General features: G+C 41.5%; 1 protein-coding gene and 1 non-coding gene across 2 annotated transcripts; both read left to right on the top strand.

Annotated features, from left to right (window-relative positions):
* Positions 1 to 21,880: 21,880 nt before the first annotated feature.
* Positions 21,881 to 21,953, top strand: TRNAG-UCC (transfer RNA glycine (anticodon UCC)). Its single transcript has one exon. It is a non-coding gene; the product is annotated as a tRNA-Gly (tRNA).
* An 829-nt stretch (positions 21,954 to 22,782) lies between these two features.
* On the top strand, positions 22,783 to 49,713 carry MUC13 (mucin 13, cell surface associated). The gene is made up of 12 exons (XM_061410798.1): positions 22,783 to 22,996; positions 24,765 to 25,478; positions 29,437 to 29,559; positions 30,816 to 30,922; positions 34,713 to 34,768; positions 38,275 to 38,438; positions 41,015 to 41,140; positions 41,454 to 41,574; positions 42,221 to 42,258; positions 43,888 to 43,972; positions 46,558 to 46,753; positions 48,792 to 49,713. Exons 1-11 carry the CDS (start codon positions 22,945 to 22,947, stop codon positions 46,751 to 46,753), a joined length of 1,782 nt encoding a protein of 593 aa, XP_061266782.1. The 5' UTR covers positions 22,783 to 22,944; the 3' UTR covers positions 48,792 to 49,713.
* Positions 49,714 to 51,582: the final 1,869 nt, after the last annotated feature.

Here is a 51,582-nt window from a genome sequence, read left to right as displayed (position 1 = left end):
CCCCTCACTCTGTTTGTCTTTCTTTTGTTTTTCTTTCTTTTTTTTTTTTTGCGTCTCTTTATTTTTTTAAATTTTATTTTATTTTTAAACTTTACATAATTGTATTAGTTTTGCCAAATATCAAAATGAATCCATCACAGGTATATTTAGATCGAAGTAAATCTCTTGCAGACAACAAATAAATGGTTCTTCTTTCCTATCCTTTCAACTACTCTATGTTGTTTGGTGCATTTAGTCTATTTACATTTAAAGTAATCATTGATGGGTATGTACTTTTTACCGTTTTGTTCATTTGTTTTTTTTTATTTTTGTAGTTTTTTTGTTCCTATCTTCTTTTGCTCTTTTCCCTTGTGACTTGATGACTATCTTTAGTGTTATGTTTGGATTCCTTTCTCTTGTGTGCGTGTGTATCTATTATATATTTTTGATTAGCAGTTGCCATAAGGTTATATATAACAACATTTTTTTTAAGTTGATGATCTCTTAGGTTCAAATACATTCTAACAACCCTGCATTTTCACTCCTTCCCCACAACATTGAACAGTTTGGTGTCATATTTAACATTTTTTTATTTTGTACATCCCTTTACTATGTATTGGTATATAAATGATCTTACTACTTTTGTCTTTTAATCTTCCTACTAGCTTTATGAGTGGTTGGTCTACTACCTTTACTCTATGTTTGTCTTTACCAGTGAGATTTTTTCCCTTTGTACTTTTCAAATTTCTGGTTGTGGTCTTTTCTACTTAGAGAAGTCCCTTTAACTTTTCCTGCAAAGCCAGCTTAATGGCAATGAACTCTTGTAGGTTTTGCTTATCTGTAAAACTCTTTGTCTATCCTTCAAATTTGAATAATAACCCTGCCAGCTAGAATATTCTTGGTTATAGGTGTTTTCCTTTCATCACTTTAAATATACTGTGCCACTTCCTTCTGGCCTGCAAAGTTTCTGCTGAAAAGTCAAGCTTATTGTCGTAGGAGAGTTTCCTTATGCATAAGTAGTTGCTTTCCTTTTGCTGCTTTTGATATTCTATCTACATCTTTAATTTTTGCCATTTTAATTATAGTATGTGTTTCTGTAGACCAATTTGGATTCATCTTGTTGAGGACTCTCTGTGCTTGTTAGATCTGAATTATCTTTTTCCTTTCCCAGGTTAGGGAAGTTTTCAGTTATTATTTCTTCAGATAAGTTCTCTGTCCCCTTCTGTCTCTTTTCTCCTTCTGGGACATCTACAATACAAATTTTAGTATGCTTTATGTTGTCCCAGAGATTTCTTAAACATCCCTCATTTAAAAAAAATGTTTGTTTTTCTTTTTGGCTGTGCTATGCATGGGCTTTCCTCTAGTTGCAGCAAGTGGGGGCTGCTCTCTAGTTGTGGTGCACAAGCTTCTCATTGATGTGGCTTCTCTTGTTGCAGAGCACAGGCTCTAGGGGCTTTCAGTAGTTCAGGCTCCTGGGCTCTGGAGGGTCAGTTCAGTAGTTGTGGCACTTGGGCTTAGTTGCCCCTTGGTATGTGGGATCTTCCCAGATCAGAGGTCAAACCCATGTTTCCTGCTTTGACAGGCAGATTCTTTACCACAGAGCCACCAGAGAAGTCCACACTCCTCATTTTTTAAGAATTCTTTTTTGATTTCCACTACTGTCTTCCACTAATCTGTTCCTCTGTAGCATCTAATCTACTGTTGATTCCTTCTAGTATGTTTTTTATTTTGGTTATTGTATTCTTCAGCTCTGTTTGTTTCTACTTTGTATCTTCTAACTGTTGAAATCTCACTGTGTTATCAATACCAGTTATTCTCAGTTACAAGATGGAAATGACTGAATAATTAGCCTCTCTGAGTAGCTTCTATGGCAAAACCTGTAAGAAATAATATTTTCAAAATGAAATTATGAATCTCATTAAAATTTTCAAGGTAATTGTGAAAAACAGTATGAACAGAATAAGGATCTCCTCGGGTATGTTATTGCTCTTTACAGCATTGGACTGTCTTTCTGGAGTTATTTCTCCACTGATCTCTAGTAGCATATAGGGCACTTACCGACCTGGGGAGTTCATCTTTCAGTGTCCTATCTTTTTGCCTTTTCATACTGTTCATGGGGTTCTCAAGACAAGAATACTGAAGTGGTTTGCCATTCCCTTCTCCAGTGGACCATGTTTTGTCAGAACTCTCCACCATGACCCATCCATCTTGGGTGGCCCTACACAGTATGGCTCATAGTTTCATTGAGTTAGACAAGGCTGTGGTCCATGTTATCAGATTGGTTAGTTTTCTGTGATTGTGGTTTTCATTTTATCTGCTCTCTGATGGAGAAGGATAAGAGGCTTATGGAAACTTCCTGATGGGAGAGACTGACTGAGGGGGAAACAGGGTCTTGTTCTGATGGGCAGGGCCATGCTCAGTGAATCTTTAAACCAATTTTATGTTGATGGGTGGAGCAATAATGGATGCTGTAAAAAGCAATATTGTATAGGAACCTGGAATGTTAGGTCCATGAATCAAGGCAAATTGGAAATGGTCAGACAGGAGATGGCAAGAGTGAACAATGACATTCTAGGAATCAGCAAACTAAAATGGACTGGAATGGGTGAATTTAACTCAGATGACCATTACTTCTATGACTGTGGGCAAGAATCCCTTAGAAGCAATGGAGTAGCCATCATAGTCAACAAAAGAGTCTGAAGTGCAGTACTTGGATGTGATCTCAAAAACGACAGAATCATCTCTGTTCATTTCCAAGGCAAACCATTTAATATCAAATTAATCCAAGTCTATGCCCCAACTACTAATGCTGAAGAAGCTGAACAGTTCTATGAAGACCTACAAGACCTTCTAGAACTAACACCCAAAAAAGATGTCCTTTTCATTATAGGGGACTGGAATGCAAAAGTAGGAAGTCAAGAAACACCTGGAGTAAGAGACAAATTTGGCCTTGGAGTACAGAATGAAGCAGGGCAAAGGCTAATAGAGTTTTGCCAAAAGAATGCACTGGTCATAGCAAACACCATCTTCCAACAATACAAGAGAAGACTCTACACATGGATATCACCAGATGGTCAACACCGAAATCAGATTGATTATATTCTTTGCAGCCAAAGATGGAGAAGCTCTATATAGTGAGCAAAAACAAGACCAGAAGCTGACTGTGGCTCAGATCATGAACTCCTTATTGCCAAATTCAGACTTAAATTGAAGAAAGTAGGGAAAACCACTAGACCATTCAGGTATGACCTAAATCAAATCCCTTATGATTATACAGTGGAAGTGAGAAATAGATTTAAGGGACTAGATATGATAGAGTACCTGATGAACTATGAACGGAGGTTCGTGACATTGTACAGGAGACAGGGATCAAGACCATCCCCAAGAAGAAGAAATACAAAAAGGCAAAATGGTTGTCTGAGGAGGCCTTACAAATAGCTGTGAAAATAAGAGAAGCAAAAAGCAAAGGAGAAAAGGAAGGGTATACTCATTTGAATGCAGAGTTCCAAAAAATAGCCAGGAGAGATAAGAAAGCCTTCCTCAGTGTTCAGTGCAAAGAAATAGAGGAAAACAATAGAATGCGAAAAACTAGAGATCTCTTCAAGAAAATTAGAGACACCAAGGGAACATTTCATGCAAAGATGGGCACAATAAAGGACAGAAATTGTATGGATCTAACAGAAGCAGAAGATATTAAGAAGAGGTGGCAAGAATACACAGAAGAACTATACAAAAAAGATCTTCACAACCCAGATAATCATGATGATATAATCACTCACCTAGGGCTAGACATCCTGGAATGTGAAGTCAAATAGGCCTTAGGAAGCATCACTATGAACAAAGCTAGTGGAGGTGATGGAACTCCAGTTGACCTATTTCAAATCCTAAAAGATGATGCTGTGAAAGTGCTGCACTCAATATGCCAATAAATTTGGAAAACTCAGCAGTGGCCACAGGACTGGAAAAGGTCAGTTTTCATTCCAATCCCAAAGAAAAGCAATGCCAAAGAATCCTCAAACTCCTGCACAATTGCACTCATCTCACATGTTAGTAAAGTAATGCTCAAAATACTTCAAGCCAGGCTTCAACAGTACATGAACTGTGAACTTCCAGATGTTCAAGCTGGATTTAGAAAAGGCAGAGGAACCAGAGATCAAATTGCCAACATCTCTTGGATCATCAGAAAAGCAAGAGATTTCCAGAAAAATATCTACTTCTGGTTTATTGACTATGCCAAAACTTTTGACTGTGTGGATCACTACAAACTTTGGAAAATTCTTAAAGAGATAGGAATACCAGATGACCTTACCTGCCTTTTGAGAAATCTGTATGCAGGTCAGGAAGCAACCGTTAGAATTGGGTATGGAACAACAGACTGGTTCCAAATAGGAAAAGGAGTACATCAAGGCTGTATATTGTCACCCTGCTTATTTAACTTCTATGCAGAGTACATCATGAGAAATGCCAGGCTGGATGAAGCACAGGCTGGAATCAAGATTGCCAGCAGAAATATCAATAACCTCAGATATGCAGATGACACCACCCTTATGGCAGAAATCGAAGAAGAACTAAAGAGCCTCGTGATGAAAGTGGAAGAGGAAAGTGAAACAGTTGGCTTACTCAACATTCAGAAAACTAAGATCATAGCATCTGGTCCCATCATTTCATGGCAAATAGGTGGGGAAACAGTGGAAACAGTGACAGACTTTATTTTCTTGGGCTCCAAAATCACTGCAGATGTTGACTGCAGCCATGAAATTAAAAGACGCTTGCTCCTTGGAAGAAATGTTATGACCAACCTAGACAGCATATTAAAAAGCAGAGACATCACTTTTCCAACAAAGGTCCATCTAGTCAAAGCTATGGTTTTTCCAGTAGTCATTTATGGGTGTGAGAGTTGGACTGTGAAGAAAGCTGAGCGCCAAAGAATTGATGCTTTTGAACTGTGGTTCTGGAGAAGACTCTTGAGAGTCCCTTGGACTCCAAGGAGATCCAACCAGTCCATCCTAAAGGAAATCAGTCCTGAATATTCATTGGAAGGACTGATGCTGAAGCTGAAGCTCCAATACTTTGGCCACCTGATCCAAAGAACTGACTCATTGGAAAAGACCCTGATGCTGGGAAAGATTGAAGGCAGGAGGAGAAGGGGATGACAGAGGATGAGATGGTTGAATAGCATCACTGACTTGATGGATGCGAGTTTGAGTAATCTCCAGGAGTTGGTGACAGGGAAGCCTGGTGTGCTGCAGTCCATGGGGTTGCGAAGAGTCAAACACAACTGAATGACTGAACTGAACCGAACTGAACAGGTATGTTATAAATGAAGGTGGTAGAAATATGTGTGGAGCAGAAAAAGCTATAGTTGGATTAATTTGCAAAGCTTATGAAAATGTTGCACATTTAAAGCCTATGTCAAAGATAAGGTGTCCATAGGTGCGTGGATTTATCTCTGGGCTTTCTATTTTGTTCCATTGATCTATATTTCTGTCTTTGTGCCAGTACCATACTGTCTTGATGACTATAGCTTTGTAGTATAGTCTGAAGTCAGGCAGGTTGATTCCTCCAGTACCATTCTTCTTTCTTAAGTTTACTTTGGCTATTCGAGGTTTTTTGTATTTCCATACAAATTGTGAAATTATTTGCTTGATAGGTACTGCATTGAATCTATAGATTGCTTTGGGTAGTATACTCATTTTCACTATATTGATTCTTCCAATCCAGGAACATGGTATATTTCTCCATCTATTTGTGTTATCTTTGATTTCTTTTATCAGTGTTTTATAGTTTTCTATATATAGGTCTTTTGTTTCTTTAGGTTGATTTATTCCTAAGTATCTTATTATTTTTGTTGCAATGATGAATGGAATTGTTTCCTTAATTTCTCTTTCTGTTTTCTCATTGTTAGTGTATAGGAATGCAAGGGATTTCTGTGTGATAACTTTGTATCCTGCAACTTTACTATATTCATTGATTAGCTCTAGTAATTTTCTGGTGGAATCTTTAGGGTTTTCTATGTAGAGGATCAAGTCATCTGCAAACAGTGAGAGTTTTACTTCTTCTTTTCCAATCTGGATTCCTTTTATTTCTTTTTCTTCTCTGATTGCTGTGGCTAAAACTTCCAAATTCAAGTACTAAGTTGAGTAGTAGTGGTCAACCACTTGTAAAAGAATGAAACTAGAACACTTTCTAACACCATACACAAAAATAAACTCAAAATAGATTAAAGATCTAAATGTAAGACCAGAAACTATAAAATTCCTAGAGGAAAACATAGGCAAAACACTCTCTGACATAAATCACAGAAGGATCCTCTATGACCCACCTTCTAGAGTAATGGAAATAAAAGCAGAAATAAACAAATGGGACCTAATTAAACTTAAAAGCTTTTGCACAACAAAGGAAGCTATAAGCTATAAGGTGAAAAGACAGCCTTCAGAATGGGATAAAATAATAGCAAATGAAGCAACTGACAAAAAATTAATCTCAAAATTATACAAGCAGCTCCTGCAGCTCAATTCCAGAAAAATAAATGACCCAATCAAAAAATCAGCCAAAGAACTAAACAGACATTTCTTCAAAGAAGACATACAGATGGTTAACAGACAAATGCTCAACATCACTCAAAGACTTGGTAATGCTTCTTAATGAATTCAACTTAACAATAACAAGGTAAAACAGCAAATTTTATACTACGGTTAAGTCATCTTAACAGCAATTTAATAGTGTTGTATAATTTACAAGTGTTGTCAAACTAGTTTCTATATGACCCATGTAGCCAAAATTTAAAATGAGAAGCAAGACCTTCCTATCTGGCCCATTACTGAAAAACTTTGCTGACCCAGATCCAAGTCACAGTCCTAACTGTGCTTCAGAGTCCTAGCTATAATATATGTATTATAATGGTAAATCTTCTTCATGATTTTGAGTAAATTAGTGTGAAGTAAATTGTGTAGAATAGTGACACATGGTAAGTGCTTTTACAGTTTAAGTTGTTGTTAATAACTATATTTCTATAGCTCTTCTGAACTATACAGAGTTGTGGTCATTATAAAAGATTATCTGTAGGCAGAGGTAGGTCTTTGGTGAATAGAAATTTCCTTTAAAAGACAGTCCTCTTTAAAATTACTGGAGGAATTTCTACCTTGTCCATCCCTTGCTTTTTTATGTTTTGGTAGCAGCTTTATTGAGATATAATTCACATACCAGATAATTCACTGATTTAAATTAAATGCATCATCACAACCAATTTTAGAACATTTACATCATCCCAGAAAGAAATCCATACTTCTTAACCATCATTCCCTAATCCTATTTGCCTATTTTGGACATTTAATATAAATGGAATTATACTGGGCTTCTCTGGTGGCTCAGATGGTAAAGAATCTGCCTGCAATCCAGGAGACCTGGGTTCGATCTCAGGGTTGGAAAGATTCCCTGGAGAAAGGAATGGCTACCCACTCCAGTATTCTTGCCTGGAAAATCCCATGGACAGAACAGTTTGGCAGGCAACAGTCCACGGGCTTGCAAAGAGTCAGACATGACTGAATGATAACACTTTCGCTTTCATATGAGATGAGGCCTTTTGTGACTGGTTTGTTTCATTTAGCATATTATTTTCAAGTTTTAAACATATTGTACTTTATTCCTTTTTATGGAGGAATAATGTTCCATTTATGAATATACCACATTCTGTTAAACCATTCATCAGATGATGGAGTTAGGTTGTTTCTATCTTTTGGCTATTGTGAATAATGAATGAACTGTCATGTACAAATTTTTATGTGGACATTTTTTTCACTTCTCCTAGGAATGTATCTAGAAGTAAAATTGCTGCATGAAATGGGAACTTTGCATGAAATGGGACCATACTTTTGTCCAAAGTGGCTATACCATTTTACATCCCTGCCAGCAGTATATGAAGATTCCAGTTCCCCCATGTCCTCACCAACACTTGAAATTACCTGTCTTCTTTATTATAACCATTTTAGTGATGATAAAGTGATATCTGGCTCACTTTTAATTCTCCGGGATGATGTATTGGGGAAAACTACTCTTCTTACCACTCCACGCTGGGTTCATGAGGGGACAACACCCTGAGGGCCCAGCCCTGCAAGAGCATCAGGATATTTCCACTAAAACTTAAGTTTTTCTCAGAGGAGAAAAGATTCCCAGAGATTGTGCTCAACTGGTAATTAGTTTCCAATTCACAGACTCACACATTCATACTGCCCTCAGAGGGGGCATTATTGAAAAATGAGGAAATATTTTTCAAGGTATGGCAAAAGAGTTACAGGGCATGTATGCTCAGTCACTTCAGTCATGTCCAACTCTTTGTGACCCTATGGACTGTAGCCCGCCAGGCTCCTCTGTCCATGGGATTCTCCAGGTGAGAATACTGGAGTGGTTGCCATGCCCTCCTCCTCCAGGGGATCTTCCTGACCCAGGGATCGAACCCAAGTCTCTTATGTCTCCTACACTGGCAGGCAGGTTCTTTACCACTAGTGCCACCTGAGAAGCCCAAGTTACAGGGCAGATGATCACAAAGCATCTTGACTCAGCAGAAGCCAGAACAAGCTCGCTTCCAGAGAGAAGTTCTATGGACATTGCTGCCCAGCCCCACCTCCTACCATCTGCTCCCCATCTCTGCAATTTCCAGAGACACCAAGGAGCCTTCTGGGGAGAAGGATCAGGGCTACTGGGAGATAGTTACCATAAAGGAAAGAGGAGTCTCCCTGAAGAGGCAGACCCTGCATCACAGCAGGACATCAGAGGGTGCCGGGCTCCAGCCCCAGCAGGATCCAGGGGTACCCTCAGGATGATGGCCTAGGCGAAAGGATAGCAAAGCGGAGAGAGAGGCTTGATCTTCCTTGATTAACACAGAAAGCCAATAAAGCTCCTGTGTTCCAAGGAGTCATCCTGAAAGAAGAACAGAGAGAGGAAAGGAGAGAAAAGGAAAAACGAATGACACGGGGAGACCAAGCTTCATTGAGCGAGGCCCATAACTTTATTTTCAAAAGGAACTTTCATACCTTGACTTGTACATAGAGGGAAATGAAAGATGCAAAGTAATACAGAGTCAGCCCAAACATTACATCTGTTTTGTCTTTATCAAACCCAGGATTTTTTCTGCACACCTTTCCCATAAACAATGTTGTGTACAATATCTTCTGGCCTTGGAGGCCTGTGGACATTTTATGACCCTTTATTTGATAAAGGCTGCTCAACCAGAAAACTTGTTTTCCCTTAAAGTGTTTCTTCTTTATTTCTCCCAGCCTCAGAAAGTACTAAACAGAGTTACATTCTCACGGAGCAAAGGTGCAGTGAGTTACAACAAAGAAAGAACCAATTAGCTCAAAGGTCTGATGTGGCTAATTCCAAGGCTGCTACTTGTTTTTCTTACATTCCAGCTATGTTAACCAATGCACTCCCAGGTGCCCAATGGATAAGGGATATGGGCACTTGGCAGCAAGCATTGGCCCAATAATGAAGCCCTTTACCAGTACTATCTATTCTAATAATTTTCCATCCCTTAAAGGACTCTATGCTCATTAGGACTTTTAGAATGTTTTGGCTTCCCGTGCCTTTCAAGGTTGGGGAGTTGTGAACAATCATGTGTGTTAATTGCAAGAGTATGGATAAACATGTCAGGCAGGCTAGAATGCCAACAGAGGGGTTTGAATTGAAACACTCCTATCATGCCCATTAACGAAAGCCCTAAGTTGATTTTTTCCAGAGAAAGGTGGTCAGGGATAGCCCCCTGTTAATGTCAGAAGAGTTGGTGAAAGGCACAAAATAGTAAGACAGACAGATTTTGGTTTTGGGGTGGATGCTCGAGCAGATTCAGGGGGTCCCTTGAGGCCTGATCCACCTTTGCCTGTTAGGTCTCTTCCACATGACCTTTGTCATGGGTGGAATCTCCTGTGGTGGCTCCCAGCAAGAGGGGAGGGTGGTTTCTGGTCCTGCCCTGTATGGCAACTGCTGCCCAGGGTGGAGAGATTTGCCCCCAGAGGAAGTCTGCCGATTGGTGGCTGTTTACTGCATGCCTGCATGCACTGGCCTCTGCTGGGTGTTGTGCTTACTGGGTGCACTTTGCAGAAAGTGTTTCAGGGTAAGGTTTCCTCTTTATGTGCTCCTGCCACCCCCCAAGTGTGTCCTGTGTAGCACTTTCACAGTTACCGCAGAAATGTAAATTTCAGTACATTGCTCTGTTCTCTAGGGTCAGAAATAACACCTGACATTTGTAGATTCTCTAAAGTATTTGCTGAATGAGGATAAAAACTGAAGTCGACACTGGCTCCTTGAACCCAAGCATAGTACCTCACTGTATATATTGTTTTGTAGTTTATTTATGCCTAGTAATCATGAGAAACGCTGGACTGGAAGAAACACAAACTGGAATCAAGATTGCCAGGAGAAATATCAATAACCTCAGATATGCAGAAGATACCACCCTTATGGCAAAAAGTGAAGAGGAACTCAAAAGCCTCTTGATGAAAGTGAAAGAGGAGAGTGAAAAAGTTGGCTTAAAGCTCAACATTCAGAAAACGAAGAACATGGCATCTGGTCCCACCACTTCATGGGAAATAGATGGGGAAACAGTGGAAACAGTGTCAGACTTTATTTTTCTGGGCTCCAAAATCACTGCAGATGGTGACTGCAGCCATGAAATTAAAAGACGCTTACTCCTTGGAAGGAAAGTTATGACCAACCTAGATAGCATATTCGAAAGCAGAGACATTACTTTGCCAACAAAGGTCCATCTAGTCAAGGCTATGGTTTTCCCTGTGGTCATGTATGGATGTGAGAGTTGGACTGTGAAGAAGGCTGAGCGCCAAAGAATTGATGCTTTTGAACTGTGGTGTTGGAGAAGACTCTTGAGAGTCCCTTGGACTGCAAGGAGATCCAACCAGTCCATTCTGAAGGAGATCAGCCCTGGGATTTCTTTGGAAGGAATGATGCTAAAGCTGAAACTCCAGTACTTTGGCCACCTCATGCGAAGAGTTGACTCATTGGAAAAGACTCTGATGCTGGGAGGGATTGGGGGCAGGAGAAGGGGACAACAGAGGATGAGATGGCTGGATGGCATCACTGACTCGATGGACATGAGTCTCAGTGAACTCTGGGAGTTGGTGATGGACAGGGAGGCCTGGCGTGCTGTGATTCATGGGATCGAAAAGAGTCGGGCACGACTGAGCGACTGATCTGATCTGATCTGAAATATAGTATTGTTGAAAATTTCCTTTGTCCTAGTGACTATGTAGTATTCTTCTCACAAACTCCCCAAATTTGTCTTGAGCAGGCTCTAGGTTTTGGACATTTACATAGTTGAAAATTTGTAAGCACAGGCTGTAGGTGAGCAGGCTGCGGTAGTTGCAGCACATGGGCTCGGTAGTTGCTACTTGTGGGGTCTAGAACATTCAGGCTTCAGTAGTTGTGGTCTGTGGGATTGGTTGCTCTTCGGCACATGGAATCTTCCTGTACCAAGGATTGAACCCATGTCTCCCTCATTGGAAGGTGGATCCTTAACCAGGGAAGTCCCACTATTATTTTTGAGCACAAATCTCACTGTTTCTTAGGATAAATTCTTAGAATGGAATGGAACATTGCTGGGTGGAACGATAGGTCTGTTGTTAAAGTCTGCAATGCATATTGCCAAGTTTCCCTTCCCCCAAAGACTGTGTGTGAAACCTATTTCTCACACACATTGTCCTTGGCAAGCGCTGTCATTCTCTTCATCTTTTCAGTGAACTAGGCCCACAGAGTATCTCATTGATTCCTGAAGCTATGCAGCCTCTCAGGAGATTGCTTATGAATGCCTTCCCAAGTTTTATTTAAAATTTGTCATAAAGAAAACTGTTCCCGAGAAAACCAGATCAAAGATTCCTTCTTAAAAGAGACATTTTATAGGTGACGAAGAAAAACAGCAACCAAAATGAATGTCCGGTGAAAGATCACCGGGAAAGTTGAAGGTCGAGTTTGAGCCTTGAATGTCAGGTTAAATGTCATTACATTCTCCCTAGACTGACAGTCAGTTGGGGGGCAACTTCCCTGGAACAGGTGCTTATCTGAAAATAACTCAGTTATCAGAAAGTAACTCAGAGTTCAGCTCCAATGCAGGCTTGGTGCAGTCTTCTCTTTTACTACTTTCATGTGACATTTGTCATGTTATTGATATTTGATATTTCTTTTTCAGTTCATTTACCTGTTTGCTTCCCCCACTACCCTACTTTTAAAAACCATTTTCCTCAACATGCAGTGATGTGTCCTAGAGTTGTGTGGGTTCTTGACAAACCATATATCATCTCTACTTTTGTCTTCCGTAATCTGTCTTCTTGAAACTGACTTATTTTTTTCAAGACCTAAATAAATTTAGTTCTAAAATAAACTTTACATCACCTGAAATAAAAAAAACTAGTTTCGTTTTCCATGAATAGAAAGTCTCCATAAAATAAATACAATTAAAATAAAGTGTGATTGGATTCTGGGTGGGTATCTATGATTGTCAAAGGCTCTTTGAGCAATTCTCTTCCTTGTAATGGGAAACAATGCAAGAAAGAGATATGCTAGCAATGGATGAGATTTCACAATCAGAATGACTGAAATAAATTTGAGAATGCAGTTACCTCTCCCCTCTAAGTAAACCAATGTTCTCCAGTACTGTGTCCACAGATGACTTAAAATCATCTGTTTACCATGGGCACAGTGGCTGTCACACCCGAGCATGCATCAGCGTTTCCTGGAGTCTTGTTAAAACACAGATCACTGATTCATTAAGTCTGGGCTAGCACTTGAAATGTGCATTTTTAAAAAGGTCCAAGCCATGCTGGTGCTTCAGGTCCAGATCACAGACTCCAAGAAGCACAGGCCTCACTGCATTACCTCTCACTTTAGGAAAAACTGGCTGGAGAAGGCCAGCAGGTGCAAGCCTACTCCATTCATTGTGACTATTTTCCTCTTAAAGTACAACAAGCCCAGGTCCAGCTATAGCATCCAGAGAGCAGTGCTATCGTCTCTCTAGAACCACTCACTTCCTCTAGAAGGAAAACTGAATTACAATGTGTGACCAGAAGAGAGATTTATGGCCTTCATAAAACCTCCCCACAATCAAGGAGCAGAGGAGGAAGTAGGTGAGAAGCCTTCCTTGGGAAAGCCCCTCTCTATGACTTCTCCCAGAGCTGAATTTCCTGAAGACTGATAATCAAATGGAATTAAGGAGTTCACAAAATTTGACTCTCCATGATGCAAAAAAAATTTTTTTTGAGAACTGACTAAACTCAGTGAGATGAGTAGGTAAGTGATTGTGGAATTTTACAAGCCAACCTTCTAAAGTTAATGCCTCCCTCTTTTGAAGGCCAAGGTGTTTGAAACTTAGCTCCAGTGATAGAATGCCCATGTGTCAGCATTGGAACCTTCCTCTGAGCCCTTGACATCAACTGTGTGTGAGAATAGAAAATCTCGAGAGAGCTCAACCATAATACTGCCTCCCAACAATTCAAAGCACATTAATTGGTCCATGTTTCCCTCTAGGGTTGGTCCTGCTGCTGCTGCTGCTGCTAAGTCGCTTCAGTCGTGTCCGACTCTGTGCGACCCCATAGACAGCAGCCCACCAGGCTCCCTCATCCCTGCGATTCTCCAGGCAAGAACACTGGAGTTGGTTGCCATTGCCTTCTCCAGGGTTGGCTCTAGAGGGGACCATTACATGTGAAACGTCATGTATGAAACGAGATGCCAGTCCAGGTTCAATGCACGATGCTGGATGCTTGGGGCTGGTGCACTGGGATGACCCAGAGGGATGGTGTGGGGAGGGAGGAGGGAGGAGGGTTCAGGATAGGGAACACATGTATACTAATTAAATAATTTTCTATTAAAGAAAAATAAAAAATAAAAAATGAAGTACATGAAGCATAGTTAATTTACAATGTTGTGTTAATTTCTGGTGTATCACAAAGTTATTCAGTTTTATGTGTATTTATATATTTTCCATATTCTTTTATATTACGGTTTATTATAGGATATTGAATATATTTCCCTGTGCTCTACAGCAAAACCTTGTTGTTAATCTAATTGATATACAGTAGTTTATTAATCCCAAACTTCTACTATATCCCTCTCCACCCCTTTCTCCTTTGGTAACCATAAGTTTGTTCTCTATGTCTGTGAGTCTGTTTCTATTTTGTAAATAAGTTCATTTGTGTCTCATTTTAGATTCCACATGTATGTGATATCATATTAGTCTTTCTCTGTCTGACTTATTTCACTTAGTACAATAATATCTAGGTTCATCCATGTCGCTGCAAGTTACATTATTTCACTTTATGGCTGAGTAATATTCCATTGTCTATGTATACTGCATCTTCTTTATCCATTCATCTGTTGATGGACATCTAGGCTGCTTCCATGTCTTAATTATTATAAATAGTGCTGCTAATGAACTTTGGAGGTGCATGAATCTTTTGGAATCAGTGTTTTCTCCAGACATATGCCCACGAGTGGGATTAGTTGGGTCATATAGAAATTCTATTTCTATTTTCTAAGGAACCTCCATACTCTCCGTAATGGCTTGACCAATTTATATTCCCACCAACAGTGTAGGAAGGAGAACCCTGCTTTTTTTCACACACTGTCACAGTAGAAGAAATGCTCTCCTTTACTGCTATATCTAGGCTTCTCTCATGCCATGTATCATTCGCTTCATCAAGGATAGTCACCACAGTTATTGCTCTGTTCTTTGATTTATTTGACTGGAATGGGTCTTAGTTGCAGCACTCAGGATCTTTGTTGCATCCTGTGGGATCTTTCACTGGGGGCACATGGCCTGTCTAGTTACAGCTCACAGACTCTGGAGCAGGCAAACTCAGTAGTTGTGGGGTGTGGGCTTTAGTTGCTCCAAGACGTATGGGATTCCCTGACCAGGGATTGAACCGGCATCCCTGCATTGCAAAGCAGATTCTTAACCACTGGACCACTGGGAAAGTCCGTATTCCTCTGGTCTTGACTATAAAATGTTCCTTTTAATTTTTTATAATAAACATAATAGTGCAACAAATGTATTTGCACATATAATTTTCCCTTCAGTTGAAAATAGTTCCTTAGGATACATGCCTAGAAGTGGATTTCTCAGTCAAAAGCTAAGGATATTTTGAGGGCTCTTAATATTTGCTGCTAAATTGCTTTTGGGTATGGACCTAACAGAAGATATGAAGAAGAGGTGGCAAGATTACACAGAAGAACTGTACAAAAAAGATCTTCACAACCCAGATAATCATGATCATATGATTACTCACCTAGAGCCAGACATCCTGGAATGTGAAGTCAAGTAGGCCTTAGGAAGCATCACTATGAACAAAGCTAGTGGAGGTGATGGAACTCCAGTTGACCTATTTCAAATCCTGAAAGATGATGCTGTGAAAGTGCTGCACTCAATATGCCAACAAATTTGGAAAACTCAGCAGTGGCCACAGGACTGGAAAAGGTCAGTTTTCATTCCAATCCCAAAGAAAAGCAATGCCAAAGAATCCTCAAATTATTGCACTCATCTCACATGTTAGTAAAGTAATGCTCAGAATTCTCCAAGCCAGGCTTCAACAGTACATGAACTGTGAACTTCCAGATGTTCAAGCTGGATTTAGAAAAGGCAGAGGAACCAGAGATCAAATTGCCAACATCTCTTGGATCATCAGAAAAGCAAGAGATTTCCAGAAAAATATCTACTTCTGGTTTATTGACTATGCCAAAACTTTTGACTGTGTGGATCACAACAAACTTTGGAAAATTCTTAAAGAGTTAGGAATACCAGATGACCTTACCTGCCTTTTGAGAAATCTGTATGCAGGTCAGGAAGCAACAGTTAGAATTGGGTATGGAACAACAGACTGGTTCCAAATAGGAAAAGGAGTACATCAAGGCTGTATATTGTCACCCTGCTTATTTAACTTCTATGCAGAGTACATCATGAGAAATGCCAGGCTGGATGAAGCACAGGCTGGAATCAAGATTGCCAGCAGAAATATCAATAACCTCAGATATGCAGATGACACCACCCTTACGGCAGAAATCGAAGAAGAACTAAAGAGCCTCGTGATGAAAGTGAAACAGTTGGCTTAAAACTCAACATTCAGAAAACTAAGATCATGCCATCCAGTCCCATCACTTCATGGGAAATAGATGGAGAAACAGTGGAAACAGTGACAGACTTTATTTTCTTGGGCTCCAAAATCACTGCAGATAGTGACTGCAGCCATGAAATTAAAAGACACTTGCTCCTTGGAAGAAAAGCTATGACAAACCATATTAGACAGCATATTAAAAAGCAGAGACATCACTTTGCCAACAAAGGTCTGTCCAGTCAAAGCTATGGTTTTTCCAGTAGTCATGTGTGGATGCGAGAGTTGGACCATAAAGAAAGCTGAGTGCTGAAGAATTGATGGTTTTGAACTGTGGTGCTGGAGAAGGCTCTTGAGAGTCTCTTGGACTGCAAGGAGATCCAACCAGTCCATCCTAAAGGAGATCAGTCGTGAATATTCATTGGAAGGACTGATACTGAAGCTGAAACTCCAATACTTTGGCCACCTGATGCGAAGAACTGACTCACTGAAAAATACCCTGATGCTGGGAAAGATTGAAGGTGGGAAGAGAAGGGGACGGCAGAGGATGAGATGGTTGAATGGCATTACTGACTCGATGGACATGAGTTTGAGTAAACTCTGGGAGTTGGTGATGGACAGGGAAGCCTGGCGTGCTGCAGTCCATGGGGTCGCAAAGAGTTGGGCACGACTGAGTGACTGAACTGAACTGAATATTGGCTGCTGAATTGCCTTCGGGGGAGGGGGGATGTAGAACTGACCAGCATGTTAAATTATGTATACCCTCACCAGAAATGACTATTATCAATGTGAATATTTTAAACAGACGCATGTCATTTCATTTCTGTTCTGGTTAGCAGCATGTCTTTAACATGAGTGTAAAGTTGAGTACTTTTCCCACATTTCTTAACTAATTTTATTTTCCCTTTCTGAATAATTTGATTATGTCAGCCAACTTTTGGAAAATAAATTATGGTGAGTCTGAAGACCCAGAACAGTATCTTATTTACTTGCTTTCTGTGCTCCCTGAACCTTCAACAAACTGGATGACATTTGTCCATTCTTTCCTTTAATCCATAAATATTTGCTGAGCACTGGCTGTATGCCAGTGTTCTGGCTGCTGGAGATGGAGGAGTGAACAAGGCAGGGAAGCTCTTGTGGGCAACTAACACTCAAACCAACAGAGACAAAGTCATTTCATACATGGTGAGGACATGGAGGAAATGAACTGCAGATGGATAGTTAGGTGGCTCTCTCAGAGGAGACCACAGAGAAGCCCCCTGTCATTCACCTGTTAAAAAAAAAAAAAAAAAGCCATCTCTACGGCTTCCTGTTTTGCACTTAGAATAAGATCTGCACTCCTGCAGAATCAGGCCCCAGTCTGCCTCTCTGACATCACCTCCTTCCAATCTCCTCCTAAATGACAGTGCTCCTCAAACACCAGACTTGTTCTCATTGCTCCTTCTGGCTTCAAAGTTCTTCTCCTATGTTTGAATGGCAAGCTCTTTCTTAATATCGAGTCTGAGTTCAGATATCAACTCCCATGAGAAGATTCTGCTTACTGTCCTATATAAAGAAGTACCTTCTAACCCACCAGTCACTATCCTGTTGTGTTTTATTTTCTTCATAGCATTTATCTCTCTCTGAAATTAATTGTTTGCTGCCCAGCCCTTTGCCTCTATAAACTCCAGGCATGTAGGAACCATTGCCATCTTGTCCACTGCTTCAGTGATGTGCCTGATAGATACACAGAACTGCCCCAGACATCTGATATCAATCACCTGACTTTATTCCTGTAAAGTATCCATTAGGTGAAAAGTTAATTTCAGTAGATAAGAATGCCAAGATTGGCAATGGTTTTTTTCAAAACGTCAGCAGTTAAACACTTGAGTTGGGAATATTGCTTTTCCACAAGGCATTTCTCTGGGGATGGTTTACTAAAATAGGAAAATAACTGATAACTTTATTATCCAAATAGGATATTAATAGTATTAGTGAATCTGAGAAGACTATATATCAAGGGACTAGAATTAGTGAGCAGTAGTTAAGGGCAGTTAAAATTTCTTGCAACATTTGATCCTGTAGGCAAAAAATTCAGTGGGCCAGTTATTTAATCCTGATAGAGATTTTTGGTTTCTAATGATTCCCCAAAGCCTTGGAGTATTGATGCTGTGGAATCAAAGTAGCTGAAGAGGGGCTCTTGACGAATCAGATTCAAGTCCTAAATGTCTTTGACTCAGCACTCTTCTGTTTGCCCTATGTCTGAATATTCAGATATAATTTTAAATTAATGAACACCTCCCGTCCATCTCTATAGACAATAGATCATTGATAAGGCCTCTGCTGAAGTATAGTTCTGTGGTAACCAAGTAAATACAGGTAAACTTAACTCTTTTTAGCTGATTCTGTGACATCACCTACATATCACATTGTTTTTATGGGAAAGTGGAATCTGTGTTTTTTACTTATAGGTAAATACAAAAAATATAGCTGGTGTGGTGCTAATATCACCCCTTTTCCTTACCCAGGAAACACGTGAGAAATGAGACAGAATATGGCAAATGGAGACAAATATCACTTGCAATAGGAGCTTATTTTGGAGATTTTGATTTGGGGGCCTCCTTATTTAAAATATTTTTTTATTTATGACCGTGTTGAGTCTTGGTTGCATCGGGTGGCCTCTTCGTTGCAGTGCTTGGGCTTCTCTCTAGTTGTGGCCTGCAGGCTCCAGGGCACATGAACTCTGTAGTTTGCAGCACGTGGGCTCTCTAGTTGAGGCATGTGAACTCAGTAGTTCTGGCCCATGGGCTTAGTTACTCCATAGCATGTGGGATCTCTGTTCCCTGATCAGAGATCAAACTCTGTCCCCTGCATTGCAAGGCAGATTCTTAACCACTGGACCACCAGATAAGTCCCTGATTTAGGGCTAATACTGAATCCTGACCCTCCCTGTTACAACAGTCCTAAGTGGGACTCTGGGAGAGTCCAGGTGCTCTCCCAGAAGGGAAAGGCAGGATCAGAGGTTAGTATTCCTGGTTTATTCTTCTGAGATAAGCCAGTACACCTCACTTGGGACAGAGTGAATAAGGGCTCTGAGAGGCCAGGAGCATGGCACTTATTGAGCTGCTCCACATGGAAGGAAATATCAGCAATGAGCAAGAAGCATTTCCCCTCCTGAGAAGGTCTATGGATTTGTCTCTGTAGTCCTAGAGTGTTGCCAGCTGGTGTGGCCTGGGTTCAAAAAGGCCTAAGAAAGGATGACTGTGGATTCATGCTTTCAGGACTGCCTGACCTTCTTGTTGCTCATGTTTTGCCAGGGAAGAGTCAGGAAGGCAGATGCCTAGCAGATCTGCATCTTTTCCTGGTCACACTTTCTTGTGTCCTCAGTAGGGAATTGGAGTAGAAAGCCACGGCAGATACTGACACTGTTGTAGTAGAGTTTCATTAGCAGACATTGGCAGTAGGACTCTGTGTACAGTACAATCTTGATGTCTTGAACCCAGGAAAAGGTAGAGCAGTGGGCTCTTCCTGTTTACGAAACAGGATTTGAGATGTAGCAGCTAATTATGTGACCTCAGGCTACTTTCTTAATTTTCTTAAAATCCTGGTTAGCCTTTTGTAAAGTAAATGTATTATGTAGAAATGCCATGTAAAAATGGTGGAAAGGGAGAACATATTTGTGAGATGTATATAAAGAACACTGACAACTCAAAAATAAGGAGACAAACTGGTCCACTAAAAATGGACAAATGATTGATTTGAAGCAAGTATTTTTAAGAGACATGAGTAGCTAATAAGCACATGATAAAAGGCTCCATATCATTTGTCATCAGGAAATGCAAATTAAAACCGAAGTGAGATACCACTACATACCCTTTAGAATGGCTAATATTATAAAAACTGGTAATAACCAAGTGTTGGCAAGGCTGGAAGCAACTGGAACTTCTATGTTACTGATGGGAATGTAAAATGGAACAAGTCTGGAAAACAATTTGAGATTTATTAAAAGTTAAACACATACCTATCATATGATGTGGCCTTTCCACACCTAAGTATTTACCCAAGAGAAATGAAAGCATATGACCACACAGAAACTTGTGTATAAATACTCATAACATCTTTATTTGTAATAGTCAAAAACTGGAAACAACATAAATGTCCATCAACAGGTGAATAGATAAACCATGGTATGTCCAGCATATCTACACAATGGAATATTGTTCAGAAGTAGAAAAAAACCGAACTATGAAATATATACAATAATATGGATGAATCTCAAAATAATCATGCCGAGTCAAAGAAGCCAGATCAAAAAATAAACCCCTCCAAACCCAGTACTTTGGCTCCAATATTTTGGCCACCTGGTGCAAAGAGCTGACTCATTGGAAAAGACCCTGATGCTGGGAGGGATTGATGGCAAAAGGAGAAGGGGGCAACAGAGGATGAGATGGTTAGATAGCATCAGTGACTCAATGGACATGAATTTGAACAAACTCCAGGAGATAGTGAAGGACAGGGGAGCCTGGTGCGTGCTGCAGTCCAGGGGGTCACAAAGAGCTGGACACAACTTGGCGGCTGAACAACAGCAACAAACCCAGTACATCTGTATGACTCCATTTGTATAAAATTCTAGAAAATACAAATTAATCTGTAGTGACAGAAAGCAGATCAGTGGTTACGTTAGACTGCAGGTATGGGAAAGGTTGAACACAAGAAAACTTTTGGGAATTATAAGAACGTTTGATATCTTGATTGTGCTGATGGTTTCATGGGTGTGTATACATGTCAAAAGGCTTCCCAGGTGGCTCTAGTGGTAAAGAACCTGGCTGCCAGTGCAGGATATGTAAGAGACATGAGTTTAGTCCCTGGGTCGGAAAGAGCCCCTGGAGGAGGTCATGGCAACCCACTCCAGTGTTCTTGCCTGGAGAAGCCCATGAATACAGGAGCCTGGCGGGCTACAGTCCACAGTGTCGCTAAGAGTTGGACACGACTGAAACAAGTTAGCATATACACGCACACATGTCTAAGCTTTAAACATGTTCCATTTACATAAAGTATACCTCAATAAAATTGTAAAAGAAAGCAAAAGAAGTAGGGAAGGAAGAAGAACTGATACACAGTAATAAGGAAGAATTTCACAGTGTGCTGAGGGGGAGAAGCCAGACACTAAAATAGCACATATCATACGACTCCATTTATATACAATTCCAGAAAAACCAAACTAATCTCCAGTGACAGAAAGCAGGTCTGTACTTGCCTGGGTTAGAGGGTGGAGGAAAGAATGGACTGCAAAAGGGCAAGAGGGAACTTTTGGATGTGATAGAAAGGTTCCGTATCTTGATTGTATTGGTTGCACATGAATATACATCTATCAAAGCTCATTGAGTTTTATACTTTAAATGGATTCATGTATTGGAGTAAATTATATCTACCTCAATAAAGTGAGTTTAAAAAGAATTTTAAAATGCCTTTGTTTAACTCTCGCTTCCAGGAATCATTCAAGCTGAGAATAACACAAAACATAAGGGCCTGAGAGGTATCTTTGCTTGGGAAAAATACTTAAACGGGCCTCTCTGCTATGTAAGAGTTAATCCCAAATCCTATTCCTGAATGAAGACTTTGGGGACAACAGGGAACTCACCTGCTGTGTAATAACATAAAAATTTTTGCTTTCACTAAGGTTAGAGTTAACATTCTGGCTAATATTCACGAGGTGTTACTGGCTTCATTCCTCTGCCTGGGGCAAAATTGCAAAGGGAGTTGGGGTCCTGGACTTCTAAAGAGGGAGGATTGGATTAAAAAGACCCTCATCCAGGACTTCCCTGGTGGTCCAGTGGCTAAGACTCTGTGCTTCCAATGCAGGGGGCACAGGTTCGATCCCTGGTCAGGGAACTAGATCCCACATGCCACAACTGAGTTTGAAACCCACAACTAAAGATCCCACATGCCACATCCCAAGTGTCACAACTAAGACCTGGCACAGCCAAATATATATATATATATTTTTTTTTTTTAAGAGTTAGCAAAGTTTAAAAAAAAAAAAAAGACTCTCATCCGAGAGATAAACTGGTTCCTGAAACGTGAGAGGTCAGGGGCTAAGGAACAAGAGGTGAGCAGGGGACCTTCGAAGGGGGACATGGCTTGTGAACAAGTAGGAGTCACGATATCAAGTAACCTTTTTTGAGTTGTTCTCTTTCTTTCCCTCCTTGACCTGTTACCCACAAGCTCTCAGTAAAGTTAAATACTACAACATTATATTAACTGCTTTTGAGAACATTAGTGGGGGGCCATGTCCAGTTACAGTGATATGTGGGGAGCCAGGGAAACTTGGAGACATGAATACACAGTTGTTGGAAGTGGTCACCAAAGAGACCCACAGTAGTGATCCACAGCAAAAGGTGATAAAAGCTCAGCAACAAACAGTCTGGGGAAACACATGAGGACACCTCAGGGATTCTCAGAACTACAGCTGGAGGAAACTGGATTTCCTGCACTCCATCGCAGCACGAGGGGCCCAGACTCTATTACTGGGTGTTTAGAGGAATGTGACCTCCTAAAATGTGATAACTTGGGGATGTTTGGGATATAAAGACATTAACATTCCCCCCTCCACTCCATAATCTCCCAAGGACGTTTGGATGGACTGTCCTGAGTTGTTTTGGACTATGAGACAGAAAAAATAATCCGTAAGGTCTGGTTCACCTCTTTGATCTGAAAAGCTTGAGAGAGACCTATGTTATACGACCAAACCCTAACTAGTAATTGCCTCTGTTGGGTTTGACGTCAGTTGATGACTGGACTTTGAATCTGAGAGAGAGTTTAAAAGAAAGGTAGCTGGAGGCAAATCATTTCCTTCCTGGATTACCTAGCGAGAACATCCAAAATGAAAGCCTTCGCTCACCTCGCTGTTCTTGCCCTCCTTTTTCCAGCCTTAGGTAAGGAACCCTTGAAACTTTTTCATTCCTTTAATCATGTTTGTTGTCTCTGAGACAGAGTCAGCAGGTTTAAGCTACTAATCCCACTGCCCCATTAGGTGGACTGTGTTGTGGATGAAGTTTCCTAGGGGCTCAAAGACACAAGGCATTTCAGTCTGTGACGAAGGCAGATAGAACAGTAGTGAAAAGAAATTTCTGGACTAGGATTTGGGGTTCAGAGAGCCTGAGATTTGCCCTTGAAAGTCCTGAGGCCGAGTAGTTCCAAGAGCTCAGTGTCCTAGAATCTCCTTCTGTTTAACCCCCAAACGTCATTTGGGTCCTAATGCAGAGCATGGACCTGGTTTAATCCCTGAATGTGGCATCAAGAGTTTTCTGCCCCTTATACTTGGGAATTAGCGTTTATCTCTAGGCAAATCCCTTAATCCTCTGAGTATTGGTGGCACTTCTGTCAAATGTTGATGCTCATATCTGTTCCACAGACACAGTTGGGCACAGGTAAGCCCTTGATAAGTGAGGGTAGCATCAGGAGCAGGGTAGCAGCAGTCAAAATGGCCAGAGCTGGTCAACTGTTCTCTTGTTCCTGGAAGGACACTTGCCTATGACTGACTGGTTAAACCAGGCCTTGTTCAAGGTGAAGAGCCAGATTCTACCATCCAGGGGTGTCCAAGACCCAAGGGGAAATCTGGTAGCATCTTCAGCAGTTTTCTATATCCAAAGGTTTAGGAATAGCTTCCTCACTAAAACTTTTCTTTTAATTATTTCTTTTAAACTGACCATCATTCTCAGAGCTCTTGGAGACAATTAAGGGTTCTAGAAAAGTGATTATGGGATTACTAAGAGTTTACTACTTCATGTGTCCAGGGGTTCCTAAGAGTGGAAAAAAGATGACTTTGATGATTACCATAGCCTTTAGGGCAAAGATCATCTCTGTTCATCTTACTCTTTAAAAGTTCCTGTGTTTAGAATTAAGAATTGGGTACACATCACTAGAAAACATCTTGAAAGAAGTTTGATACATTAAATACCTTAATGGGGGTATTTTTTATCATTGTTTAAACATACCCCCTTCTCTACCATCCCTCAACTAGTATGTCCTGTAATGGAAAATTAGGGTAATTGCCATGAACTGTAAGGACAAAAAGGAAGCCACTTACAGGTGGTAAACAGTGTCCCCTGGTGGCATTTTCAATTGTCCTCACTGAGAACTACTCTGAGGAATATTAAACTCAGATTTATAGTTTTGCAACTACAGACATAAATGCTATTACATCTCATAATAATATATGTTGATATTAATGTATAATTATATTTCAAATTGTAGTAATAAATTATAATTAATAGCAATTAAACAATAAATGATATTAACTTCATATTTTTCTAACCAGCTGAGCTAACAGGCCAACTGCCGTCATCGTACTTTTCAGTAACTTTTTTTTTTTTTTTGCCATGATGCACAGCTTGTAGGATCTCAGTTCCATGATAAGGAATGGAACCCAGGCCACGGCAGTGAAAGCCCGGAATCCTAACCACTAGGCCACCCACCAGAGAACTCCCCAGTAACATTTTTCCAGTTTTGTCTGTTCAATATTTAATTTCATTTATGTCAGGTTTTTTTAGAAGTAGTCATGTATTTTTATTTTTAATATAGTCCACTGCATTTATTTTTCAGGAAAAAATGGATTAGGTACTAATTAGTATTAAATAATAGCAACTGCCATTATATGTTCAGTGTTTTGTTTTCTGAAACTTGATATCTTTATTCTTCCAGCCGCGAACCAAAACAATACAACCTCAGATACCCCTTCAACCACAAATACTGCAACTACTACCACAGATACTACAGCCTCTACTGCCACAAACACACCTGCTACCACAGATACTACAGCCTCTACTGCCACAAACACACCTGCTACCACAGATACTACAGCCTCTACTGCCACAAACACACCTGCTACCACAGATACTACAGCCTCTACTGCCACAAACACACCTGCTACCACAGATACTACAGCCTCTACTGTCACAAACACACCTGCTACCACAGATACTACAGCCTCTACTGCCACAAACACACCTGCTACCACAGATACTACAGCCTCTACTGTCACAAACACACCTGCTACCACAGATACTACAGCCTCTACTGCCACAAACACACCTGCTACCACAGATACTACAGCCTCTACTGCCACAAACACACCTGCTACCACAGATACTACAGCCTCTACTGCCACAAACACACCTGCTACCACAGATACTACAGCCTCTACTGTCACAAACACACCTGCTACCACAGATACTACAGCCTCTACTGCCACAAACACACCTGCTACCACAGAGAGTACAGCCTCTACTGCCACAAACACATCTGCTACCACAGAGAGTACAACTCCTAACACTGCTACGAGTACACCTACTCCCGCAGGTGGTATAGTTCCTGCTCCCTCCTCGAATACGTCTACTTCTACCATACATACTCCAGGTAAGAGCAAGTCCCTCAAATCTCCTCACTAAGGAGTCACAGTATTGTGAAGGATGGTAAGTATGTGCGTTCTGCCAGAGAAGGGAAGTGTGTGTAAAGAAACCCAAGGTGTCCTTGGATATAAAACCCTGGAATTAAAAAGTCTGGGTCACACAGGCTAATAGTGATGGCAGAGATGCTAAAAGATTACCTGCAGTTCCATTCTATTCTTTCCTCAAGCTACTTGCCAGATGTGGAAAATTTTTTAAACTTGGACTTTGTGAAAGCTACTTTTGCAGCTTCCCTCTCCCTAGGAGATTTTTAGAAATAGTCTCTTTTCTCTGAGGTCAGGTGCTAATAAGCACTGATGAGATCCCCACTACTAGATCCTCGGTCTACTGAAGAAAGGAGCCAGTTCTACCCTGATTCTTCATCAAATGTTATTGAAAACATGTGACATTACCAGAGTCATGATCCAAAGGACAGATGTTTAGGGATACTGTCTAAGAGATGAAGATTGACCTCCGGCCTAAGTTATTGAGACAGGAAACACTTGCTTCTTTTCCCAAAGTTTGGTATAGAATAGAGGTCAGCAATGGAGAAGGAAATGGCAACCCACTCCAATGTTCTTGCCTGGAGAATCCCAGGGACGGGGGAGCCTGGTGGGCTGCCGTCTCTGGGGTCGCACAGAGTCAGACATGACTGAAGCGACTTAGCAGCGGAGGTCAGTAAACTTTACCAGTGAAGGCAAACTAATAAATATTTTAGGTTTTGTGGGCCATAGTAAGATCTATTAAACAACTACCCCACTCAGTCATATTAACATCAAAGTAGCCATGGACAATATACACATGAATGTGCTGATTGTGTACTGATAAAACTTAGTTTACAAAAACAGAGGAGGACTGGCAAGAATTGGCTTATGACATAGTTTTCCAACCCCTGGTCTAAAAGAGTTCTCAAACCTATGTTTAAAGGATCTAGATAAACCCTGTTATTCTCAGTTAGGGAGACTGAGGCTCAGTGAGGGCAGCCACTTGCCCAGGGTCAAAGAGCAAGTTGATGTCTTCCTATACATTCTTCTTTTGGCTTCCTCAGTAATCTTTGGTAGATCTAAGAAATAACTGATTAACGAAATGGAGCCAGAGGGTGCACTCCCAATCTTCTTTCATGTTTGGAACAGCTATACAATCAGTTCTCCTGTAGTCAGGAAAGGGAGCTTTTCCATGCCATTTCTGCTTCCCTAGACCCTCTGTCAGAGTAAGAAAGCCTTCTTGTGTTCTGGCCCTATACTAACTGTGAGGCATGGGCCAAACCAATTCTCTTTTGGCTTCAACATACTCACCTGTAAAAAGAGATGATTGAACTAAATAGCCACAAAATCCTTTTCCCACTGTAACATCCTGTGACTTTATTCCTGGCACACAGAAATGCTACCGAGTCTGTCCTTTATTGCCAAGGAGAAAGCCACACTGGGAGTTATCTGACCAGTATATCCAAAATGGTGCTGCACTCGACTTCTTCCCTAGGCTTTTCCAAATCATCCTTGCAATGTGGTTAAGGCTTTCTTAAAAAGCCATTTACTTTACTTAGAATATTGGTTAACACCCTGTTAGAGGGCTGGCCCTTATTGTTTGTGAGACACTGCATGCATTATGCCTCCTACATCCAGGTAGCCTGTTTTGTTTTTTTCTTTTACTCTTAAAAATATTCTTTTTAGATAGAATTTATTTTTTAGAGACGTTTTAGATTCACAGCAAAATTGAGAGAAATGTAGAGAGATTTCCATATTTCCCTGCCCCCATACCTGCACGGCCTCCCTTATTATCAACATTCCTCATCAGAGGGTACATTTGTGACAGCTGATGAATCTACACTGACACGTCACAGTCCAGTTTACTGAGGGTTTACTCTTGGTGTTGTATATTCTATAGGTTTGGACAAATGTGGAATGATATGTATCCATCATAAAGACCATTTTCACCTTCCTAACAATCTGCTGTGCTCTACCTATTCACCCCTCTTTCCCTGCTAACCCTTGGCAACTGCTGATCTTTTGTTGCCAGAGTTTTGCCTTTTTCAGAATGTCATGTTGTTGGAATCACACAGTATGTAGCCTTTTCAGATAGGCTGCTTTCATTTAGTAATATGCATTTAAGATTCCGCCATGTTAATTGTCAAGGCTTGAACATGAATAATATTCCATTGTCTGGCTGTACAAGTTTATTTATTCACTTACCTACTGAAGGACATCTTGATTGCCTCCAAGTTTTGGCAATTATGAATAAAACTGCTCTAAGTATTCATTTGCAGGGTTTTGAGTGGAAAAAGGATGGTAAATACTAAGTGAATGTTTAGCATTTATATTGGGTAAATACTAAAGCTTGCACTTGCTGGGTCATATATTTAGTTTTGTAAGAAACTGCCAACCTGTCTTCTGAAATGGCTATGCTTTATATTTATATTCCCACCAGTATGAGCATTCCTCACTAGCACTATTTTATTTTTTAGTAAAAGTGAATTAGGCCCATAGTTATAGAAAAAATAGCTTAAATGGGGTTAAAGTTTATGCTGCTGCTGCTGCTGCTAAGTCACTTCAGTCGTGTCCAACTCTGTGCGACCCCATAGACGGCAGCCCACCAGGCTCCCCAGTCCCTGGGATTCTCCAGGCAAGAACACTGGAGTGGGTTGCCATTTCCTTCTCCAATGCATGAAAGTGAAAAGTGAAAGTGAAGTCGCTCAGTCATGTCTGACTCTTGGCGACCCCATGGACTGTAGCCTACCAGGCCCCTCCGTCCATGGGAGTTTCCAGGCAAGAGTACTGGAGTGGGGTGCCATCGCCTTCTCCAAACCACCAAAGGGGAGGGGGACAAATTAGGAATATGGGATTAACAGATTCAAACTACTATGTATAAAAGAGATAAGCAACAAGGATATATTATGTAGCACAGGGAATTATAGCCATTATTTTGTAATAACTTCTAATGTAGTATAATCTGCAAAAATACTGAATCACTATACTGTACACTTGAAACGAACATTGTAGATCAACTATACTTCAATAAAAAAGAGACCATGTTATATACATGGTACCTTATATGTAGTTTTTTTTTTAAGCAACGATTTCCACCTATGGAACCATAAGAATTTTAAGACAGCTCTGAAGTTTGTCAGTCATTCAACCTATTCTGAAATCAAAGCTCAGAATCATTTCATTTGACAGAGGGAAATGGCTAGCCAAGATCGCCATTTGGCTAACTGGTGATTTCTCTTCTCGGATCCCGTCAGTTTTCCAAAGATAGAAAAGATGCTGCACGCTGTCTGATCTAGGAATCCCCAGCAGTGGTGTAGAAACCATGGTAATATTCTTCTCACCATTTATTCAGTCATCCACTCGGAAAGCCAGAAAGTAGAGTGGCCCTTCATCACTTCCTCTTAGAATTTTTACTGAGTTAATCCACGTTGTTCCCTTCCCCTTCCTCACAGGTCTGTATACCATGTATGTTAACCAGAGTATAATATCTAGTTTTGGGTGGCGGGTAGTTTTTTGCCTGGTCCTCCCTGTAAGTCAGTCATTCATATCTTCCGAAAAAAATATGGTGCTTTCTCTAAAATGATTTTGGAGCACCCCACCTAGTATTAGAGGAGCGGACATCAAAGTTCTGGAGGATCTGTGAAATCCAAAGTATTTCCTTACTCCTTGGAATTAGAACACTGGGATCTCTTTCTGAGCAGACTGTTACTCACTAACCTCTGACCTTTACTATTGACAAGTGCTTGGCTCTAGAATTTTAGCAACAATCTTCCTAGAGACATAAGAAAATATGTGTTTGTTTCTAGCTGTTCTAAGGGTATACCATGGCGTAACAGCCAAGTAATAGAAAGTGCCCAGGAGGGAGACGTGAAGATTTAAAAGTATATTTCCAGGTGTTATTTGTTGTCACTTGTAGATTTTTAATCTCTTTCTACTGTATCTCAGGTCCCAGCACACCTTGCAAAGAGGATTCATGTAAGGGTGGTTCTTGGTGTGTTAATCTGCTCAGTGATTATTTTTGCCTGTGTTCAGAAGGATATTACTATAAGTCTTCCACATGCAATAAAGGTGAGTTACAAAGGCTGAACAATGGGAATGTGCATCTCAGGCCTAAAGGGAATAGAAAACTTAAAATAATGATGAAAAGAGCTTCTGGAATATTAAAAGGAGAAGAAAATGTGCAGGCAACAAAGGCCAGCCAAGCAGAAAAAAAGTTTGCCTTTATCTCAGTGGAACCTAGTGGGAGAGGAGATGGACCAATTCAGATATGTGAACTAGTTCTAGAAGTATGGCAGGGAATGGGTCCCTTCACTTTATCTGGTTGAAGGATCAGTGCCATGGGGTCAAAATGAAAATGATAGGTGTAGAAAGGTACGTGTGTAAAATGAGAGATGTGGGTGTGTAAAACCACAAAGACTGCAGGAATACAAAGCAGTGCTGTTACATGGGGACACTGATGCAAGACGAGGTGGTTTCCTAAAGCTACAGAGTCAGACAAGCCAGGAACCTGGTCTCTGACTTCGGCTTCGTTTTTTTTTTTTTTTTTTTGTCATAGGATTTGCTTGTACCATAACACCAAATCTTAGTTTTGGAGACTTAAGAACTTCTCAGCTCTGGAAATGGACTTTAAGACCAAATTGACACTATACTTTTTTGGTTAGATCAGCTGGGTGCTATAAAAGTCCAAGGCTGTTTCCTGAGCTATATGTTTTTGTCTGTTTCATGAAAAAGAAATATCCCTTCTTGCCAACTGCACTGGAAATGAATGTATTGTGTTGGCACAGGGATTAGAGATATCCCCAAGGCCAAATGGCTGTTCCTGTTGTTAGCATGAGTAATCTCATTTTGGGGATCCACTGTAAGTGAATGACCCCAAAAATAGAAAAGTTTTGTGCATTGAGATGTTTGTGCAAACTTTGTTTCCTTTTGAATAATTAAAAGCATTGAAAACAAAGAGTGACTCCATCAATGAAGGAAAGATGTGTTTCATAGAATATTATATAGCATTTAAGATGATAATTATGAAGACTTAGTAATGATTTGGAAAAATGTTTACTATTAAGAGTCAGTAAAGAAGACTCATGATATAAACTTGCAATTATAATGATACAAACTAGACACCTACACACACACAAAAGAGCTGGGAGAAATATACCAAAATGAGAATAATTGTGATAGGTTAGGTTGGGTTTGGGGTAATGTTTTTCATATTTCCAGAATTACTGTAGCATCAAAATGTTTAGAATTTAAAAACAATCTATGCTTTAAGCAAAATGGACCTTATTTGCATTGAATATCACAGAAGGATTCTGCTTAAATTTCAGGAAAGATATTCCCTGGTACAATTAAGGTCAAAATATCATACACATCTGAACTTGAAAATAAAGCTTCTGAGGCATATCAGAATTTATACATTCAAGTTACTACATTTGTAAGTATTTTCCAAACATCCTTCCTCTATAAATATTCTTTATTCTAACACTGACTTGTATAGACTGGCATTTGGGTGGTACAGGCTGGTACAGCTATCCCAGTGTTTCAAACAGTGAAATGTACCCTTATTTGTCTGTAAACAGTAGCGGTTCCAAATTCCCAGTGTCACTGCTTCCTTGGTGCCTGGGCTCTTCCTCTAGGACCTGGGGGCCTCCCTGTGATCCCGCAACCAGAGGTAATACGAGGCACGGCCAAGGGCCTTCAAAGCCACTTCTAGCCATGCCATACTCTTTCTTACAGAGGCTGATTAAATGGGCAGATAAATGTAATGCTCTTTTAAAATAAATTATTTCCATAGAATTGAAGAGAAAAAAATTGAAAAATTGTATTTTTTCCTTTGGCATACATAGTCTGGCTTCTTTAATGTCTGGAGGAGGAACTCCATCTGAATTAATAAACATTACTTCTTTATCCCGTTGTCAAAAAGGTCAAAGTGAACAACAATTTCATTTCATGTTGATTACTGTGAGTGAGTGTGTAGACATGGAGGAGATGGAGATCTGTATTCTGGAACTACATATGTCAGGAAGGTCTGGAAGGTCTCAGAGACAGTGTCCAGCCAGTGTTTCTCAAAATTTAGTTTTGAAAGGAAAAATATTAGGTTGGGAATATATCTCAGAACTCTAGGTGGAGAAAGACTAAAAAACGAATGTCTTAATGGGGGCCCACGAAGCGTGGTGGCATGAAAATGGACCACAAAGTACAGAATAACAGCATCTAGCGACAGATTAAAAATTATGTAAAGAAGATAAACACACCTCTTTTAAGTCAAAAATCAAAAGATGTCAAAGATCCTTGGAGTACGGCATGAGGATGAATGTGAGGTTTGTCAGAGTTGTGTGTTTTATTAGTAGTGTGTGCTTTTGGCATGATGCTTTAACTCTTAATCTTGTCTTCTCAGTTTTCAAATGAAATTTGATTAGATTAGAGGCTCTACAGTAGAAGCTACCGCGCTTTATGGTTTTTGTGTTTTTAAAGAAACCAATAAAGCATTTTATACAAATTTGAAAAAAAATTAACGTTTTACTCTATGACAGTGTGTTTACATTTGAAATTACATAATTATAAAAGAGTTTTGTTATTAGAATTGTTAAAACATGAAAAAATATTATCCAAATGATCTTACAGATAGTCCAGGGAGAGCACGTGCTCATGACCAAACAGCCGGTGGCTGGCACTGCTGTGATAAAAGCTGTGTCTGCTGTATCCCAGGCTTGCCTGAGCCCCTTTGCCTTACCTCTTGTGCATGAGTGGCCTGCTGGCTGTGACTTAGCTTCTTACCCTGGATCTATAGTCCAATTTCCTGTTCAGATGATATTTGGCACATTGAGGATAAGCAACACCAGTGTTTCCATTTCTAGGAAATCCTTCAGCTGTCTCATGTGGCTTTACTGAGCACTGGCCACTGTGGCCACTGCATTTCCCAACATGATTTGGGTATATGAGTGTCCAGAAGCCTTTCCTGCTACAGATCTAGGCCCCTGGTCTTCAGAGACTAGTTTAGTGACTTGTGCAGTCAGATCTTGATGGTCCCAGAGGTGCCAGGGAGGGGATAGAGCACTTTATAATATCCAAGAAACTTTTAATCTTAAAGGGATACACCAGAACTCCTTTGCAACTCCTGGAGATAGGATAAGAAAGACAGTTTACTTTCTTTAATGTCCTCTTAGCAGACCATGTAGCCGGGGCAGTGCCAGCTCAGGCCCTGAGAAGCCTCTCAGGGTCTATTTTGTCCCCAGCTAGATCCAAGTGGACAGGCTGCATAGGGATTTGAAGTTTCCCTGTTATGCTGTACCTGGCATTTTATGTATATTTCTAATTCGCAAAGTAGCCACATGGGGAAGATGGTACTATGATACTGTTTAGCAGATGAGGTAGGTAGTCAAGGATCAGGAAGGCTAAATAAACTGACCGAAGGTCACCCAGCTGATGAGTGAGGACGAGGAATTTGAACCCAGTCCTGCCTGACCCTCAGGGCTGCTGCTTCTCCCCTGCTGGCTCTGTTGTGCAGTGGGGGCCTGGCAGGCCTGTTTGCATAATTCCTGCCACCATGCCCAGCCTTTTGGCCCTTCAGATCAATAAGTGTATATCCTCAAATCCTTGAAGGATGACCTGGAAGAAGGAAAAAAGAAAAGGAAAGCCTTTTTCCTATGCCAGATGCTAATTTTGCAATCTTTTTTTTTTTTTTTTTTTGAGATTTAAGAAATTTAAATGGCCAATGGTCAACAGTGGAGCTGGATAGAACCTTGGAGGTCATACAATGAACTTGATCCTACGTAGACTCGCAGTGCTCCGATGGTTTACAGAAATACTAGCTCTTTCTGATATTTAAAAGAATTAAAAGGAATAGAGACATATTCTGGATACAAGGCTGCTCAGCCTTAACTAGAGTATCAAATTTATTTGAATTTGACTAGAATAAGAGAAATGTTTTAATATCTCTTAAAATTACACTGGTGCCATGATCTTTTAAAGTGTGGGGGAAAATAATAAAATTCTTGAATTATAAAAAGTTGCACCAACCCAGTTCAACATTCATGTAATAAATATCAAGACTGGGGTCCAAAGAGAGGAAGACATGTCCAAGGTTATGATTTCACATTTAATTTCTTCAATCATCAGTCAGCTTGTGTTTGTTGAGTGTTTCCTAGAGATGGCCCTATGCTGAGTGCTATGGGATGGAAGTTGGGGATGGGCAGGTATCGGTGGTATCATAAGAGGAAATGAACCCATTCTTGGCATCAAATAACTTACCTTCTAGCTGGGACCTCCAGCCTACCTCCACCTCACCCCTGCCAGAGGTCCCAGTTTCATCTCTGGCCACTTGTTTACAAGTATCTAAAGTTGTCTGCTCTTAGAACACAACTCAGGCCTAATGAGATCTACCAGTGCTGGAGCCCTTCCAGCTCACAAAGCTATGTATCATGTATTCCATCTCATTTTCTACACATTAGAGCCCTATTCGGTGGGAATTACTGCTGTCTCAAATTTCCCAGTGAGAAAGTGAGGTTCAAAGAAGTTAAAATTTGCAAATGCTGACAAATGGAGAAACTTGACCCTTCAGCTGTCTTCTGAGCCACACTGCTCCCAAGCATTGGTGTGAGCTATTCCTTCCTCTGTCTACTTCCTGGACCCGTGCCGCCTACTGAAATGCTTTATGGCCCGTTTCCTTTATGAAGCCCTGTCTTGTGCTCTGAGACTGGAAGAGCGTTTCTTTGAACTTCCATGGAAGATTGTATTATCTCTGGCACTTACCTCTGTCAGCTTCATGGTATAATCTGAAGTTACATGGTGTAACTTGATCATAGGCTGGGTCTGCCCATCTTGGTAATCTATGTCTCTGGCATAATGCCTTGGGAAGGTAAGCATTTAAGTCTTCCTTGGGTAAATTGATGAGTGTATGAAGTATGCATATAGATAAGTCTAACAAAGATGCAAAACTTCACATGACTTCAAAAAGAGAAAACAAGTCAGTCACACTATATTTAAGAGTATTGACTTGACTGAGCGCTTCAGGTTTCCATCTTTTTCCTAGGTAGCTCTGACTTATAGCAGAATCACCCTATTTTAAAGCAGAAATTACTGAAAGGTGTTAGAGCACATGTAAAGAATAAATTTGCTGTGTTACATAAATGCGTTTAGAAATGGGTTTATATTAAAAATCTAGATATACTATTACTTTTCCCCCTTGCTGTAGTTGTTATTAAATCTGTTCTTCTTCTCCACAGTTTAAAGATACATTTAACAATTCTGAATACGGACAGACTGTAATTGTTAAAGTAAGGTAAGTTTGCTGTGGACAGAGTACTTTGGAAGCAGGCTGTGTTCCCTAACTTTTAGTCTCCTCTTGCATTCCCCATATGGCACTGAAGTCCTAGGGTGGCCAGTCACAAGTCAAGAAGAGGTGGTCAGTCTGAGTACCACAAAGAGCCCTGACTCAGATGCATATTGACCCTGGCCTGGGTGGGCAGAGTGTAGCCTGGGGATAGCAAGATGTTCCCTGTGATTGGCTACTTAGCAACTTGCTCACATGGTCCAGGACATCACCTGAATCTGTTTGTTCTGTTTGATCCCTTGGCTACAAACCACACCTGGCCATTCCCTGGAATGTGCATCCCAGGGGGCCTGGAGGAGAATGAATGGTTCATGGCCATCTCTTCCTTCAAAGGGGGAAATGAGGCAGACAGGAAGTCCCCAGTCACACGACTGGTCACTGAAGGGCCTGTGGTGACCAGGGCTGTGTGCTATTTGGAAACCCAAAGAGGTAGAGGATTCTCAAGAAATTAGTGATTCCATCTTGGCCTTCTCTGAAGGATATCGATACACAAATGCTACAGGCTGAGGAAAGAACTCTCTAAGGTAAACAGAATCGTGCAGAACAAGCAGCTCTAATGTATTTATATTTCTGTGGTTTTGTTATCACATCTATCTTCATAAACATTGTCAAATCCTTTGTGGAAAAAGATGAATTAAGAGAAGATCCCCTAAAAGTCGTGAGTTGTGATCTTGGCGATGAGCAAGGGGCACGTGTGACTGGTAGCCAGGAGGCAGTCTAACGGGAGGCACGGTACAGGCAGCAGGCAGAGAGGCTGGGCCCCAACACAGTGGCTGGAAGCTGGAGACACAGCAGACAATACTGAAGGCTATACATCATTGAAGGGTGTTAGGCTTGCTTTAGGGGACAACAGGGAGTTCATGCATCAGGATGACTGGATAAAAGCAGGAACAGTGAGGTATGACAGTAGTAGGTAGTAGGCAAACCTCTTCTTGAATCCCAGTCTTGGCACCTTATTTCTGTGTGACTGGGTGGGTGTTTTAACCTCTCTGAACTTTTGTTACCTAATCTGTATATCTGGTTTACTCTGATCAACTTTCCCAGAACCCTGTGGGGAGCAAATGAGATACTGTTGGAAAGCTTCCCTGTGCAAAGTACCTGGCATGTAGTCAGTTTCAACATGTATTAGTTCCCATCTGTTTGCCTTCCAGAATAGGGGACCCTGCAAGTGTGATGGAGAGCTGGTCCCACGGAGTCATTTGGTGGGGAGTGGTTCCCTGAAACTGTGGCACTCCTTCCATTTTTAGGGAGTTACTGAAAGGGAGCCAGGGGTGTTTGGTGACAACACCTTACCTGTGAACTCAGTGTCCTGAGAGGAGCAACTCCCCCAGCTTGGGGGCAGTGGCGGGCAGATGGACCTCAGTCTCACTTCAGAGGGCATTTCTTAGGCTCCAGACCAGTGCTCTCTCCTCGGAATCCCCAAGCTCTTTATTTACTGCCCGAATGTTGGAATTGGAAGGATCCCCAGAATTCCTCCTACACTCCAAACTCTCTTTGGACAGAGGAGGACACTCAGGCTGAGGGAAGTTAGGACTGGTCTTGGGCCACAGAAGATGGTGGCTCCCCTGGGTCTAGATCTCTGGGTTCTTAACTTGGAAGCTAGCGCCCTGGTTCTGTATGCTGCTGCTGCTAAGTCGCTTCTGTCATGTCCGACTCTGTGCGACCCCATAGACAGCAGCCCACCAGGCCCCGCCATCCCTGGGATTCTCCAGGCAAGAACACTGGAGTGGGTTGCCATTTCCTTCCCCAATGCATGAAAGTGAAAAGTGAAAGTGAAGTCACTCAGTCGTATCCGACTCTTAGTGACCCCATGGACTGCAGCCCACCAGGCTCCTCTGTCCATGGGAGTTTCAAGGCAAGAGTACCGGAGTGGGGTGCCATTGCCTTCTCCCCTGGTTCTGTATACGACAACCTTTTGTCACTTGAGTGCATGGCCACTCCATCCTTTCCTTGAACTCGTCCATGAGTAATGTCTTGCCTCCTGAGCTGTATGCTAGTAGGTTTTTCAGATGATGAATGAATTATGGATGGCATTTCTTTCCTAGCCCCACTGCAAATTTATACCATAGATCTCTGGTCATCTTTCAACTGATAAAGACGAGTTTGTACCAGGTACCCCTTTCTCACTGCCTGGTACCTTCCTTTGTTACCTCTGAGTTCTACCATGAACAAATCATGAAACTTTAAGATTCTAAAGCCCACTTTGCTTTTTGGACTCCTTTTTTTGAGGTGATCATTCCTAAAAACAGAATTTGGTTCATGTTTTGGATTTTCTGAATTGTTCCACAGAACCCATATAGCTGCAAACATTATCTAAGTAGGGTTGGCTGTGTTTTCAAACTTCTGTATTTATTCAAAAGTCAGAATGGAGTATAGAAAAACAATAGGACTGCAAAAATATATCCTGAGTCTTAAAAACACATGGACACAAATCAGAGAGGGAAGAAGTTTTTTAAAGTCTTCTTTTTTCTCTCTCAGTGGTTTTATCACTTGATTTTTTTTGGATAAATGAAAGAATTAGAACTTGGCACAGCTGATCTCAGGACCCCAACTGTAGTGCTAGTTAGAGAGAGGGAAAGACCCTTAGGATGGCTTGCAGCAAGGTGATGTGATTTGGTATTACATTCTGATGCTTCCTGGGCTTCCCAAGTGGTGCTAGTGGTAAAGAACCCACCTGGCCAATGCAGGAGACCTAAAGAGATGCTGTTTCCATCCCTGGGTTGGAAAGATTCCCCTGGAGAAGGGAATGGCAACCCACTCCAAATTCTTGCCTGGAGAATCCCATGGACAGAGGAGCCTGGTGGGCTACAGTACACAGGATCACAAAGAGTTGGACACAACTGAAGCAACTTAGCACGCGTGCATGTCTGATGCTTCCCACGGCCCCTCCTTTCTTGAGATCAGTTCTCCTCTGGGTCAGGTGTGCCCAGGCCTAGTCACACACACACACTTTGAAGCTGCCTGCTGGCTTTCTGGGCCCTTTCTGGGAATGATCCAGACTCAATATGGTTGATTACTGCTCTCTCTGTGTGCAGAAAAGAATACATATCCCTTTGTCTCTCTCAAGGCAGAAATCTGAGATTTTGCAGCTCATCGGGAGATCTACTCCTGATTTTCTACAGAAAATGGCAGCTTACTGTTTCACATGTCACTGATTCTACTTCTGGTTCAATCCAGGCACTTAGTAATGATTGTCCACAATTTTTCTAAGTGCCTTCCACTAAGACCTTACTATAGTCCTAGATTTCCTCTGAATGCATATTGAGTAGAGATCTCTAAGTCTATAAATGGCCATCTTATAGCAACCCCAGGCCTCCCTCTTTGAGCCTCAACTGTGGATATAAAAAAATGGGTTGGGACTAACTCTGAGAGATTTGAGAGTCTGGGAGGTCTGAAGACCAATTTGGTGATGCTTTAGTTCAATTCATCAAGTGATGGATTCATTTCATTTTTAGCGCATCCACTTCAGCAAGATCTGAAATGCGTGCTGGTAACCAGGGTGTTGACGTAGCAGTAGTAAACATTTTTACAGAAAGTACAAAGGAAAATGAGACAACCATATCAAATGCCATTACAAAGGCGATTGATGCACACTCAAGTACCTTTTCAGGATATGACCGTAAGTATTAAATAATTTTATCCAACATTTACCTGAAGACCTATCTACATTTTCTATTATAAATAAATAGAAGTAAATTTTTTACTTTCCTTCTGAAGGGGGCCAGAAGAACTGGATAATTGAATCCACAGACATCTCTGAGTTTTCTTTGAACCATCCTTTCTTCCTCCCTCCCTTTCCCCAGTCACTTGACTTCTGCTCATTTATAACCATCCCCTAAGTCATCAAACTGACTAGTTTCTTCCTCTTCTTCGAAGGTAGCCTTGGATAAATAGCCTCTGGACTGGGAAAGATGAAGAAAGGCGGAAACAGGAGTGCTCTGTACCAAGTTACAGCTTTCCAAATGCTTAAAGAAAATTTTACTTCCACGGTTTCCCCTTTAGGCAGATGCACATGCCCGCAGGAGAGCTGTAACAGTTCACTTTTGCTGTTTTATAAACACACCAACCAGGGCTGGCCTTTTCCATGAGCCCCTGTGACATGGAAAACACACACACTCTTTATTTGCTCATTTTTTATTTTTAACCCTTTGCTCTTTGTAATTGGATTTTTGTTGTCGTTGTTTGGGGTTTTGCTTGTAACAAGCCTGAGCTCATTTGGGACTCTGGACTGTCATACTTCTAATTTTCCACCTTTGGTTTCAGGACTTTCTTTTTATATTTTGTTTATATCTCTCCTCTGAGAACTTCCTGTGCAAACCATGCCAGTTTCTTTAAATTACCTGGCCTTCTCCCACTTTTTTTTTTTTTTTTAATAGCTCATTGAGGGTCATTTACAGCTACACAGTTAGGATTACATTTTCAAAGCTTCTTACTTTCCTGAACTGTTTTCATCTTCCAGAGTCTCATACCATGGAACTACACCTTAGCATTTCTGAACATTACAACATTTACTCTCTCAAAGTCATACTCCTGTTTCTGGCTATCACTTGGTCCTTGTCTTCCAAGGAGCCAGTCACTTCTACCTGCCAATAAACTTCTCCTTGGGGGTCAGAATTTGGTCCAGAGTAGCAATTCATGTAGTCAGAATAGCTATACCCGCCTGGAAGATGAAATTGTCAGCAGGGCAAGACAAAACCTTACTATACACCCTGCTTTTGGCTAGATGAGATTTCTAGCAAGTGTGAGGAAGTTGAGAGTCCCGATCAGCTTGGGGATGGACCACTCATAATGGTCATCAAATGAATATATCCAGTGCATTCTTCAAGATAAAGTTAGGGTTCCCTTTGCAGTTCTCCCATTTGGCTGTACTTGAACTGCCTTAGCTCTGAGCCTGGCCAACTTGAAACCATTTGGCCTCAGCTCTAAGAACTGCTCTTTTTGACAACTCCTCTCAGCATCTCTCCACTCTGAGACCAGGCATGTGCTCTCAGATACATTAACAGAGTCTCAAATGATCCCAGCTGGAGAGGGCCACAGGAGCACGAACTGCCCAGCATGTGGAAGGGAGAGCTCAAAACTTTTAGAGAAAAGTTGTTGCTCTCTCATTTCAGCTGCAAAGACAGGGTCTGTCTTCTATGTCAACAGTTGTAAAATCTCTTTCTCTGAGTTTTTATTTAGAGGCATTTTCAAAGAGCAGGTGGTAAAGGAAGGTTAGTTACAGGCTTGGGATGTTTGGAAGAGAGTAACCACATCTCTTCTACCTGCTCCTATTCTCTCCCCCTAATCTATTTCAGATTCATCTTTTTGTCCTTAATGCCTTCCAGTCTTTTTCTAGACTAACATTCTTAAAAGGTGGTTTTCTCATGGCCATGCTTCTGCTTAGAATCTACAATGGATTCTCAGACTTGTAGGATAAAAGTCAGTGGCCTTAACCTAGCCTTCTAACCCTGCTATACCAATGAATGAACCACGGGACGATTATTTGTTGAGTCTCCTATAGTAGACACTTGCATTAGCCCCATTTCACAGGTGGAAGACACCTTGAACCCACCAAAACTCAAATGATTGAACAAAAAGCCTCCAGACAATCAACTGCAGAGCCAAGAATTCTACTTTCTTCCACCTCACCTCCCTGCCTCTCCCCTGCCCAAGTACAGTCCCATCACTCCCAGACAACAATCCTTTCCTTCTTTTCATCCCTTGTTTACTGCACTTAGACTTTGCCTCGGACTATTAAAATCTTTCCTCTCTTTCAAGACTTAGCCCAATTTCCACCTTCTCCATGTTATCTTTAGCTATCTGAGCCCCTGAATTCCCACTGTACTTAAAATCCGTGTTACAAGTTGCTGGTCGCAACTTCCTAAGGGTATAAACATGTAACTTTCCGAAGACGGGGTCCAAAACTTATGCAGCTACTGTGTCCTTCGTGGAACCCAGCAAAGAGCTAGGTACAAAAGAGAATTTGAACAGAATTCTATTGCATGGGATTGAATTAATTTTAATTGAATTATATAAGGAAATATTTACAGAAGAGACCCACTGGGGAGCTGAATTTCAGAATCTTGGATTTTCATTGGTTGAATCCCAAAATGTGTTAAAAGGCAGTGATGACCACAATGGAATGGGGTGTTTTCACAAGTTAGCTTATCCATATTGTCTTGCTAAGTATGTCTTTGAATTATTTGTGCCTCTCAGAGCAAGATCAGTGTGATTACTATGGTTGTAAAAAACCGAATGACCAAAATTATTGTGACAATGGCTTACTATGTGAGTGCAAAGACGGGCTGGTGAGACCAAAACCACAGATGCCTATGTGTGTTGGTAAGTGTTCCATCTGCTTCAAATGGTTCACCTCTTTCCCCTTTCCTTCTGCATTCTCACGAAGTACACACTTTCCTGCTCAAGCCTCCATGTGCATTTCAGTCTGAGGGATGTGAATTTTGGCTTTCATCCTACGGGCCTGGAGGGGACCTTGGGTAAGAGCTGGTGAAGAGGTCCACATACCACTTCACAGCCACTGAGCGCCTAGTTTCACCCAGAAAAAGCAATGTGAAAAATTGTATTCTGTGATGTGTCACTTTGGGGTTGAAGAGGCTGTTTCTGAAAATTACCCAGAAATCACTCTCTTTTGAAGCAATGTGTTCCGATACCTGCAATGCACAGAGCAAGAGGCAATGCCTAGTGAAGAGCAACGGGACAGCTGACTGCATATGCCTGCCAGACTACAAGGAAGATAAGCAAGGGATTTGTCAAGAGTAAGAGAAATCACCCCCTTTTCGTCTTTTCATAGCTAAGGCTAGGTGAAAAGGACAGAGCTTGTAATGTACGTATGAGTTTAGGTTTGGGAAGTTGGTTCACTGGCAGAAGGTTCAGAGCAGCAGCACCACCACCACCAATTTTTGAACGTTTATCTGTGTGCTGGGAACTACAGTAGGTAACGCTTCTCAAATAACAACTTCAGGAATGTATTCATTCCCCCATTTTCAAGTGACAAAACTAAAGCTCAGAGAATATAAATGGCAAGTCCCTGCTCACAGGGCAGCAAATAAGTAATAGAGTGAGCCATGTGGTCTCCCAGCTTGAGGGGTCCCACTAAGTGCTAGGCCTCTGGGACTCATCTTCACCCAAACCAATGAATCCTCCCGTGCTCTGAAGATGGAGCATTCAGCTGGTAGCCAATGGAACCACACAGCATTGTATGCCCCCTCAATCTTCCCGAGAGCCATGAAAGGTACTTACCTGGAAGATCGGGGTGCATAAGGAAGAAAAGAGAAAGAGGAGACAGAACGGGGAGAAGACAATGAAAGAAGGATGCACAGAAGACATGGAGGTTGGGTAGGAACTCTGACCTGCTTTCATAAGGTTCTTTACCACAGTTTCCTTTTCCTTCTTGTATTTTAGGTGTCCATTTGGCTACAGTGGAATCAACTGTGAAGACTGTGAGTAGAAAAGTCTTCCTTTGTTATTAAGCTTCTGAGAAACAGACATTGACCACATTCAAAATTCTGTCCAGTCCCCCAAAGTCTCTGACATGAAGAGAAAGAAAATCTGCCTGGAGTTTGTCTTCTGGGTCAGGCCAGTCCATGCCCACCCTTAGGTCATAGGTAGAGCCTCTCAGCTATGGGAAACAATAGAACTCAGCCCAAGAGATGGGCTGGAACCCCTGGACTTGTCCCAGGCCAAAGAAGGTTGTCCCAACATTGTATTCATTTCCTGCATTAGATTAAATATTCATTGTCTGCTACTAGAAAGGATAAAGACCAGTATATTCCAAAAATGTTTACATTCATAGTGGAGCAAAACTGGAAACCAGACATTTAAGTACTCAAATCATCTTTTTGTTTTACTAGTGTTTTTTTAACAATTTTTTCCCTTTTTCCAAGTTTGGGATATGTTGTTGTAAATTCAGTTGCTTTGTTCCCTCCCATGCCCTACCCTCACCAGACTGGGACAATACTAGCTGTATTATATTTAAAATTTTATATAATGAACTAAAGATCAATGACCCAAGGTGAAGGAAATATTTCTGTTAGTTTCCCAGCCAGCCACAAAGTTAGTGATTAGAAATGCTCTTCTTTTCTACTGTATTTTGTTGTAAACCTGGGTTTGATAAGTCATTTCTTCCTTCTGGGCTTTCAGTGTCTCTACCTATAACATGAGAAGTTTGGCTCAGATGACCTTTGAGGCTTTTTTCCAGACTTAATGATCAATGGCCCCATGCATCCTGGTTAGTTAGAGGTGGCATAAAGGGGAGTCATGGAGCAGGAACAATCAAAGGGATCTAGAGCAGCACTGACCAATAAAAATACAACATGAACTTCAAACTTAATTTCAGATTTTAAAAATTCTACGTAAAATTTTAAAAGTAAAGAGAAATAAGTGAAATTGATTTTTAATGAAATTTTATTTCACTTACTATATGGAAAATAGTATCATTTTAGCAGGCAATCAATATAAGAATTATTAGAGATATTTTACATTTTTCTTCATACCATGTGTTTGAAATCCACTGTGTACGTTACACTGACATGCCACATCAGGACGACATTTTAAGTGCTCAGGAACACTAAACAGACCAGATCTAGAGGAGACTGAGTGGGAATGAACTTCCAGACTCTTCCCTCACCAATCCCATCCAGTCTTTACCTGGCTCCTCTATTAGGGACGAATTTAACTCCAACCTAGTTCCCCTAAGTTTATCAGCAAAATCAGTTATGGCGGCAGGCAAAGGCAGCAGAGGTTAGGAGGTAGAGTGGACCTCAGGTGAGATCCCACTCCCTACAAGCCCAGGAAGGCCTGCCACCATGGCCTCCTTTGGGTTTATGGCCTTCTTTCTTCTGGCAAGTTTGTCTCTTCTGACTGAGTTCTGAAGACACAGTTGGGGGTGACGGTGGACACAGGGTTAAAGGAAGTGAGCCACCCACTCATCCTGGCCCTGGAAGGGGGGTCACAGACCACAGCCCCATTGTGTTCTTGGCCAGAAACCACTAGGAATACTTGTACCTGTGCAGTAGACAGGGGCGTCTGCTTGGGGGAAGCTGTTCCTACTCTTCTCTTTTCCCTTTCAGCATTTCAGCTGATCCTCACGATCGTGGGCACCATTGCTGGCATCGTCATTCTTGGCATGGTGATTGCACTCATCGTCTCAATGAGGTATGGGACAAAGTGTCCCTTTCTTGGGTAACAGCGCCGTCAGCACTACACTCTGGTTTCCAAACACATTCAGCCTTTCCCAGGCAACAGAAGGAAAATAAGGCGAGACCTCTCTAATACCATTGACCTTTTATCATCAGAACTTTCTTCTGATTCTATGAGCTACACATGATTCACTGAAGAAAATAGAACATGTGTAAGGGAGCAGAATAAAAAAATCACCCATAAAACCCACCACCCTGAAACAACCAACATTTTGGCATACATCCTTCTAGGTTTTTTGACTACTGTTTAAAATCAATTTTGTATCTTTTGTGCTTTTAAATTTTTTGTTGAGATTTGTTTTTGCTTAATACTATAAAGTGACATCAGTGTTAGTTGCTCAGTAGTGTCTGACTCTTTGTGACCCCATGGATTGTAGCCCGCCAGGCTCCTCTGTCCATGGGATTCTCCAGGAAAGAATAATGGAGTGGGTAGCCATTCCCTTCTCCAGGGGATCTTCCCAACCCTGGGACTGAACCCAGGTCTCCTGCATTGTAGGCAGATTCTTCACCATCTGAGCCACCAGGGAAGCCTATAAAGTGACATAGCAACCGTTTTCTGATGTCATTAAAAATGCTTTGGGTAGTTTGGGTTTTTTTGAGCATGAGCCACTCATTCTCCTTGTTTGCCCTACAATAAACCTTTATTTGCTCAAAAAAAAAAAATCAAACAAAAAACTATTTTGTTAGCAATATTTAACTCCATTGATATTGTCAAATATAATTTTCATCAAGTCACCCCTGCCCAGAATCTCACGGCAAATAGCCTAACATCCCTGGTGGCTCAGATGATGAAGAATATGCCTACAATGCAGGAGACCTGGGTTTGATCCCTGGGTCAGGAAGATCCCCTGGAGAAGGTCATGACAACCCACTCCAGTATTCTTGTCTGGAGAATCCTATGGACAGAGGAGCCTGGCAGGCTGCAGTCCATGGGGTCACAGAGTTGAACGTGATGGAGTGACTAACACTAGGACAAGGACACCTCAGCTGAGCCTCCTGGGTTTTAAGTAGAAACATTATCTCTGCATGGTGTTTTTTCAGTTTGGTGCCTTAAGTGCCCTTTTTCAAAACTTAAGTAGGATCCATTCATTCACTCCACATTTAGATAAAGTTCCCTCCATTAACAGGGATGGAATGCTATCATCTATTCCATTCTAGATGTGCCACGTGAGGAGTCACTCTGATTAAAAAAAAATGAAAAGCTACTTTTTAAAAGCAGTATTTGGCTCATAGCTTATATTTTGGCAAATAGGTTTTCTTGCACTGTAATGTGAGAGGACAAATAGTTTTCATTCCTAAAATATTTTGTTTCTTCTTTTTTTTTTTCCTTTTCACTCCGTTTTGTTATTAACTCTTCCCCAGAGACTTGACTGCAAGGATGCCAAGCTGGGAACTGGGAACATGGCCTTCCCTTTCCCAGGGGGAGGGGGGCCAGGACATTCAGCTCCGGAGCAAGGCTGCCTCCTCCATGGTGGACTGGCTCACTGCCATGGTCTCCAGGGCCCTCAGGGGCTGCAATAGAGCTGTGTCCCGGAACAGCCTTGGTTCTCAGTTCCCTCTTCCTGCTGCAGAGCCTGGTTTTGCTCTTAGCTCAGCCTTGGATTCATTTCTCCCGAAGCCCTCCAAGAATTAGAATTTCTTGCCCACTCCCAAGGGAAGGGAGCCTCTTCTCAGCCACCATAGACAGGAGTGTTGTCACAGGGAAGAACTCTGTGCTGGCTATCAGGGTCAGCAGGTGAATGGGTCTTCCTTTACAACACCCCAGTGTCTGAGAGTCACCCTTGGACTGCCCTGTGGCCTTTATGGATGCCTCTGGCCCTACCACCCACTCTAACAGAGCAGCACTGTGGGTGACTGTGGGCCAGAAGGAAAGAAGGGTAATAATCAGAGTAACTGGCAGGGAGGCAAATGCCTCCCTCACCTCAAATCCTTCCACTTGGCACTGAATGCTTACATTTGAGGTTCTTGAGGGCTCGCAGCAGATCCTGGGAAACTTCTATTTCTCCTTAAGACCTTCATGCCTTGAACTCATCTTATTCATTGAGGTGCTTCTATAGAATTGACTTTGCTTGAATGAAAAACTGTATCACAAATCATCCTTTTTCTTTAACGTTTACTATCATTTCTGTAAGTAATTCAAAGGCACACTGAAGAATACTAACATTATTAGCAAAATGTAATATGACAGGCAGAATTATTAATAGATGGTAATGTTGGATCAGGATAATGTTCTGGTTTTGATGGTTACATGGAGCTTATGCGGAGAGTCAGGGAATCTACACTGAATGAAGTACTGAAGTATTACCAGTAATGGACATCAGGTCTGTAGCTTATTCTTAAATGGTTCAGGAATGTTAACAGTTGAGGACTCTGGGTGATAGATGTATGGGAGCTTTGTGTAATTTTTTTTGGGGGTGGGGGTAACTTAGGATGTAAATTTGAAATTATTAAAAAAATTTAAATATTGAAAAAAGAATATTAACATTTGCTTCAAGGAACTTGCCACCATTGTCAGATCCTAATTTCTGTTACCAATTACAGGTTAAAGAACAAAGGCATGAATGTGGAAGAAGAGACCTTGATTGAGAAGGACTCAAGAAATCTGAGACTCAAGGAGACTGGCTTTAGCAATCTAGGAGCAGAGGGGAGCATCTTCCCTAAGATCAAGGTGAACCTGCCCAGAGACAACCAGCCAGAGAACCCCTACACAAGGCACATACCCCGACCAGACTATTAGGTGAGTATTATATGCTTTCTATTTGCCTTTGTTAAGTGAAATACCCCAGGGCAGACTTGGGACTGGGCTACTATATCAGCAGCAGGCCTGGCTTCCCCATAGACCTTTTTTATTTTTCATCAGGAAGCTATTATAATTAGCCACCAGTTGGTCCCTAACACTGACCATCTATGTGACTTTAGTTCAGTTCAGTCGCTCAGTCATATCCGACTCTTTGCGGCCCCATAGACTGTAGCCTACCAGTCTCCTCTGTCCGTGTGATTTTCCAGGCAATAGTACTGGAGTGGATTGCCATTTCCTTCTCCAGGGGATCTTCCCAACCCACGGCTCGAACCTGGGTCTCCCGCATTGTAGACAGACGCTTTGCCATCTGAGCCACCAGGCAAGTCCCATATGTGACTTTAGACACACCACTTAATTTCTCTTACCATCTATTTCCTCAGCTGTAAAAAGGGAAGCTTAATTCAGATACCCTTAAGGTCTCTTTATACATTTCTTGGGCTATAACTCCAGTGGTTGTGATGGTAATTCCTAGACTGCTGAAGGCCCTAGGACCCAATGTAGGTCTGGCCTGGGAAGGACTATTGGTTGTAAGCATGGAACCATGTTTACATGGGTCCTTTCCAGCCAGCCCACATAAAGGCAAATCTCTCTTCTCCTTCCCACCCAGACCACAAGGCAACCTGGTCAATTTCTAAAGTAACAAGTGAGGCTGGTAATATTTTCTTTCCCTTGGGAGGACTTTCAAGGTGAATAGCTTGTTCTCCTGAGATTTGTATTAGAGAATTGTAGCTGGCATTGCTCAGTGTGACCGAATGAAACACTGAAAGGAGAAAGCCTGCCAGAGGAGACTCCTGAAAGGAGGAGTGACAAGACAGAAGGCAAAGGAGAAGGGCCGGAGACGAGGAGGGGGAAACCCAAGAGGCAAGGAGAAAAAAGGCTTGTTTAAAAGAGGAAGAGCGCGGAGACAGAGGAAGCAGGAGGGGTGAGGCGTCGCAGGAGAGAAGAAAAGTAAAGAGGCTGAGGAGAAGGAGGGCCTAGGAGGTTGGGGGAAGGGCCGGGGAAGGGGTCACAGCATCCCCGCTTCCCAGGTTTGAGCTCAGCTTCTGTGGGTGGCCCGGGTGAACGGGCCATCCTTTGAGAGTCTTAACGCACTTTGAATATTCTGGGAAAATCTGAGTCGTTTTATTTTAAAATCTCATGGTTGATTTTCCTTTAGTCACAGACTCTTAAGTGTTTCATGTGTGCATGAAGGGGTGATTTGCACAAAGTGTGCCATGTGGGGTTGGACACAGGGTCCAGTTAGCAGTAGTCGAGAATGGATGTCTCATGGACGCCTGTTGGTCCTACCTGGGGTGAACCTTCCATTGAACTCACCTCAAGCCTCCCTTTCTCCACACTGGTGGAATGCTTACTTCAAGTATTGCCTCTGAAGAAAAGCCTTTAGTGGCTCAGTTTGGAGAAGGCAATGGCAACCCACTCCAGTACTCTTGCCTGGCAAATCCCATGGATGGAGGGGCCCAGTGGGCTGCAGTCCATGGGGTCGCTAGGAGTCAGACACGACTGAGCGACTTCATTTTATTTTTTCACTTTCATGCATTGGAGAAGGAAATGTCAACCCACTCCAGTGTTCTTGCCTGGAGAATCTCAGGGACAAGGGAGCCTGGTGGGCTGCCGTCTATGGGGTTGCACAGAGTCAGACATGACTGAAGCGACTTAGCAGTAGCAGCACGCATGGGATTTAGAATCTGACAGACCTGGTTCACAGTCTGGCCCTTCCTGCTCTGAGCTGTGTGATCTCTGACAGGTTATTTGACTTCTCTGGGTTAGTTTACTCATCTGTGAAATGAACTAAATGAAGCCTACTTCAGAGGATAAAGATCAAATAAGCCAAAGTGCATAAAGAGCTATTTGAATAATATTATTCAAATAATATTTTAAAACAGTGTTAATCATTTATGAAACTGAATTTTTTTATGCATTTCTGTCAGAATACTTCTTTTCTAAGAGTTCCCCTCCCCTCTCTCATTTTGTATAGAATTTTGTAAGAATTTGGATCCATCTACAGCCCCTCAACTCATATGAGCTTTTATTTTGAATGTTCAAAAGACTGATGGAGAAGGGAGCAGCCTTGAAGATCTGGCCTTTGGTACTTCTCTTCCATCCAACATCTAGCCTCTCCGAATGGAAGTTGTGACTATTTACAATGAATACAGCTTGTTTGCCAACCAAGTACCTATGAAATTAAATGCATATAGATACTGTGAGCATTTGCAAGATAGTTGATTTGCTCCAGTCAGGACAGTGGTTAGTTTTTCTTCCTGGTGGGGCAACAATAACAATTTCCTATCTAGAAGGAAGCTCCCTGGGATTATTCACTCCTGGAAGAGTCTAGAAGAATGTTGCTTGGAGTTGATACACTGCAGATAAGTGGCCTAATTTTGGAAGACTCTTACACACCAGCTATGGAGGTCCCGGCAATGGGAGGAGATACCATCCTTCAAGGTGCTCAGGTTCATCCTCTAGCAAGTTAAAACAGAGATGCTACTTCTGTTCCTCAAATATAGGGATTTCATTTCCCTGCTGGGAGTTTGTGACCTGGCCTCACACCCAGGGGACAGAAAAAGAGACATATGTCTTAGTTTTTGAGGAGCAGTTACTGGCAATGCAGGACCTTCTTAATGTCAACTAGAAGGCCTGGACTGGAAATGTCCCTCGAGCCTTGTGATACAGATTCCAGAGGTACTTCACCAAAGCATCAGCCTTCCCTCAGAGGCTCAGCAGCGGCCACCAACATACACACAGCCAAGAATGGGGGCAGTCACCTCGAGCACAGTCTTTCTTTAATGTTAACAGTATCCTTGCTTGTGTCTAATGTCCTGTCTCCGTGCAAGTTATTTTTAATTATTTTTTTTCTTGACTGTGAAATATAAAAGATAACAAATAAAATGTCTTTAATAGATGGTGTCCTTCCTTGTGTTTGGGACTTGGGGTAATGCAAATGGTGGTTAAGTTTCACTTTTAATAGCAAACCTGACATGTGGTAAACCGAATTGATTAACATCTGGTCATTAGGTGCAGTTGGATTACCCACGGTAATTTAAAAATAAAACATTTGGCTGCCCTGGGTCTTCATTGCGGTGCGTGGGCTTCTCTTGTGGAACGCAGGCTCTAGAGCACGTGGGCTCAGTAGTTGTGGTGCGCTGGCTTAGTTTCACTGTGATATGTGGGATTCAATTCCCCAACCAGTCGAACCTTCATCCCCTGCATTGGAAGGCAGATTCTTAATCACTGAACCACCAGAGAAGTCCCTACCCAAGGTAATTTTTTTTTATCATAGAGTAGACATTTCTGGCTTCTTCCCCTGCATATCCCACTACTCTTCCATTATGAAGTAACCAAGCATTTTGAATGGGACTGATCCAACCCCCCGACGCTCAGCTTCAAATGTAGGCCTTGGTTGGCCCAAGCCTTTCAGTGGAATCCCATGCCCCCTTGCCACAGTGATTGACTTAGTGAATGTCGATTGTATGGCCTAAGTGCATAAATTAGAACAAAGCTTAAATGTTGGTAGGAGACTTGTGGGAGGAGAGAGTTCTGGAGAGGGGTGTTGAGGTATGAGGCCTTGAACTGCTTCAGTTTTGCTGAACTGACACATAGAGGGCAAAACTCAGAGAATCATGGGAAAATGGAGCTGGTGCTCTGATCAGACCATACCTGAAGGCTTTAGATTTTACTTAGAGGCCAATTTGAGTAATTATTTCTCTTTTTGCAGGTGAAAGCAGCCTTACTGATACAGCTTGTGTTTACTCTTGTGTTCTCAAGGCTAACTGGTAAACAGAATAAAAGAACCACACTCATGTGAGCTATTAATGCCCACAGTAAAGACATCTGTTATCAATCAATGAGTTTTGACTGACCACTGTAACTTGTCAAACTACCGTACAATTGCGCTCATTTCACATACTAGCAAGGTAATGCTCAAAATCCTTTAAGCTAGGCTTCAACAGTACATGAAGAGAGAACTTCCAGATGTTCAAGCTGGATTTAGAAAAGGCAGAGGAACCAGAGATCAAATTGCCAACATCCTCTGGATCCTAGGAAAAAGCAAGAGAATTCCAGAAAAACATCTGCTTCATTGACTACACTAAAACCTTTGACTGTGTGGATCACAACAAATTGGGGAAAATTCTTAAAGAGATGGGAATACCAGACCATCTTACCTGCCTCCTGAGAAATCTGTATGCAGGTCAAGAAGTAACAGTTAGAACTGGACATGGAACAGCAGACTGGTTCAAAATTGGGAAAGGAGTACATCAAGGCTGTATAATGTCACCCTGTTTATTTCACTTATATGCAGAATACATTAAGCAAAATGCCAGGCTGGATGAATCAATAGAGGGAATCAAGATTGCTGGGAGAAATATCAACAACCTCAGATATGCAGATGATACCACCCTAATGGCAGAACTCAAAAAGGAACTACAGAACCTCTTGATGAAGGTGAAAGAGAAGAGTGAAAAAGCTGACTTAAAACTCAACATTCAACAAATGAAGATCATGGCATCCGTTCCCATCACGTCATGGTAAATAGATGGGGAAGAAATGAAAAAAGTGACAGACTTTATTTTCTTGGGCTCCAAAATTACTATGGACGGTGATTGCAGCCATGAAACTAAAAGATGCTTGCTATTTAGAAGAAAAACTATGACAAACCTAGACAGGATATTAAAAAGCAGAGACATCACTTTGCCAACAAAGGTGTGTATAGTCAAAACTATGGTTTTTCCAGTGAGAGTTGGACCATAAAGAAGGCTGAGCACCGAAGA

The sequence above is a fragment of the Bos javanicus genome, chromosome 1, assembly GCF_032452875.1.
Source record: "Bos javanicus breed banteng chromosome 1, ARS-OSU_banteng_1.0, whole genome shotgun sequence".
NCBI classification, from domain to species: Eukaryota; Metazoa; Chordata; class Mammalia; order Artiodactyla; family Bovidae; genus Bos; species Bos javanicus.
Note: the sequence above shows the minus strand (reverse complement) of the source record. Positions and strands in the feature narration are given on the sequence as shown.

What these genes read in the sequence shown, in the direction of transcription:
- MUC13 (XM_061410798.1), top strand. Translation starts at nt 22,945, where the DNA reads ATGAAAGCCTTCGCTCACCTCGCTGTTCTTGCCCTCCTTTTTCCAGCC. An exon ending in ACTGTAATTGTTAAAGTAAG is followed by an intron (nt 34,769 to 38,274) that starts GTAAGTTTGCTG and finishes TTTCATTTTTAG; the next exon opens with CGCATCCACTTCAGCAAGAT. An exon ending in TGGAATCAACTGTGAAGACT is followed by an intron (nt 42,259 to 43,887) that starts GTGAGTAGAAAA and finishes TTTCCCTTTCAG; the next exon opens with CATTTCAGCTGATCCTCACG.